We start from the raw sequence: 72,089 nt of genomic DNA, 5'->3' as shown, positions 1-72,089 counted from the left end.
GTCGGGCTTTTTTTCCGCACTGTTATTTTGATTTAAACTTCTTATGTAGGTTTTTTGCTAAATAGCTTTGGTTTTGTCTTAAAAATGAAAATATTGATTGGTTTTGTTAGTGTGTCGGCTTTCCTAGTACCACATTAGGCACCATCACGACAGGATTAGTTTTGGGTCATGACAAGTTGGTATCAGAGCCTAGGTTACATAGGTCTCACGAGTCATGAACAGGTTTAGTAGAGTCTCGCGGATTGGTACAGAGACGTCTGTACTTATATTCGAGAGACAATAGAACCTTTAGGAAATCCCACATTCTTGAATTCTTATCGTGCGACATTGATTCATCTTGAAATGTAACTCTTGAAATTCCTTCCACGCATTTGTATGCGCGCATGAGCACTTGATATCAGCTGTGCATCGACGACTTGTGATTCCCTGAATGAGATGCGAGATGTGATTTCTGTGTATTGATTTTGGACCAGTCTGGAGGACTTGGGGCCGGGCTTTACCTGTAGCTTGAGCACTAAGGTGTTGATTGTGTGAGCATGTGCTTTTTGATTTATATGTTCGGTAGTGTCCCTGTTAGTGGAAGTGATGGCTACGCGATGAGTATGATGTGACTGCGAGATGTGTTCATATGATTTGGATGTGATGAGGAGGGTCTGCTTGAGGGTAGAAAGAACTATTTGGTGCTTGATTTCCATCTTGATTTGATGTATAGCCCTAAGTTATGGGTGTGTTGAAGGAACTTTTCATGTTGTTTAGTTGGGGAATGAAGCAGATTTTATGTCGTGATATGAGTTCAGACTTAGGAAGATTAAGTGATTGCATGATGTTTATGACGGTGGAAGGGTATAAAGAGATGTTAGTTTGAGACGAAGCAGGTGGGTTATCTCCTGCGGGGTGTCCTGAGGGCATGTGATCCCTATGTTATTTTGTAGCGAGTCCTCCTTTACTAATGAATTATATGTGCTGCAGATTGAGTTTGTATCGCGTGTGAGAGTTGTCTTGATTATTATGAGGGTGAATGTGAGATTTGCAGATGATTTGAAGTACTAGATGGTTTGTGTTGCACGAGTTTATGAAGGATTTAGTTGAATCTCATTATGGTATTATGTCAGTAATAGAGTATGGACATTGTGAGGTTTTGTGTGTTTTGATCTATGGCTTTGAGCCAAGTGGGAGAGTCTGCTATTGATAAGTTGATTGCATGGCTAAGTGTCATATTAGTTTCAGTTTGAGGTATACTGGTGAATCAGTTATGACTTGTAGAGGCTGAGATCAAGGATGATTCGAGTAAAGGGAATTTCTGGATACGAGTTGTATTAGGTTTTATGAGTATATAAGAATCATGGAATGATTTGAGTTGTTATTAGTTAAGGATGTAATGTGCGTGGAGCAAAAATTTATCTGGTTGCATTAAGGTGGGGTTACATCCTTTGGTGTTGGAGTGCTAATGGGGCTCAGGTCGATTGGCCCATTTGATCAGTCTAATTGAGATTTGAGCAGAGTGGATAACTCTCGAGAACGGTTCTAATGAATTCAATACTTATATGTGGCAATTGAGAATTTTTGCGGGTTCGTATGTGACTAAAAGCTGAGAGTTACATTGGATGGTGTCGAGGCTCGCAGTATTTCTACATCATTGTGGATTCTACATTTCAGTATCAAGAAAGTAAGATGAACAACTTGAAATTACATTTCAATATCAAGAAAGTAAGATGAACAACTTGAAATTCATAGAAGGTCTCTTCGGAGTGGGTATCTCGATTGTGGTACTTTTGGGGTGCTTAAGAGAGTATTCAATGGCTTATGAGCCTTAGGACAGTGTGGTTTATATTAGGGACTCGTGTAGTGAGTCTGGGTTGAGGATTGAGGTATTGAGGAGAGGTATCAATGTGAATGCAATTCAGAAGAAACTCGGATAGATAGGACAGCTTGGTAGTAGGTTGGATCGGTATGGTAATGGGTATGATTAGTTCTTTGGGTGTTTATGAGGTAATAAGTTTCTACAGGTGTTTTGTGGTAATGCTCTTGAGTTTTGGTGACCTGTGTAGCTTGGTTGGGTTAGAAGGATTCAGTCCTGACGGTTGGGTTTTGAGCAAATGGGATTCGGAGAGTTCTTGATGGTTTCTACCACGGCTAGAGAGGTATATCTCCTACTGGCGTGAGGAGCATGTGATGTATAGTGATCTTCTCCTAGATGGGGTCAAATGAAAAGTTCTTGGCTAGTTGAGTACGTAGTTGCTTGTGACTCGGAGTGGATTATGATGTTCTCATATTTATCATAGGATGTGGTGTGTGCGGTATGTTGTGTAGGGTTTAGATTTGCATGTGTAAGGTCACAGTTCTGTTCTGAAAGGAAGGTCATAAATTCTTAGGCAGCATGGACAGTTTCTGATGATTAGGTAAATGATATTACTAACTGGTATGGCTTGATGAGAGTATACATTTCAGAAAGGGCGATGTGTGGGAGTTATGGATACTTCATTGGTATTGCGGCACTCTCTTGTTTGATGGACTGCTGGAGTTCAAATTTTGCTTTGTGGCACAGAAAAATTTTAGAAGTATTCCTCGTGGGGTGATTGTGTAATTGGAGAAGTGTGGGCATTCAGGCGGTGGAGTTGAGATCAGAGATGGTGATTCGTCTGTTCTATGGATTTAGACACTAGGAGTTCTCGTGAGTAGATTGTTTTTTGGTTGAGGACCGTAAAAAGTAGCCATGGCTAGTCAGACGTTAGTATGTGTTTTTATTCAGTCATTGTAGACTTTCGGAGGTTTATTTATCTATCGTGGGGGACCGGAGCTGATTTGGGATTCATTGGTAGGCCCAACATGGAGGTGTGTTTTGTACCGGGTTGTATTTGTTGACTCCGAACTACTATTGTTAAGGGATTGGATTTGTTTTGGAAAATATTTTCCTTATGAACTCATTTTCCTCCAATTGAGGAAAATGTTTTCCTGCCCGGCCCCACCCCCACAATTTTTTTTTTTTACTTTTTTTTGTAATTTAAATTTCTATTTTTTTCGTTTTACTGTCACCTCCCCCCCCCCTCAAAAAAAATAATTTTTAAATATATTTTTCAGTTTTAATTTTTTTATTTATCGGCTTAAAGTTTCAAAATTATGAGTTCGGAGGTTATTTGTTTGGAAGTTTACGGGTTTAGAAATTATAAAGTTTACGGGTTCGAAATTTCGCAGTTTTGAAAGTTTAGCGATTTGAAAGTTTATGAAATTTATGGGTTCGGAAGGTTGTTGGTTTGAAGGTTTATGGCTTCATGTTTATTATATCTAAATTATATATGAATACTCTTGAGAAGTCATTTTCCTTAATTTGCATACTAAACACCGGATAATGAATAAGATTATTACTTATTTTTCAAGAAAATATTTTCTTGGAAAATATTTTTCACGGAAAACATTTTCCGTTATACCAAACACACCCTATAATTTTCATGTATACATATGAATGCATTGAATCTTCCTTCCAAATGTTCAAGTTTTTATTTCGATATACCAAGTTCCAATCAATTTTTAGTTCTCTGGCAAAGGTCTTTCACAAAATTATCATTTATGCTAAGAGATTACTATTAATATTGAAAAACTTTATTAGTTCATATTTTCATTGTTTGGCGGTTTCTATTAACAACAACAAAACAAAAAAACTATTAATTTTCTTGTATGGTAACGGCGTTAGGAATGTAGTAAATCTTCTTTTTAAATTTTTAAGCTTTTACTAACTTTACCTATTATTTTATAACTTGAATGAAACTACACATGTCTTTCATATTTGTGATTAAGGTTTTAGATAACTAGAACTAAAGCAGTGTGTTAAAACAATTGGATAACATTTTGTTAACTTGAAAGAACCTTTATCAATATAAATAAGTATTACTAACTGATGTTTGTTAAGAAGCTACTAGTGATGGTGAGCTCGTGCTGAGCACGTGCCCAATATTCAAAAGCTTTTAAAGTCGATCCTTCATTAGTCTTTCGTGTCAGTTTTAATTTGAACTAGTGAACTTCTTGCGCTTCGCGCAATTATAAAATATCTTGTTATATTTATAGAATAATCTTTTTAAATATTCAAATGGTTAAAAAAAATTAAGCCAAATAGGTGTGGGAAACTAGTTTTGAATTTGTAGTTCTTTCAAATGATGCCTGATTTTTATTACAATTACATATCTTAATTTTAAGTTTAGATCATGATTCCTACCCTCACAAGCACAAAACCTGACAATTCTCTCTCAACTATATATATCAAGAGAAAGGACTGTGTTTGATATAAATTAAAATTGGGAGTCTTAACTCTTTCAATCGCTAAGATAAAACATAATCCACATGAATATTAATTTTATTCCATAAGTCATCTTACCATTATTGTTAATATAAAGTTGTTAAGAGATACTACCCATTCAACATAATAATCAACTGCAAGTTTGTATGAAGCATATCAATATGAAGGAGGCCCTTCCATTATCTTGGATCTTTACTCCCTTTTTGGCCTTTTTCTTTTCCCTTCCTTTTTTTCCCTTATTCATTTGTTTTCCTCCTTATACACCTGTCACACCTCCTTTTTCCGCACCCGAAGGGGGTGCAAGGGAGTTTTTTCAATTAAAGGACAATCGAAACGGGATTGGTTTATTTATTTCAGAGTCGCCACTTGGGAGATTTAGGGTGTCCCAAGTCACCAATTTTAATCCCGAATCGAGTAAAAGAATGACTCCATATTACAGTCTGCGTACCAGAAATCCGGATAAGGAATTCTGTTAATCCGGGAGAAGGTGTTAGGCATTCCCGAGTTCCGTGGTTCTAGCACGGTCGCTCAATTGTTATATTCGGCTTGATTATCTGATTTTATACAAATGTGAATTTATGTGTCAATTTTATCTTTTAACCGCTTTTATCATTCACTGTTATTTTTATAGGACTTGCAACGTCGTGAAAACATATCTCGAACCACGTTAGATCAATGCACTCGTGGTTATTGACATATCTCGACTCGGTTGAGATTTGGATTTGGGTCACATAAATGTGCACCCGAATTAAGGAGGATAAATTATTAAGACGCGCCTAAAGCAACTAACGTATTGTTATTTTGGGGAAGGCCGTAAAATTTGCTAAACGGCCTGTCCCGGATTCTAAGTATTTTAATATATATGCATTTAGAGGGCCCCGCAGCTTATGCATTTTTGTTTGTCGAGGCTCGTCTCATTCATTATTTTTTTTAAAAAAAAAAGGAATTTGCAATGTCATGGAAATGCATCTCAAACCACGCCACAATCAATGTACCCGTGATTAGAGACACATTTCGATTCCATTGAGATTTGAATTTGGGTCACATAAATGTGCACCCGAGTTTAGGGAGATAACATTATTAAAGGCGCGCCTAAAGCAACTAGCGCATTATTATTTTGGGGTAGGGCCGTGAAATTTGCTAAACGGCCCATCCCGGAATCTAAGTATTTAATACATATATTTTGTGAGGGCCCCACAATTTGTCCCTTTTATTTGGCGAGGCTCGTCTCATTTTTTTTTATTATTTTTTTTAAAAAAGGTAAACTTAAAGTTACTACATTTTTTACTTTATCTATTTAAAGAGTTAATTCAAAGTTATTAAAATATATTGCAAGCCATGCTATACGTAACGCGCTAGTGGTTCACGACAAGTTCTATTTAACTTTGTTCCAAATTGGAGCCGGGTCACATGAGATGCACCCCCGGTTCCTTTAATCTAATTACATACAAACAACAATATTGCCACAAATCACTAATTTGACGCTATTTATAAACTATTACTCTTTTCTTCTTATTAATCTAGTTTAATGAAATATAAGCTAATAATCTAACAATAAATGGCAAACATCTGACAATTAGTGATAAACAAAAATGACGAGATAAGCTTTAAAATATGGCAAATATATTACTACTACTCAAAATTTAACGAGACAAGACATGGAAGCAAAGAACACACCGAGACAACAAAAATAACATGAATACTCACGTTCAACAGCAACGTCGAGTTTCAACATCTCGAACTCGCCAAAAATTGGACAGCAACAACCTCGACGTACCGGACCTCGACGAACCAAAGTCGACCTCGACGGAACTCATCCCGGACAGAACTTCTGGGCTGTTTTTGAACGTTTTCGGTTAAGCCTCAGCTGGTGTGTATGTGTGTTTTCCGGTCAGTCATGGCACGGAGGGGAGGGTCGTTCACAGCTGGACTTTGCAGGTAGTTGTTTGGACATGGGGGTGGCGACTGGGTGCTCGCCTTGGTGTGGTATTACAGGTTCGTCGCCGGGGGTGCGAGGGGTCGTCTGGGCAGTGGTCGAGGGTTTTTGACGATGCAGCAGCGATAGCTGCTGCTTGACGGGGGTTGGGTCTATTTGGTAGTGGTTTTGGGATGTGAGGCTGGTGGCGGGCTTTGTTGATGGTGGTGGTTTGGACAGTCGGGAAGGTGACGGGATGGAGGGAGCTGGTTGCGACGGGGTGCGACTGGTTTGATGGAGTTAGGAGGAGGAGGAGTGTCGTGGTGGTCGGCGTTGGTTTTGGACAGTGTCGATGGAGGTTTCTGGGTGGCAGCAATGGTTGTTTTGGTGGTGGTGCTTGGACGCAGGTGGTTTCCCGGGGGCTATGGCGTTTGGACATGGGTTGGTGGAGGTTTTTCACATGTCGTGAGGCCGTTGGCGGACTGGTTTGGGCAGTGATTCCGGTGTCGGGGAGAGGTTGATGGGGTGGTGTCGGACTGGAGAAGGTTCAACCGTTGGGGGTGGTGTTTGGGTGTGGTTTCGCTGAGGTGCGAGGGTGGTTTTACGTGAGGGAGTGGGTTGTTGATGGTTGTTTGGGCAGTAGGGTTTTCTTCTTCTTCTTTGAGGAAGAAGAAGATCAACAGTGGAAAACCAAAAATCCCTCTTCAAAAATTTTCCAAAGTCCTCCCCTCTTTCCAAGTCTGTCCCCGTGCCTTTGTAACCTTTTGCCAAGATAAATGAGCCCCACGCGTGGTGGAGTTCAAGACTTGTGTCCCCCACGCGTGGTGGTGTTCCCGTGTGTCGTGGACTCGAATTATTATGGGCTAGGTCCGAAAATTAGGCTTAAAACTGGGTAGTTTGAACCCGAATATTATTCTTTTGCCCGGATCCGAGAATAAGAAAACGTTGCTTAACTAGTCCTATGTAAGCAAAATAACTACTAAAAATAAGACTAATATTTAAACAAAACTGTATCTTTTTAAGTATATTTTTCAAGATTTAAAATAGCTACAAAATATTAATAAAACTTTTTTTTTTGTAATTTTCGTTTTTATATAAAGATAAAATATAAAGTAATATTTTTGTATTTTTCAAAAATTAAAATGACTACAAAACATTAATAGAACTATATTTTTTGGTAATTTTCGAAATTACGTAAAGTACAAAATAAGGTACTATTTTTTGTATTTTTCAAGTTTATGAGAAATACATAAACTATATATATTTTTGTAATTTTTCTTTTTGCAACGAAATAAAGCAAAAATAGTCAAAATAGGTATATTAGACCTAAATTACATATTTATGCTAAAAATGTAAAAATTCTCGGAGAGGGTCAAAAATCAGGTGTCTACAGCTGCCCCTCTTTGACTGGAAACACGAAGAGTTTTCCGACAAAGAACGACTAGACACGTTTTTGACCCGACCATTATTTGGAGGGACTACACTAAGGAAGGGAAGGGAATGTGACCGAGCCCTGGTATATGAGCTGCCTACATATCCTCGGTTATACTTGAATCAGGCCACGTGCAGTTCGGAAATGAGAGAGATGGTAGAGTGTACCGAGGTGAAGAGCCGATCGAGGTGCCGTTCCGTTGAGGTTACGGTCCGCGGTTCTGTCATTACAATAAAAATGAAAACTGAAAAAGACTAGCCAAGCCTATCAGCTACTAGTTACAAGGATTCCTATCTGTAAGTCTTGTGAAACTTGGTCTTGAGTCTTGAATGGTGCTTCATACAGACTTCGGATTTGAACCTTGATACTGCTAGTTGTAGGTGCTAGTTCTTGAGCAGACCACATCTGTTCTCCACTTCCGTACTTTGGGTTCTTTTCCCCTCTTTTCTCCTCTTGTTTTTGTTTTTGTGACCAGCTTTTGTTGATCATCCCAGACTGTTGACTCGCATTCTTGAGGCGAGCTTCTACTATTTCTAACTTGGATCGAATGCTGGGGATTTCGGTTGTAACCTTCTGCAGTCCAGTGGGTCACTGCTTGGTCTTAAAAATGTTCCTCTGTTCTACAAGCGGATTCCTGACTTCTTCGATCTTCGACATACAACAACCTCCGTTCTACAGGCGGGTCCCTAACAACCAAAACAAATAAAACAAACAAAATTTCCTCACCCAGTTTGTACTGGGAAGATTTGTGAGTCGTTAGCAAAATTGTAACTCACTTACCATATTGATGCAATGATGAGAGTAAACTAAAGACTAGGCTAGGATGTGCATCTCCTACGAGTAGAATCTCAATTTAGGAAGTGAGTCTCCTAAAATAATATATAACCTAAAAAAGCCAAGCTAGGAAACGCGCCTCCTATTGGTAAAACATGGAACGTATTCCGTTGTTATACAGGTGGGCGCCTGGCTTCAACACTTGAAATGAAAAGACTGAAATGTATGCCTTTGTTATATGGGCGGGCTCCCAACTTCAACACTTGAAATAAAAAGACTGAAATGTATTCCACTCGTTATGTAGGTGGGCGCCTGACAAGAAATTTAAAGACTGAAAGTATTCCTCTCGTTATACAAGTGGGCGCCTGGTTTTAGGAAAACTAAACATTGATAATTTTAAGAAAACTAAAAATGACTCCCTTTTTCCCTTTTTTTTTTCAAACGTTGTTTTTTTTTCAAATTCAGACGTTGTTTTTTTGTTTTTTTTGGTATCTTAGGAGAAAGATTCATCAGACTAAGATTTTGATCCTAGGAGAAGGTTCATCAGACTAGGTCTCTATCTTAGGAGAAAAATTCGTCAGACTAATATTTTGATCCTAGGAGAAGGTTCATCAGACTAGGTCTTTTCTTTTTGGTATCTTAGGAGAAAGATTCGTCAGACTAAGATTTTGATCCTAGGAGAAGGTTCATCAGACTAGGTCTCTATCTTAGGAGAAAAATTCGTCAGACTAAGATTTTGATCCTAGGAGAAGGTTCATCGGACTAGGTCTTGTTTTTTTGGTATCTTAGGAGAAAGATTCATCAGACTAAGATTTTGATCCTAGGAGAAGGTTCATCAGACTAGGTCTCTATCTTAGGAGAAAAATTCGTCAGACTAAGATTTTGATCCTAGGAGAAGGTTCATCAGACTAGGTCTTTTCTTTTTGGTATCTTAGGAGAAAGATTCATCAGACTAAGATTTTGATCCTAGGAGAAGGTTCGTCAGACTAGGTCTCTATCTTAGGAGAAAAATTCATCAGACTAAGATTTTGATCCTAGGAGAAGGTTCATCGGACTAGGTCTTGTTTTTTTGGTATCTTAGGAGAAAGATTCATCAGACTAAGATTTTGATCCTAGGAGAAGGTTCGTCAGACTAGGTCTCTATCTTAGGAGAAAAATTCATCAGACTAAGATTTTGATCCTAGGAGAAGGTTCGTCAGACTAGGTCTTGTTTTTTGGTATCTTAGGAGAAAGATTCATCAGACTAAGATTTTGATCCTAGGAGAAGGTTCGTCAGACTAGGTCTCTATCTTAGGAGAAAAATTCATCGGACTAAGATTTTGATCCTAGGAGAAGGTTCGTCAGACTAGGTCTTACTCATTTTTTTTTAAAACAACAACTTAGGAGGAAATGCATCTCCTATGGGTAAAATAAACTTAGGAGGAAATGCATCTCCTATGGGTAAACTAAACTTAGGAGGAAATGCATCTCCTATGGGTAAAAACTAAACTTATGAGGAAATGCATCTCCTATGGGTGAAACTAAAACAAACTTAGGAGGAAATGCATCTCCTACGGGTGAAACTAAAACAAACTTAGGAGGAAATGCGTCTCCTATGGGTAAAACTTAAACTTAGGAGGAAATGCATCTCCTATGGGTGAAACTAAAACAAACTTAGGAGGAAATGCATCTCCTATGGGTAGAACTCTAATGATTTCAAACTAGGAAGTGCGTCTCCTATTAATGAAACCTTCGTTTTTTTTTTAATTATTTACTTACCTGTGTTGTCTTCCCTCGAAACTGTTGGGGATTATTTAGATGGGGATGACTTTTCCCCTTTTTTTTTCATTATTATCTTTTTTATTCTTCTTTTTTTTTATTCTTTTTTTTATTCTTTTTTTTTTGTTTTGTTTTTGCATAGCTTCTTCCTTCGAAGACTACCTCCCTTGAGAGTCGTTTTGCCTTTCCCCGAAAGGAACCGCTGAGGATACCGACTTTCCAACCTTGTGTTGGACTCCTCGCAACTGCTAGGGATAACATTGTTGGGGAATTATTTACTTACCTGCTAGGGATAACACTGTTGGGTAAAATGTTATCAGCTGGGGGTACCTGACTTCCAGAAAATTTTCTAAATGGAAGGAAAATTTTCTGCCCCAGTTTGATAATATCCCTTGTGGCATGCAGTTCTGGCATCAATGCCATTTCCTTTACCTGCTTCAAATCAAACAAAATTTGTTAGTTTAAAACATGGTGGTTGGTTGTGATACTCCTACTGGGATGGCTTTTCCTTTTCTCCTTCCTTGCTCTGTATTCAACGACTTGTTGGGGATGATATTATGTGCTGGGGATAATCCCTTCCTGCTGGGGATATCCCTCTTCTTTTGTGGCATAGCTTGGAAACTGGCATTTCCCCGACCTTTTAGTCTAGTATGGATTTCGCCAAATCATGCTCACTGCTCTCCTTGCTTTGTTCACGGGCCTTGTCTTTGAGGTTTATAACCTTGGTTTTGGCAAGGATATCCCTCTTGACGCTCGTCAATCCTTTTGTCAATTCCCTTTTGTTGGGGATATCTTTTTTGACATTGGCCTCGCGCTTGTTCCTCGCTGACTATACCACTTGGATGTACTAGTCAGATCTTATCTTGCATAATTGGAAAGCTGATGGCATATTTTGAAGTCATTTCATACTTGTTCTGACCAGACAGACTCTATTGGGAAATTTTTCTATGAAAGGAAAAAGATAAAAGGGAACAGAATAAAAAGACAAAGAAAAATGACTCTTTAACAAAAGAAACTATAAATAAAAACCTATCAAATGCAGACACCGACTCTAATGGTCATGACATGCGCCTGTGGCCTATCCTCTACCGCCAATCATCTTTCAAGATCTTCAATTGGCAATTCCCCCTCTGATTCTCAATCCTATTCGACTTGTAGTGCCCGAAGGGTTTTCACTATCAAGTCTCTCTCATTTTGGTTTTTCTCTCAGCTTTCATCGCCTTATGGTGCTCGCGAAGATTTTCACCGATAAGACTCTCTCATTTGTATCACTTTCCAGCTGGGGATTCGGAGTGTTGCCAGTATGACTCTTTCTGTTGGAGATTAGAGTCCTTTCTGTTGTGGAACATAATGTTATGTTCGCCGGTAAGACTCTCATTTGTCTGACTTGGCATCTTTTGAAGACTAGTTAGAAGGTCTTTCTTTGGACCGTAATGTGGGTTTTGGATAGGCTAGAAAGAAAGGGTATAAAAGGCTCAAAAAATACATTAATTTTGGGTTATTAGTTACAACTTTCGGAATTAGATTTATTTACAACAAACGCAACTTTTGCCCCCAGTTTCTTGCTTGGGGATATTTTAATTGATTTTTTTTTCATTTTCTAAAACTATGACCGAGCCGTGAAGCGCCTACGTATCCTCTTTGAGGAATCAGGTCAAACGTAGTTCCCAATTCCTCTGTTTTCATTTGACTTTCCTTTTTTCTTTTTTTTTCTTTTTTATGCTATCATTTTCTTTTCTTTTCTTTTCTTTTTTTTTCGTTTTTTTGTTTTCTTTCTCTCTCTGTTTCTCTTCGTTGCTACTGATTCCGAACGAGGGGTATGAAAGAAAATAAATAAGGCTCAAAAGGGGTAACGAAGGATAAAGTGTTTAGGTAGCAGAACAAAATGCCTTCGTCATTCCAGTCTTTAAAACATGCCAAGTGCAAACAACACAATTAAACAATAGATTTATAGTCTCTTCCGATGGTGCTGGACTTGACAATTATGTTAAACATTTTATTTTTCCTTTGTCATTTCTAAGCACCTTGGGCGACACTCTCATTATCATGACCGACCCTCATGCCAATTTGGCGAATCTTGCTTTTAACGGTTTTCTTTGTGCTTAACTTGCCCCAGTTCCACATGACTCGAGCTCTGAATAATCTCAAACCGTCCTTATTTTCTTTAAATGGTCTGATCGCCTTTCCGGGGTTTTATGATTAACTTTAAAGATTAGGCCCAAACTGGGTGCGCATGTCATGTCTCTAGAATCGGCAGTGAACGAAATGATAAAAGTATTAAACAAAGAGATGACTGGAAATAATAAAAGACTGGATTTGCTTTAGACTACCGGTGGAATGGATTGAGAAAACAAAACAAACCAGAATAAAATCCTAACACAAACTGGACAAAATTTAAACAAACTGCTAGGACAAAATGGAAAGATAAGAAGGTTTGACACAGGACAAAATCCAAATTACAACCTTAATAATCCGGACAATAGAAATGACAACAAAATAAGCCACCAACAGCGTCTCTCTCGCTAACCAAAGAATGGAGCGGCCTCCCACTTCATCAAAAACTGGCATCTTAGCCACTGAGCTTTGCATCAATACTGCCAAGACCATTACCAGCTTCAACATCATCAACCTCTGTCAACAAGTTCTCGATAGGGCTCGAGTGCTCCATGTCACTGTTATTGATCACAATCCGCCCTTCTTGGATCATTCTTTCTATTTCTCTTTTCAAATCCCGACAGCTTTCCACATTGTGCCCCTAGGCATTGGAATGGTATTCGCACCTTTTAGAAGGGTCAAAGCTTCTTGCACGTGGGTCCACACGATTTGGAGGAATAGGTGCAATCATGTCATGATTCTTTAACTTCTCAAATAAGCTTTCATAGGACTCTCCTATTGGTGTAAAATTATCTTTCAACCTTTGTTCCCCTTTATACCTCTGGCTTGGATGTGGGTTATAGGGCACCTGAAAATTTTGTGGAGACTTCTGGAGATTTTGTGATGCTCGTGCTCGCCTCCTGGGGCGTTTTGGTGGCTGGACAACATACTGAGGTGGAGCGATAAAGTATTGAGGGTTCTGAGGTGGATAATACTGCTCAGGGGAGCCATGGAAAATCTGAGAAGGCTGCTCATACCTTCGAGATGTACTCCTGGGACCTCTTCTAGACCCTGATGTCATCATGATTTCTTCAATCTCCTCATTTGTGTCGCTAAGATTATCAGACTCAACCCGGACAGCCTGAGTTGCGGCTTTTAAAGTTGCTTGACTTATAATTTTGCCTGTCTTAAGACCATTCTCTACCATTTCTCCCATTTTGATTGCTTCCGAGAAGGATTTGCCAACTGCGGACACCATGTTTTGAAAGTAGTCTGGCTCTTGCGCTTGAAGGAAGACAGTTATTAGCTCGGGGTCATCCATGGGTGGCGTAACTCGAGCTGCTTGCTCTCTCCATTTAATGGCATATTCCCTGAAACTTTCACTTGGTTCCTTCTTCAGGTTTGAAAGGGAAATCCGGTCTGGAGCAATGTCGATGCTGTATTGGAACTGCTTGACAAAGGCCTGTGCCATGTCGTCCCAGACATACCAGCGAGACGTGTCTTGATCCATAAACCATTCGGAGGCTACTCCCATAAGGCTTTCCACAAAATAAGTCATCAACAATTTTTTATTTCTTCTCGCACCTCTCAGTTGATTGCAATACCTTTTCTGGTGGGCTATGGGATCTCCATGTCCATCGTACTTTTCAAATTTGGGTGTCTTGAAACCAGGCAGCAAGTGGACATCGGGGAACATACATAGATCCTTGAAGGCAACACTCTTTTGACCTGCCAACCCTTGCATGTTTTTCAACTACTGTTCTAAGCTTTTCACTCTTTGGGCCATTTCTTCTTGTACCATCTTTCGGGCAGGCTTCTTAATCTTTGCAGGAAGATCAAACGAGTACGAGTGGTACTCAGGAGAGTGGTACCGCTCTTGTTCTGTCGCAAATTGTGACTCATAACGAAGCTGTCCTTGACCACCAGCCCATGCTTGACACATTTCGGTCATTTGCTGTTTCAATATTCTATTTTCCTCAACCATAGTAGACTCGTTTTGAACCCTCCGACCCTGAGTCTCTGGAGCACTTGTAACAGCTTCGACGTCAGTTGTCATTTTTCCTTGGACCTTGTGTTGGCCGCTTACCACAAACCGACCACCTCAACTTTCTTTACAATTCAAAACAGAACATGTTAGAATGTACTCAGTCGGTCCTTATTATTATCAACATGTTTTTTCATCATTTTTTTCGATTTTTCATATTTTTTTCGTCATTTTTTCATTTCATTTTTTTTATATATATACTTTTTTGTTGTGGTCGAATCCTATGGAGATTGCCTACGTATCATGACCCCCCATGAATCAGACCTTGCGTAGTTCGGACAAATAAACGATAAATAATAATAAAACATTTTTTTGAATTTTCAATTTCATAATAAAACAAACTTGATTACAAAAGTTTAAAAACTAACAATACTAACAGATTTTGACAAAAGACAGCAAACGGTCTCAAAAATCAAATAACCCGCATACTCTAAAAATATTATAAACTCAAAACAAAAGGCCAACTCCCTTTCTCCGTTTGACAAATGCAACCAAACGGTTATTTTTGCAAATGTGGCCCCTGGCAAACTTCACATGAATTTTGAGGCCGGGGAGGATTATTTTGACACTTTACAAACTTGTCCATTCTTTTACGAAAATAACCTTTCGACAACTGAAAGATACTCTAAGGCTATTTCGGCAAGAACGGTTTAAGACGCGGCCGAAGCTGGCTCGGCTTATTATGACAAAATCCAAACGGTATTCACCTGACCGCTGACTCTTTGTTTTTTTTTCTTTTCAAAATTACAAAAAAAAACCTGGTGTTGCAAACACGGCCCTTCAGCGCCTTGGGGATGAAGATTTTTTAAGGCTGTGTGGGTCAATTGGACCAAATCTAAAACAATGACCCAAAGGTGGCTGTTTATGCAAAGTCAGCCTTCCGGCGTCCCTTTCGGGAACATTCGGCTATTTATGACAAAACAGCATCACCCTAACTTGTTTATGACTCTTTTATCATTTTTCAAAAATAGAAAATTCAACATTGCAAACACGACCTTTCAACGCCTCGGGGACGAAGATTTTTAAGGCTGTGGGGGTCAACTGGACCAAATCTTAAACATGACCCAAGGGTGGCTGTTAATGCAAAGTCAGTCTTCCGGCGTCCCTTTCGGGAACATTCGGCTATGTTTTGATAAAACAGCGTCATCTGATTTCTTAAAAATTTGACATATTATTATTTATTTGTTTTTGGCTTTTTAGCAAAAGGTGGGGTTGGACCCGATGACGGTTGCCTACGTATCTCACATCCGGTGAGAATCAAACCCGCGTAGTTCGGGCAAATAAACTATTTTTGAGAAGACCCTTAATCATTTTCTACATTTTTTTTTACAGAAAATAAACAAACTATTATTTTTCATTCATAACAAACAAACAAACAAACTAACATAAAACATTCCTTCTTTTCTTTTCTTTTTTTTCAAAATTCTGGCAGAGTTTCGACACTACTTGGACATCGGTTTTTTTCTAAAAATAAGTAGTTATATCTCTACACTGTTATTTTCTCCTCTTTTCACGATTTTCTAATTTTTGGAAAATGATGACAACATACAAAATTTTTTGAATTTTCATTACAAAATCTTTTGAATTTTCATGTTCTTTTATATATATATATATATATATATATATATATTTATTTATTTATTTTTTATATTTATTATATTTTTCTAAAATGTGGCGGGGGACATAGGGGATTCCAAGACTTCTTGGATTCCGCAAATGTTCCCCATTTGCTTTTAATATGAAGCGTGGGGGACATAGGGAATTCCAAGACTTCTTGGATTCCACAAATGTTCCTCATGTGCTTTTCCCCAAAACTGAAAGCGTGGGGGACATGTGGAATACCAAGTCTTCTTGAATTCCACAATGTTCCCCATGTGCTTTATTAATATAATAGCATGTTTATCTAAAAAATCGTGCAACTTTCTTATTTAGTGTGATCTGCATGATAAGGAGTGTCATTTGTCCGCAAATATCATTGGTCCGCCAAATGACCCATTCGCCCTTGAATAAATACAACATGTAGCACATAAGATGCCAGAAGATGGTCTATTATTTTCAGGTTGCTTGTCCTAGACGGACTCAACCCTTGTGTTGAGTCCCCTAAGTTAAATGCACATAATGCAAATAAACGTTCCTACTAGGGATCCGGCATGAGGTCACGTTATTCTATGTTCAAAAACCTGGGTCGGTGTTCTAGACAATGTACCCGAGCGGACAACTCGAGTTGAGGAAGGAGCTCCTTTCCGGGAACCAAAAGGCCAGCCGGCTTAGAAACTTTCCGAGCCTCTTTTATTTAGGGTATGACACTAACAGAATAGGGAGTCTCAACCAGTAAGCACATCCCCGGAGGTAAGAAGAGAAAGGTTTCGGCACAATTTATATACAGTTCAAATAATATCAAAGCGGTAAAAGCATCATTTAGCACATTGAGCCCAAACATATAATAAAATCAGATAATAAATAAAGCCAAATAATAACAATTATTCTAAGCTCGAATTCTTAACCCTGAACCAGTGGTTCTAGGTTCTGAATCCCCAGCAGAGTCGCCAGTGCTATCACACCTCCTTTTTCCGCACCCGAAGGGGGTGCAAGGGAGTTTTTCCAATTAAAGGACAATCGAAACGGGATTGGTTTATTTATTTCAGAGTCGCCACTTGGGAGATTTAGGGTGTCCCAAGTCACCAATTTTAATCCCGAATCGAGGAAAAGAATGACTCCATATTACAGTCTGCGTACCAGAAATCCGGATAAGGAATACTGTTAACCCGGGAGAAGGTGTTAGGCATTCCTGAGTTCCGCGGTTCTAGCACGGTCGCTCAATTGTTATATTCGGCTTGATTATCTGATTTTATACAAATGTGAACTTATGTGCCAATTTTATCTTTTAACCGCTTTTATCATTCACTGTTATTTTTATAGGACTTGCAACGTCGTGAAAACATATCTCGAACCACGTTACATCAATGCACCCGTGGTTATTGACATATCTCGACTCGGTTGAGATTTGGATTTGGGTCACATAAATGTGCACCTGAATTAAGGAGGATAAATTATTAAGACGCGCCTAAAGCAACTAACGTATTGTTATTTTGGGGAAGACCGTAAAATTTGCTAAACGGCCTGTCCCGAATTCTAAGTATTTTAATATATATGCATTTAGAGGGCCCCGCAGCTTATGCATTTTTGTTTGTCGAGGCTCGTCTCATTCATTATTTTTTTTAAAAAAAAAAGGAATTTGCAATGTCATGGAAATGCATCTCAAACCACGCCACAATCAATGTACCCGTGATTAGAGACACATTTCGATTCCATTGAGATTTGAATTTGGGTCACATAAATGTGCACCCGAGTTTAGGGAGATAACATTATTAAAGGCGCGCCTAAAGCAACTAGCGCATTATTATTTTGGGGTAGGGCCGTGAAATTTGCTAAACGGCCCGTCCCGGAATCTAAGTATTTAATACATATATTTTGTGAGGGCCCCACAATTTGTCCCTTTTATTTGGCGAGGCTCGTCTCATTTTTTATTATTATTTTTTTTTTTAAAAAGGGTAAACTTAAAGTTACTACATTTTTTACTTTATCTATTTAAAGAGTTAATTCAAAGTTATTAAAATATATTGCAAGCCATGCTATACGTAACGCACTAGTGGTTCACGACAAGTTCTATTTAACTTTGTTCCAAATTGGAGCCGGGTCACATGAGATGCACCCCCGGTTACTTTAATCTAATTACATACAAACAACAATATTGCCACAAATCACTAATTTGACGCTATTTATAAACTATCATTCTTTTTTTCTCTCTTAATCTAGTTTAATGAAATATAAGCTAATAATCTAACAATAAATGGCAAACATCTGACAATTAGTGATAAACAAAAATGACGAGATAAGCTTTAAAATATGGCAAATATATTACTACTACTCAAAATTTAACGAGACAAGACATGGAAGCAAAGAAGACACCGAGACAACAAAAATAACATGAATACTCACGTTTAACAGCAACGTCGAGTTTCAACATCTCGAACTCGCCAAAAATTGGACAGCAACAACCTCGACGTACCGGACCTCGACGAACCAAAGTCGACCTCGACGGAACTCATCCCCGACAGAACTTCTTGGCTGTTTTTGAACGTTTTCGGTTAAGCCTCAACTGGTGTGTATGTGTGTTTTCCGGTCAGTCATGGCACGGAGGGGAGGGTCGTTCACAGCTGGACTTTGCAGGCAGTTGTTTGGACGTGGGGGTGGCGACTGGGTGCTCGCCTTGGTGTGGTATTACAGGTTCGTCGCCGGGGGTGCGAGGGGTCGTCTGGGCAGTGGTCGAGGGTTTTTGTTGTCGCTGCTGCTTGACGGGGGTTGGGTCTGTTTGGTAGTGGTTTTGGGATGTGAGGCTGGTGGCGGGCTTTGTTGATGGTGGTGGTTTGGACAGTCGGGAAGGTAACGGGATGGAGGGAGCTGGTTGTGACGGGGTGCGACTGGTTTGATGGAGTTAGAAGGAGGAGGAGGAGTGTCGTGGTGGTCGGCGTTGGTTTTGGACAGTGTCGATGGAGGTTTCTGGGTGGCAGCAATGGTTGTTTTGGTGGTGGTGCTTGGACGCATGTGGTTTCCCGGGGGCTATGGCATTTGGACGTGGGTTGGTGGAGGTTTTTCGCAGGTCGTGAGGCCGCTGCCGGACTGGTTTGGGCGGTGTTTCCGGCATCGGGGAGAGGTTGATGGGGTGGTGTCGGATTGGAGAAGGTTCAAGCGTTGGGGGGTGGTGTTTGGGTGTGGTTTCGCTGGGGTGCGAGGGTGGTTTTACGTGAGGGAGTGGGTTATTGATGGTGGTTTGGGCAGTAGGGTTTTCTTCTTCTTCTTTGAGGAAGAAGAAGATCAACAGTGGAAACCCAAAAATCCCTCTTCAAAAATTTTCCAAAGTCCTCCCCTCTTTCCAAGTCTGTCCCCGTGCCTTTGTAACCTTTTGCCAAGATAAATGAGCCCCACGCGTGGTGGGGTTCAAGTCCGTGTTCCCCACGCGTGTCCCCCGTGTGTGGTGAGCTCGGATTATTATGGGCTAGGCCCGAAAATTAGGCCTAAAAACGGGTAGTTTGAACCCGAATATTATTCTTTTTCCCGGACCCGAGATTAAGAACACGACGTTGTTCAACTAATCCTATGTAAGCAAAATAGCTACCAAAACAAGACTAATATTTAAACAAAACTATATCTTTTTAAATATTTTTTCAAGATTAAAATAGCTACAAAATATTAATAAAACTATTTTTTTGTAATTTTCGTTTTTATATAAAGATAAAATATAAAGTAATATTTTTGTATTTTTCAAAAATTAAAATGACTACAAAACATTAATAGAACTATATTTTTTGGTAATTTTCGAAATTACGTAAAGTACAAAATAAGGTACTATTTTTTGTATTTTTCAAGTTTATGAGAAATACATAAACTATATATATTTTTATAATTTTTCTTTTTGCAACGAAATAAAGCAAAAATAGTCAAAATAGGTATATTAGACCTAAATTACATATTTATGCTAAAAATGTAAAAATTCTCGGGGAGGGTCAAAAATCAGGTGTCTACAACACCAATACCCAAATATAAGAAATATGTTAAGATTTCTTTAAATTTCTAAAATCCAAATAGATTAAATTTTATGTTCTAAATATTTACAATTAATTCTATAATTTTTCTAAATTTTTCACTACGTACTGGCGATATTGCGAAAAAGATGCACCGTCGAGAATACATACAGTACATTGATACATTGGTACAGAGATAAAGATTGTTGATTTCTTGATATTCTGTAAAAAAGAAAAGCTTCAAAGTTATTAGTTGATTACTTCTCGTCGGTTACTTGTTATATTCTGTAAAAGAGAGGCTTCAAATACATCACATTCGTTTGTTGATTACTTCCGCCGCTCTGAAGATTGCTGGATATATTCTTTAGAGGAAAGACTTCACATTCTTTCTGGGTATTACAACTTCGCTTCAACTTCTTAGCCGATTCCGATTCAGATTCCGGTCAATTCTCGCCGATTTCTTGGTTGGTCTAAATTCCATATAAAGCACAAAAATATTCGAAGTTTCTTCTTCCTATTTGAGCGAGAAATACATAGAGTATTGCTCTAGCTCGCCGGAATCCATCACCGCCAGCAAGATTTCCGTTAATTTCAAGGGCTGCAATCCAAGTTTTATTGTTCCTCTCTTATCTTGATATTTTAATAGTTTGATATTTTAGCGTAATTGTATCTCTTTGCTTGCCTATTTTGTTCTTAAATCTTTAGTTAGTATTTGCCCTAGCACTGTCAAATTAATTGCATTAGTGATAGTTTTGCCTATTTGTTTATATCATTATCTACCTGTTTACATCTTTATTTCAAATATCCCCTAATAGTTCTTTTCTAGTTTTGCACAATTTTTTTGTGACCTTTAGTTGTAGATTATAGCCCCCTTTAGCTCTTGTATTGTATTTTTTCACCTATTTTTCTATTCTTTAGTTGTAGATTATAGTTCCTTTGTTTTATTTCTTCGCCTGTGTTTCTATCCTTTAGTTGTAGATTATAGTTCTTTTAGTTCCTTTATTTTATTTCCTCACCTTTTTTTGACCTTTAGTTATACATTATAGTTCCCGTTTGTTCCTTTATTTTATTTCTTCATCTGTTTTGCGACCTTTAGTGGTTGATTATATCTCGGTAATTTATTTTATTTTTGTTGCTTGTTTTTGGGATAGTGCTTGCGTAGTGACTCCTAGATTATAGTGGTTTTGGTGAATGAAGATAGGGTAAGGTCTTGTCCTCGGGGGTGTCAGCGCGGGGGAGGGGGTGCAGGGGGTAAGGGAGCTACTAGGCTGAGAGTGGGGTCTTGAAATATAAGAACTTTGACTGGAAAATTTGTAGAGTTAGCGAAGATTCTCGAGAAAAGAAAGATTAATATAGCTTATGTACATGATACTAGGCAGGTAGGAGATAAGGTAGTGAACGAGATCCCACTGGTCTCCAAAATACCTGCGGTCCGAAGCATCCTCTGACACTTGTCCAAGAAACCTTGGGCATCCTCGCCCTCTGCACCACTGAAAATCGGAGGCTAAAGTCTACCAAACCTCTCCAATCGACGATGCTTGTCGTTAGGCATAATTGGTACCACATAATCCTGAGCAGGTGCAACCGGCTAGGCTGGTGGTGCCCCCGGGGTCTGAAGTCCCAACACAACCTGCTCAGGCGTGCGAGCGGCGGGAGTCTGGGTGCCTCTCCCGGCCTGAGAAGTAGTTGTGGTCGTAGTAACTGAGACCGCTTGAGCCAGGCCAGTGCACACTGATAGAATCTGGTCTAGGGCCTCCTGAAGGCCTAGAATAACAATCGGCACGATTGGGCCCTAAGTTGGTCCTGCCGGAGCGTCCGCAAATGAGACCTGATCGTGAACTGGGGCAGCTGGTGGATCTGCAGGTGCTGCCCTAGCTGCTGTGCCCGCTACACCTCTACCCTTACACGGCCTCGACTACGACCTCGGCCTCTAGTAGCCCCAACTAGTGGTACTAGTGGCCATCCGTCCTGACCGGTAGCATGTGTCCTCACCATCTGTGAGAGAATAGAATATCAGAAGTTTAGTTACCAAAATCAATAGATTTGCACGACAGAAATTCAAGAATGTGAAGTTTTTCCTAAAGGTTCTGCATCCTCTCGAATATAAGTACAGACGTCTCTGTACTGTTCTTCAAGACTCTACTAAACTTGCTCATTACTGGTGAGACCTATGTAACCTAGGCTTTGATACCAACTTGTCACGACCCCAAACTACCCCGGCTGTGATGGCATCTATCGCAGTACTAGGCTAGCCGATTTGACATTCATAACAAAACTAGTCTTTCTCTAAGTTCATTTACTAATCATATATTAAAACAAATCTACCATCTAAAACATTTCAAAACAAGCGGAAACAAATATGCAAAACATCAACCACTGCCCGACCCCGGTATCACTAGTCATGAGCCACTAAAATACAATTTGGTATTGTCTATTTAATACAAAATGATTTTGATAAAAACAAATACTAATAGATCGGAAGGAGAAAGGCAAGGATGTGGATGCCGTGCAACTACCTTGCTAACTCCGGAAATGCTCTGAAGGAAGGAACAACTCTCACTCGGATGCCCTGACACCTGGATCTGCACACAAGGTGCAGGGAGTAACGTGAGTATGTCAACTCAATAAGTAACAATTATAAATAAAGGCTGAATGCAGTGACAAGCATTTAAAATCATATACATCTCATAACATAAAAAAAACTCAGTGGAAATAACAAAGTCAAATTAGTAACTCAATTCCGAACATCTCGTAAAAACTCCAGTTTCAATGAAAGTTGTTTAAAATATTTGTTCAATATTTTCAATAGAGGCTCAGTATAAAAGAAGAGTGAAATAGTAATTTCATAAAACAAGTCTCTCGGGCAAAGTATCAATATATATAGCCTCTCGGGCAAGCCTCCCAGTCACTCGTGACTCAATTCTCATCAATCAGCACTCACACTCAGCACTCCCGCTCAATAGATATCTCATAATAACTTCTGCAGCATGCAGCCCGATCCATAAATATATAGTCGATTGCGCTCATTGGGGCTGTGTAGACTCCGGAAGGGTTCTTACAACCCAAGAGCTATATCGTTGCGGCGTGCAATCCGATCTATATATATATATATATATATATATATATATCTGCGGCGTGCAGCCCGATCCATAAATATATAATCCTCACCATCAGGCCCCCGGCTCTCTCAATCATCAACCTCACATCCACTCGGGCATTTTAGTGAAAAATCAGAGAACTCAATCCAAACAACTTTCATATATTTAAAAGTAGAGTAATAAAACGGAATCAAACAATAAACAGGCAAAAATCATGACTAAGGATATGCTTTCAAATCAAAACAGTGTGAGGATAATAGTAAAATACCCCCAAGGGTCCAAACAGTACGGCACAAGGCCCCAAACATAGCATTTAGCCCAAGTTAACAGAATTATTTCTAAACACCTAGATTTCATATAGAGTTTATCAAAGTATGCAACTCTATAGTTGCTATGGGACGGACTAAGCCACAATCTCTACTAGTGCACGTCCACACGCTTGTCACCTCATTTATCAAAATAGTACGAAATTACAGCGTTTCGTACCCTCGGGTATAGATTTACAATTGTTACTTACCTCAAACCGGATGAAGATCCACTACGCAATCCTCTTGCCCCTCGATTCGGCCTCACGCCCCGAATCTATCAAAAATCAGAATCATATCATCAATACATGCCAAAGGAACAAAACCTACACGAAAATTATCAAATTAGACCCAAAATTCCGAATTTGCTCAAACCCGGCCCTCGGGCCGACATCTCGGAATCCAACTAAAATCACAAAACTAGAAACTCCTTTCACTCCTGAGTCTGTACATACCAAAATCATCAAAATCGAACCTCAAATGGCCCCTCAAATCCCCAATTTAAACTCTCCAATTTCAAGCTAATCTCCCAATTTCTTCTCAAATTTTCCCACTAATATCATGATTAAACAATGAAAAAATCGCCATAAACACAAGATACAAGTCCCAAGTAGCTTACCTCTCTAAAAACACTTGATTCCCTCTTGAAATTCACAACCCCCAAGCTCCAACTCGTCCAAAAATGGTGAAGAAATGACAGAAATTCGCGAAGAGGGTCTTTTATACTTTCTGCCTAGCTATATCCGCATCTGCGGACAATATCTCGCACCTGCGGGCCGCTTCTGTGCCCAAACATCCGCACTTGCGGAAATAACTTAAGTCCGTAGACGCCGCACCTGCGCCCCAAGTTTTGCACCTGCGGGCTTGCAGATGCGGCCCAGCTCTCCCTTTCTGCGACCAATGCCTCTTATGCGGCTCGCACCTGCGGTCCCCAATTCGCAGGTGCGATTATAGCAGAAAACAGCAGCTTCAGCTGCAACTCCAATTTCTCTAACTCTCTAATAACCTTTCGAAATCATCCCGAGGCCCTCAGGACCTCAACCAAATCTACCAACAAGTCACTTATCACCATTCAAACTTATTCCAACCTCCAGAACACTCAAAACAACATCCAAATATCAAATCACCCTCGGATTCAAGCATAAGGATCTCCAAACTTTCAAATTCTGCAAACGATGCAAAAACCTATCAAACCACATCTGAATGACCTGAAATTTTGCACACACGTCACAAATGACAAAACAGACCTACTCCAATTTTCGGAATTCCATTCCGACCCCGATATCAAGATTTTCACTGCTGACCGGAAAACGTCAAAGTTCCAAATTTCGCCAATTCAAGCCTAAATCTACTACGGACCTCCAAATTACATTCCGAACACGCTTCTAAGTCGAAAATTACCTAATGAAGCTATCCGAACCATCAGAATTCCCATCCGAGTCCTTCTACTCATAAGTCAACATCCGGTTGACTTTTCCAACTTAAGCTTCTACATAAGAGACTAAGTGTCTCATTCCACTCGACGACCACTCTGAACCCGAACCAACCAACACGATACGACAAAATACAGCTGAATAATACATAAATAAGCAGAAATGGGGAAAATGGGGTTGTAACTCATGAAACGATCGGTCGGGTCGTTACAATAAAAATAAGAAAAAAAGGCAAAAAAGATAAATAGGATCCTATATACTATATATATATATATATATATATATATATATATATATATATATATATATATATATATATATATATATATATATATATATATAGACACAAAAAAATTTAATTCTAATACTAATGCTTGCCATAAAAGCTAATTTTATCTTTTAAATTCAAGAAGTGGCCGACTTATGTTACAAAAATAAGACATTATGTCTGTGTGTGAGAGAGACCAAATATAGGCTTTTTCGTACATATACGAAATTTTAAATTTATTTACCTAGTTTATCTAAGTTTCATATTTACAGAGAGTAACTACAATTTTTACAAAACGTATACAAATTGGGTTAAAATCTACAATTTATCTATAACTTAAACATACTTTTTTTGTACAGAAATTTTGTCAAAACATACAATATATATACAACTTGTGTACAATTATATTAGTTGTATATATTTTATATGTTATTTATACACCCGATATATGAAATATAAATAATTTATTTATGTCCTCTCTCGAGTTTCAATATGAAATTTCAACCAAAACCAGCTCAAATCTTCACCGAATTCGCTAGAGATATAAACTTCAAAGAATATCCCCAATCATTTGCAACAATACCCAATTTAAATCAATAATAATTTCGCAAAATTTAATTTTCAAATTTAAAATTTTGAAGCTTTTTAATGGCTGTCAATAAAGTTTTTAATGGATTAACAGAGTTTAGTTCCAAAATCTCTCTTCCGTAGGTGAAAAGGCTGAACAATTTCATGAATCAACAGTAAATATTTCGAAGGGTGAGATTTGTATTTCTTCAATCTCTCTTCCGTAGGTGAAAAAGTTTATTCCTCGAAAAGAAATCTAGAAAGGAACCTCATGAATCAACAGTAAATATTTCGAACACATAATATCAATAGTCCAATCATTTCCAAATTTCAAGGGTGAGATTTGTATTTCTTCGGGCATAGTTATTTCATTATCCCTTTTCCTGATAGACGAATATTATTTTATCATTAAATGTTTCAACGATTTAATTATCAATAGTTTATAAGCGATCTCTTCTAATATTCTTGTTTTGATTGATAATATAACTAATCCATTTAATCTTCTTGAAAGTTGATGATCTCAAGAAAGATTGTATTAATTTTAATATTAAAACTCTTCTTTCCGCTGAGGCAAATAGGAGCTATTAACATCATTTTATAAGCAATATAGGCCTAATAAAAGGAATCAAAGCCTTTTTATTTGATTGAATACATTATTAAATAGAGTATTATCTTTTACTTGTGTTATTTTTCTTTAACACTTTTAATTAGTAAATAAGTTTAAACCATCAAATATCATAGTGATAATCATATTTTAAAGAATATTCAATATTACAGCCATATTTTTCCAAAGTCATTGGTTAGTGATCTCCATTTAAAAAAATTAATATATACACCTACTTTAAAAATAACGGGGCCCCAAAATTTTGGGGCATAAAGCACTTGCTTTAGGTGTTTTAGCCTCGAGCCGCCCTTGTTCGTTTGGATACTACTTTATCATCACGGTAACAAAGAGAATATAAATTGATGTTCACCATTCACCAATAGAGGCGGAACCATGATTTGAAATTTATGAGTTCTAAACTTGTCATCGAATTTATAACTTGTTTAGCACTACTAGAAATCCGGGCAAAATAGTCAAAAAAACCGACCAAAATTGGTCGGTAATGGCCAATAACCGTCCAAAACGCAACCATTTACGTGTGGACGGTATTTTGAAGGTCAGAAGAGCATACCGATCAAAGTTGGTCGGAAATCGAACCGGGGTTGTACTGTGGCAGGTTACTATTCTACCACTAGACCATTGGTGCATTTTGTTTTAAGACTGTATTTTATTTGATTTATACTCTTTAATTGTATTTTCGCACGAATATAACTGACCAAAGTTGGTCGATTTTATTAAAAATTAAAATTACCGACCAAAGTTGGTCGGTTGACCTTCGTCGGTTTTGCCGAATTTCTAGTAGTGTAGTTACTAGGTTCACAATTAAATATTTATATATATTTAATTAATGAGATTTTTCTTATATAAATATTAAATTTAAGCAAACGCTATTGAATTCATTTGAACATGTACATAATACTCCAGATTCTCCTTAATCACCACAGTGTTATATATAGCCATTTGAAATGATTGAAGATAGTGTTATGTATAGCTATCTGAAATGATTGAAGATATTGGAATAGAGAAGTGTCACATGCATGCAAAGTATATATATATATGAAATGATTGAAGATATTGGAATAGAGAAGTGTCACATGCATGCAAAGTAATATATATATATATAGAGGTACAACTTTCGGATCCAAGAGAAATCTGAGAAGTCAAAGTAGAGCAAATTTCAACTTCAACCAATATGGCGCACATGCAAAAGCTAAAACTGAACTTTTGCAACCAAATTTATGCTCCAATTGGCTTTCTGTGCCCAAACTATGGTAATTTTTTTTTAATCATTTGGTAGTTAAATAACACTGGTCGATTGATCCCATTTTGGACAAGACAAGCTCACTATGCAAGGTAAAAATATTTCATACTAAAAGGTTTTACATTCTCGAAGCGAACTCAAATTCGAAATTTCTGATTAATAATCAAAAAATTTAATTCATTCTGATTTTCTTTTATCGGTTTCCTTCTTCGTTCTTTCTTGTATGTTACCTAATGACATTGCTGGTAGAATATGAAGCGCACTCTGCTCAATCATATTCCATATGTTGTGTCCTTTGAAGCTAGCCAGAAATGCTAGTACAATAACAACATATAGGCTCTGGATTAGAAGCATTAGAATATTGAATAATCTACTCTGTTTGGAGCTATAAATGATTGTACGGAAAAGAGAATATAAAGGGAGGGAAACTGTGCAGCAGCTGCATAGCCACTCCCCACTCTGGCATATAATAATATATACACGCTTGGTAAGCTTCCCTCTTTATGTACATATTATTTACATAGTCAGTGTAGCTTGACCCGTAAAATTAGGGGTGTTTAAAACCGAACCGAAACCAAAGTTTAATGGCTTATTGGTATCGGGTTAAGGTTTAATGGACGGGGAACAGATTGAAATTTTTTTATTAACGGCTTATCGGTTTGGGGGCAGATTATTCAATTTTCTTAACGGATAATCCGTTAACCCGTTAAGAATATATATAAAATTTATATATATATATACCCGTTAAGAATATATATATTTATATATATATATAATTTATTTTTATCCATATATATATTAAATATCAAAAATCCTTCCACTTCCAGTACTCTATCTCTAACGCCTAATTCCTAAATAATCGAAAACCCTAACGCCTAAATTTCAACCAGCAGGTATGTGTACCCTACTGTATGATCTCTCTCTGCAATTTGAATGGTTTAGTTGAATGGATATTCAGTAGCATATGATCTTAACTCAATAAGGAAACAATAGTCTTTTCCTCCATTGAAACATTACTAAGCTACTTGTATAATGTTGTTGTATGTAATGAATAAAGAAATGTTGTTTTCTCATGTTTGATGATTATGATCGCTCTTCAATGCATATAAATAATCACTGGTACAGTGATTCCCATTCATATTTTTGCTTTTCTATGTGATAAGTTGGCAGCCATTGCTTAATCTTTTCACTCTACAACACATGACACATTATATCATTCTTACGTAGGCGTTAACAGACATGTATGTCTGGACTCAACGTGTAATTTTCTATTCTGAATTTGTATGGTAGGCGATCCGCAAACAATTATTTAGGCCGATAAACCGCCCGATAACCGCCCAATAACCACCCGATAAGAGCTAAAACGATACTAATCCGCTCGATATCTTATCGGGTGGCTAGCGGATTAATACATTTAAAAGCCGATAACTGTTAAGCCAAACCGTTTAGAGTAATTAACCGTCCAATCCACCTGATAAGCAGCCCTATATAAAATAGATTTGGAATCGTTTTAATCAAGTTTTTTTATTTTCTTTATGTATACAGTATCCAAAACCTATCGGCTCTATTAATCTAGATTCGCACCGCGTAGAGCAATAGTAAATGAGAAAGCACTTCCAATCAGGAGTTTCTCATTTACAAGGCTCAACCGAGACTTTCGGTTAACAGTAGAAGAATCTTATCCATCCGATCATCCTCTTTATAGGAGTCTATTTTTACTGCATTACCAATAAATATTTATCACAGAGATTCACTTATAATTAGAGGTATGAACATGGAATTGATCCCTATTCCTCAAGGTAAATAACTTAATATTCAACCAAGTGCATCATTTAATCTTTTGGGAGCATGGGTTCTAACAAATTATATTAGACTAATTTTATAAAATACATACATAAAATACCTAGTTTGACAATAAAACAATGGGCTCAAGTGCTCCATAATTAGGGCTATAAATCCACCCCTGCTTATAATTACCTTTACTTGGTCTAATCGTGTAAATAATTTTTATCCATAAGCACATACAACCTGAACTCTATATATAGATGGCTCTTTCCAATTTAGTCAGCAACTGAGCCCCTCTTTCCCCTAAAATGTCTTTTTGCGAAAACCCCACAAAAACAAATGAAAGGCCTCAGCATAGACGAAAAACACCATCATTTTCTTCCTCTCTACTGGAAGCCATTTACCTTTCAATTGATGAACCAAAAGATGTAGCAGAAGAGCAAAGGCAAGAAGAGAACTTTGTTCCTTATAAAAGAAACAATGCCATAGAAGAAGCTGAAGAAGAAATCGCCAATCTCCGAAGAGCAATCATGATTGATAAATGGCTGAAAAATTACAACAAATATATTCAAAGCTCAATACACTTCAATTCAGAGTCAAAAAAGTTTTCTTCCTCTGAAACAGAGTCAACTCCAAAATGTGAAGGGAGGTTTATGAGAACAAAGTTAAGAGCTTTGAAGATTTATGCTGAGTTGAAAAAAGTGAAACAACCCATTTCACCAGGTGGGAAAATCGCAAACTTCTTGAATTCGATATTCAATTCAAGAAACATGAAGAAAAATCATCAAGATTTAACTATGTCAAGATCCTCTTGTTTGACCAAAACAACTTCTTCTAAAGGTAATAAATCAAATAGGTGTGTTAGGTTTTGCCCTGTTAGCATAATTATTAATGAAAATGATGAGTCAATATTTAAGACAAAGAGTAAGTTTCTGAAGAATTCCGTCACTGGGTATAGAAATCTTGAGGAGAAACATTTTAACGAGTATCAATTTAGAGGATTTTACAATGCAAAAGGTGATTATGATGCTGAAGAATATGAAGATGATAGTAGGAGTTGTGCAAGTTCTGATCTGTTTGAGCTTGAGAATATTGGTATGCTTGGTGTTCATGCAACTAGAGATGACTTGCCTCTATATGGGACAACTATTTTGAAAAGGAATTAAGTTATATATATGAGCGTACGATTTTTTATCATGGATTTTATCATGTGATAGTATGTTAATTATTAACATTTTAATGTATTGCTTAGTATTTACAAAATTTATGATAGAAATTTACTTGTAATTACCTAATAGTACAAATATTTTTTTGCGTGAACGACCACATTTTTAGAACAATTCAATAGGCATTATCCATTGGTTAGACTTCATACACGTTATAAATAATAATTGAAGCGTGTGATAAAAAACGGTAAAATCAACTACAACTAGACGATTATGGATAGTTGAAGAACGCTTAAATTCATCTACAACTAAAAGGCATGACGGTTTCGCCACCAATTCATCTTCAAGGCCATGGTCTTACTGCATAAACTTTTTGCATTAAAATTAAAGGAGCTACCTGAGAAAGACCTTAAAACCATTTCAGGCTGGTCTACCTTATCATGCAGGTTTAACTCTAATTGTATAGTCGAATTCAGTATTTAAACTTTATTAATGAGTTTAAAATTATGAACTTTTGAATAAACTTTCATAATGTAATATTTATACCATTTTTCAAGAATTTTCACACACACATGCGTATATGGTTTATATATGTTGAGTTCAATTGAATTCACTCTCGACACTCTAGATCCACTTCTGGGTTTATTATCATATGATGTTTAAGGAGATGTTAAGAAGTTAGATACCAACAAGATTAGCTTTCTTCACTTCAATCAACTAATTGGTTTTCGAAATCTACTGTATTTAAAATAATATATAATCCTAAGCTTTACCTAAGGGGAAGCTTTTTATGTATATCTTTCTATAAAGACAATGCGTTGAGTATCACCATATGCAATAATGATATGTATCTTTGGGTTGTAGGAAAAAAGACTTTTCTTTTTCACTTTTTGAGATGTTTCGTTTGGGTATTACTTTATCAGGGTACAAGAGAGAATATGAATCAGTGATTACCACAATGTTTATGTATAGCTATTTGAAATGATTGAAGTTATTGGAATAGGAAGTGTCGCATGCTCGCATGGTATATATAATATGGAGTCCAAATTTTGGCTTCCCCAATAGATGATTGAGAATATAAGTGAATTTTTTTTTTTTTGATTTTTCATCAGGTGTTTGATATTTGTTTTGGGGCTCGACTAATTTAGATTTGCACTAGAAAATTTCACTATGAGGATCGAGGGAGGGAGTAAAGCGCTTGAACCCGAGACCTCTGGTTAAGGATGGAGGAGTACTTACCACTGCATGAGCGGACTGCTCAACCACTGCCCCCTCATACTTTTGATCTTAAGGGTTCCAAGCAAAATATATAACCGTTTTCAATATACATACATACATATATATATATATATATATATATATATATATATATATATATATATATATATATATATATATACATATGTAGTGAATGTATAAAAATTGATTCATAAGTTGTGCTAACTTATGAATTTTTAAATATTCATAAGTTAGCACAACTTATGAATCAATTTTTATACATTCACTACATATGTATATATATATATATATATATATATATATATATATATATATATATATATATATATATATATATATATATATATATATATATATATATATATACATACATACATACATACATACATACATATTGAACTGCATGAGCGGACTGCTCAACCACTGCCCCCTTAGACTTTTGATTGTAAAGGTTCCAAGCAAAATATTTAACCGTTTTCAATATACATACATGCATATATATATATATATGTCACAACCTGGAATTTTTACCGTTGGGATCGTGATGGCGCCTAACATTTCACTTGCTAGGCAAGCCAACGTTAGAAACTATCAAGTCAAACCTTATTCAATTCAGTAATTAATAGTAAATAAGCTCAAGTGAAATATAACGAGTGCGGAATAATATAATAAGTTCATCATTTACTACTACCCGGATCTGTTGTGACCAATTCGCGAGCATTCTAGGATTTACTATATGTAAGAGTCTGAAAGAAATACAACTGTTTGAACGAAAGAAATAGTAAAACAGAAGAGATTGACGGGGACTTCAAGGTCTATGAATGCCGACAGATCTACCTTGAATCTCCGGTGGTCCGGTCCGAGCTGTTATGCCTCTCGATCAACTGGGACCAATACCAAAATTTGCACAGGAAATGCAAAGTGCAACATCAGTACAACCGACCCCATGTACTGGTAAGTGTCGAGCCTAACATTTGTAAAGTAGTGACGAGGCTAAGACAAGACACCCATAAATAAACTTGTGCAATTTAACAATATATGTACGAAGATAACGACAAATAAAGGTTAGACAAGTAATATCGAGAGGGGGACATACTGAGGGGATCACAAGATAAAGAATCACAACAGTAATAAGAACTTGATCAACCAATATACCTTAAACAGATAGAAATAAGTAAACACAGTAAAAGAAAATGCACGGCATCACCCTTCGTGCTTTTACTCTCAATCTCACCATATGAATCAATAGAAATGACACGGCATCACCCTTCGTGCATTAACTCTCTCATAACATGGCACGACATCACCTTTCGTGTATTAACACTCACAATATGGCACGGCAACACCTTTCGTGCATTAACACTCACAACACATGGCACGAGATCACCCTTCATGCATTAACACTCTTCCTCACCAAAATAATGAACAATAATAACAGGGAGATAGTAATAACAAGAACAAGTCTTACTTTAACATTTGGTTCCACAATACCAACCTCAACTTTGAATCAATACTCAATCAATGTCAAAGTCCGTAAGAATGATCAACGTAACGATTAACTAGTCTAAGCATGGATAATCTGATCAAGGAAAATAATAACTACAAGGATAAAACCTACTCGCATGTTATGACTCGACAACAACGCATAGGTACTCGTCACCCTAACATTCAAACACGTAGCAAATAGGCAAATAAGACCTAATCCCTTAAGCCAGATTAACCACGACACTTACATTGCTCCAACGGCCAAACTCAAAGCTCAACCACGGCTTTTCCCTTCAAACAAGCCTCCGGACCAATAGAATCTAGTAATTTACCAACCAAATGATTCAGATTAAGCCTTAGGAACTACCCACGATTGCAAAGAATTCAATTTAGGCCATTATATAAAAAGTCAACACCCGGGACCACTTGGTCCAAACCCAAAATTCGAACCAAAATCCGATTACCCATTCACCCCTGAGCCTGGATATATAATTGGTTTGAAATTCGACCTCAATTTGAGGTCTAAATCCCCAATTTTTGAAATCCCTAGTTTCTACCCAAAAATTCCAATTCCACCATGGAAACCTTAGATTTTAGATTGAAATTTTGTGAAATATAGTGAAAGATTGAAAGGAGATAGGTTAGAATCACTTACCAATGATTTGGGGAAGAAGGAGTCTTTGGAAAATCGTCTCCTATGTTTCTAGGTTTGAAAATTTGAAGAATGGGAGAGAAATCCCGTCTAAGTCATCTTTTGTTCAGCTGCAGGTTGCGACCTGGGGCTCGCAAATGCGACATTTTCTTCGCAAGTGCGAAAGGGGTCTTAGGCTTGCAATCATCGCATATGCGAACAGGAGAGGATCGCAAATGCGACCAAAAACTTTGCAAATGCGAAGGTCCACCCCTAGCCCACTGCTCTCAAATACGATGGTTTCTTCGCAAATGCGAAATCTACAGGTCTGATGTACATCAGCTATGATTTCTAAGTTCTATTCACTCCGTAGCCTATCCGAAACTCACCCGAGCCCTCTGGGCTCTAAACCAAAAGTGCACACTAGTCTAAAAATATCATATGAACTTGCTCGCGCGATCAAATCTCCAAAATAACACCGAGAACTACGAATTGAATACCAAATCGGATGAAATTTTTCAATAAAACTTTGAAACTTTTAATTTCTCAACCGGACGTCCGAATCACGTCAAACCAATTCCGTTTCTCACAAAATTTCACAGACAAGCCATAATTATTATATTGAACCTGTATCGGGCTCCGGAACTAAAATACGGACCCGATATCAACAAGGCCAAGCATTAATCAATTCTTAAAAACCATTAAATTTTCAGACTTTTAATTTTCAACAAAAATTCATCTCGAGCTAGGGACATCCGAATTCAATTTCGGGCATACGCCCAGGTCCCATATTTCAATACGGACCCATCGGGACCGTCAAAATACTGGTCCGGATCCGTTTATTCAAAACATTGACCAAAGTCAACAAAAACTAACTTTTAAGGCAAAAATTCTTATTTTTATCAGTTTTAGCATATAAGCCTTCCGGGTCAATATCCGGACTGCGCACACAGATCGAGGAAGGCTAAAATGTGGTTCTAAAGGTTTCGAAACACAGAATTTGATTCTAATACATAAGATGACCTATCAAATCATTACAATATATATATATATATATATATATATATATATATATATATATATATATATATATATATATTTGGGATGGATATTGAGATTAACGAGTCCGGTGACCCCTCTCATATATACATAGTTCCGCCTCAGCATTCTATCACAACTTTTGGTGGTGAATATAAGTGAACATACGAAAGGATACCAAGAGGAATCTGAGAAGTCAAAGTAGAGCAAATTTCAACTTCAACCAATATGGCGCACATGCAAACGTTAAAACTGAACTTTTGCAACCAAAGTTATAATTGGCTTTCTGCAACCAAACTATTATAAAACTGAACTTTTTCTTTTAATGGTTTCCTTCTTCGTTCTTTCTTGTACGTACATTACACAGTGATACTGCTGGTAGAATCTGAGGCGCACTCTGCTCAATCACATTCCATATGTTGTGTTCTTTGGAATTAGCTAGAAGTGCTAATAGTACAATAACAACATATAGCCTCGGACAAGAAGCATTAGAATATATTGTACGGAAATGACAATATATTACAAGGGAAGGACACTGTGCAGCAGTTGCATAGACACTCTGGCAGAATAATATACACGCGAACAGAAAATGCAAAAAAATATAAATTATATCACGTCATTTATAAAATAATCACAGGTAAATTTAATATTAATAAACATTAATTGACAACACTTTAGACTCTTATACAAATGGCTCCTTCCAAGTCAATGAGCAACTGAGCATTACACATAAGGTCACAAACCCCTCTCTCCTTTTTCCCCAATCTCCTACAAAAAGAACTCTTCTTTTCTCTCCCAAGATCCAAGCAGTGGCATTTGGCTTTCTCATTTCATATATTTTACTATACATGATATGCTCATCATTCTTGCTTGTTGTCAATAGATCCTTCTTTGCTTCTTGTCTTGTTTTTTTACATTCTTCTTGTGTTAGTTCATTTCTTCTTTTTTTTTTCTCCGGTTCAACCATTTAATATTTGAATTTTACGTACTATCCTAACTAATTCAGATTCGTTCCGGTAAAGTCAGTGAAGGAGGTAAAATACTACCTACCAAGAAGTTAGTTTCTTCAATTTGCATGTTCCTTCATCTTTCATTTTCTAGTTTTTAAAGATTTATACTCAGTTTCATACTCCACGCCTTAGTTCTTACTATCTTATTCCCATTAATAATTTAATTCCAAGAGAAAAATGTCTTTTTGCGAAAACCCCACAAAAACAAATGAAAGGCCTGAGCATAGACGAAAAACACCATCATTTTCTTCCTCTCTACTGGAAGCCATTTACCTTTCAATTGATGAACCAAAAGATGTAGCAGAAGAGCAAAGGCAAGAAGAGAACTTTGCTCCTTATAAAAGAAACAATGCCATAGAAGAAGCTGAAGAAGAAATCGCCAATCTCCGAAGAGCAATCTGTATTGGGAAAAATTGAGTATACATATTAACGTAGAATAAAGATGACGTGTCAAGACACGTAGACTAGTCAAAGAGTTACAGCTGGTAAGGAGATACGAGTTGCAACAGATACGAGCAAAGGCAAAGGAAGAGGCACGGGCAGATATTCAAAGGACTCGGCGGCCGTACCTATTTAAGTCATTTTAGGTCCAGGAATCAAGTGGAATGAATCTGACAATATATGAGAGTACAGATACAGTATTTAATGAGCATTAAAATACTGAATACGTTAGAGAATCTGTATTAAATACAATGATTGTCTAACGTAGCATTCAATGTCTCTAATTACTCATAATAGCCTTATTATGACAAGGGCAAAAGGCATATCTCCCAAATAGCTATAAAAGGGAGATAACTAATCAATTGTAGGGACACGAAATACTATCTGAATATATTGATTTACTTGTTTTTCTTCTGATTATATTATTGCTAGCCAAATTATTTTCTTTCATATATTCTTTTGATTATCAGTAACCCGAGTTCTTCGAAATTAAAGCTTTGACCGAAATCTCATTTTTTGGTTAAACAAATTGGTTCCGTTATCGGGAATCTGATAATCTATTCTCTTTTAGCTTAACTTTCCTTGTTGCATCAATCATGTTGAACAATAATGACAACATCCAAGGAAATCAAGGAAACCAACAACTTCAGGGAGATCCACAGGGTACTCACACCCCGGTCCCTTCTCCACGAGGCTCTCCTCGGCGGTCTCGTGAAGGCACTCATGACGGATCTTATACAAATGGAAACGCTCAATTTGAAAATGTTGAAGCTATCGATGAAGCTTTGCAAAAACTAATTGCTGCTTAGGTCAATAAATCTCTTGAGGTTTTGCTAACCAGTTACTTGCTGCACCAACCACACCCACTCCAAATAACAACCCTTTGGAGAATCGTCGGTCCGGGCTTGTTAATTCAGGTAGCGGTGGAACCCCCAGCGAATCACAGCAGGGAGAACCAGGTAACTAAGTCAATTCTAATTTACAAAATTTAGTACTAACTTTGCAGAAACAACTCAAAGAGCAAAGTGATCGCATAGAAGAAATACCCGGGGTGCCGCCCGTAATCAAAGGGGTAGATATGGATAAATATTCACAGCAATCCTGGAAGCCAAATGCTACTCCCCTCCTAATTCCAAAGAAATTCAAAATACCTGATATTCCAAAATATGATGGAACAACAGACCCACGAGACCACATGACTACATTCACAACAGGCGTAAAAGGCAACGATTCGACTAAGCAGGAGATTGAATCAGTATTAGTCAAAAAATTCGGTGAAACACTCACCAAGGGAGCATTAACATGGTATTCTCTTTTACCCAAAAAATCTATAAATTCTTTTGCTGAGCTTGCAGATTCTTTCATCAAAGCACACTCGGGAGCTCAAAAAGTCGAAAAAAGAATGGAAGATATTTTCAAGATCAAGCAAGGGGACTCAGAATTGCTTAGAGAGTTCATGGACAGATTCCAACTTGAAATAATGACATTACCACGTGTACCAGATAATTGGGTAGCTATAGCTTTCACAAGCAATTCGAATAAAAAAAGCTCAGAAGCTACGAGACGACTCAAACAAAGCCTTCGTGAATTCCCAGCTACAACATGGAATGACGTTTACAACAGGTATATCACGAAGCTGAGGATAGAAGAAGATAATGTTCCAGGACTTCAAAAAGAAGAAAAGGTAAGTTCGAGACATGTGGAGATCGAAAAAAGATCCGGTAAAAACAAGTACGAGCCATACATGGGACCTGCAGGAAAAGTCTCACGATCAAAGTAGGACAATCAAAGGTATGATCACAGATCAAGGAATAGAGAGTCAGGTTCTTCATCAAGATTTAGAAACGATCGAAATACCTATGAGTCACGAGATGATGATAGAAATTTGAAGGCGAGATTTGGCGGTTATAGTTTCAACGTAAGCACTTCCGAGCTCGTAGCTATTTTGAGAAGTATGAGAGATAAGTTATGATGGCCAAAAGAGATGAGATCGAATCCAAACAGGCGTAACCCTGATCATTGGTGCAAGTTTCATAATGACCATGGGCATAAAGCAGCAGATTGTAGGTTTTTACAAAGTAAAGTTGATCATTTATTAAAACAAGGTTATCTCACCGAGTTGTTCAGTGAGTAAGGTAAGCAAGCTTACATGAAGAACAGGCAGGAGCCCCCGAAGCCACATTCTCCCAAAAGAACCATCAACGTTAGAAGCGGAGGTGAAGACATCAATGACATATCATACACTGCAGCTAACAAAATTTCCAAAGTTACAATTACCTAAGGGAAACGGGTACGGCATGTCATAGAGGAAGAAAACATTATATTTGATAATGCAGATGCAGATGGCGTATTAACCTCTCATAACGATGCACTGGTAATATCTCTAATTGTACATGATACTAATGTAAAACGAGTTTTGATTGATTCAGGTAGTTCCGCGAACATTATTTTGCTAAGAGTATTACGTGAGATGCAAACAGAAGATAGAATAATACCAAAGGCGCATACTCTATCTGGATTTGAAAATTCTAGTGTTATGACTAAAGGAGAGGTAACACTCACCACATTCGCAGAAGGAGTCGTCAAAGATACATAGTTTCAAGTAGTAGATATGGAGATGGCTTACAATATGATCCTTGGGAGACCATGGATCCATGAAATGGATGTTGTTCCTTCAACCTTGCATCAAGTCATTAAATTTCCATCACCTTGGGGGGGTATGTCAAATTCGTGGAGATCAACATACATCCAGGAGCATCAATTCTGTAGCAGATTCAAGTACGAAAAATGAAGGAAAATAGCAATTATAGAAGACAGTTGAGAGAATCACAACACAAACCTCAACTGAACAGGGACGAACAGATGTGGATTCAAGGCCTGACACCATTCAAGAACCAGAAGAAAACAAAAACATCAAAACAACAATTGAGGAATTGGAGCTTGTTGTGTTATTCGCTCAATGGCCTGATAAAAAAGTCTATGTAGGGGCCAATCTTAGCCAAGGCATGAGAGGTAAGTTAATTGAATTTTTAAAAACTAATGTGGACTGTTTTGCTTGGTCCCACTCTGACATGATAGGGATACCACCGGAGGTGATGACTCACAAATTAAATGAAGACCCATCATACCCTCCTGTCAAGCAAAAGAAAAGAAAGCAAGAAACTTTCAAGAATCGGGTAATTCAAGAAGAGGTTCAAAAATTGCTAAAGATTAGATCAATCCGCAAGGTAAAGTATCCTAATTAGTTAGCCAATATTGTCGTAGTTCCAAAGAAGAACGGTAAGTGGCGAGTTTGTGTAGATTACACAGACCTTAATAAAGCTTGTCCTAAAGATTCATTTCCCCTACCACATATAGATCAGCTGATTGATGCAACTACAAGACATGAACTATTAAGCTTTTTAGATGCATATTCAGGTTATAATCAGATCAAAATGGATCCGGGAGATGAAGAAAAAACTTCATTTATAACAGACAGAGGGACTTACTATTATAAAGTAATGCCTTTTGGTCTCAAAAACGCTGGTGCAACATATCAGAGGTTGGTTACTAAAATGTTTCAAGAACATTTGGGTAAAACCATGGAGGTTTATATAGATGATATGCTCGTTAAAACTCAGCATTCGAGAGATCACATATCACACATGTCTGATACTATTCAAATTCTGCGCAAATTTAATGTGAAGTTAAATCCTGAGAAATATGCATTTGGTGTTGCATCAGGTAAGTTTTTAGGGTTTCTTTTTTCTAACCGTGGTATTGAAGTAAATCTCGCACAGATTAAGGCCATTGAAGAAATCCCTGATATGCTTTCAAGTAAAAAAGAAGTTCAGAGATTAACAGGAAGAATTGCAGCCTTGAGAAGATTCATTTCCAAATCATCATAAAAGTGCTTTAAATTCTTTTCAGCTCTTAAAAAGCAGGATCATTTTGAATGGAATGAGGAATGTCAGCAGGCGCTCAGAAATTTGAAAGCGTACTTATCAAATCCACCATTGCTGACAAAACCAAAGGCTGAGGAAAGACTTCTCATTTACCTTGTTATTTTTGAAGTAGCGATAAGTGCTGTTTTAGTCCGTGAGGACCAAGGTAAACAATCTCCGATCTATTATATTATCAAATCTTTGTTAGATGCGGAGACATGATATCCTCAATTGGAAAAGCTTGCACTTGCATTAATCATGACATCTAGGAAATTAAGACCTTACTTTCAATGTCACCCTATTGCTGTAGTAATTGCTTATCCCTTACGTAATATATTGCATAAGCATGAGTTATCAGGTAGATTGGCTAAGTGGGCTATAGAATTAAGTGAATACGAAATCACATACCAACCTAGAACTGCTATAAAATCTCAAGTATTAGCTGATTTCGTCGCTGATTTTAGCCAAGGGATGTAACTAGAAGTAGAAAAAGAATTACAGGTGTTCAATGGAGCTAACCCAGGAACTTGGACCTTATTCACGGATGGTTCATCTAACGTAAAAGGTGCAGGTTTAGGGATCGTATTGGTACCACCTATGGGTGAAACCATTCGACAAGCCATAAAATGTCAGTCTATAACTAACAATGAGGCAAAGTATGAAGCTGTAATTACAGGTTTAGAACTGGCACGAGAACTCGGCATAAATCAGATTACAATCAAAAGCGATTCACAACTCGTAGTTAATCAAATACTGGGGACTTATACGGCCAGGGAAGCAAGGATGCAGCAATACTTAGCGAAGGTACGGGATTTGATAAAGCAATTTCAAACCTGGAAAGTAACATTAATACCAAGGGATGAAAATGTTGAAGCTGACGCTCTAGCTAATCTCGCATCTGCGGCTGGCGTGGCAGGTGATGCAAACGCTTCAGTTATTCATTTGTTTCATTCAGTTCTCGACCCTGATAAGAATGAGGTAAATTTTAATAACTTAACTTGGGATTGGAGGAACGAGATTGTTGCTTTTTTGCAGTATGGTACCGTCCCTGGTGATAAGAAAAAAGCTCATGCGCTTCGAAAAAAGGCTTCTCGGTACTGCTTAAAGCAAGACAATCTTTATCAAAAAATGTTCAGTGGTCCCTTATCAAGATGCCTCGGACCTTCTCAAACGGAGTACGTAATAAGGGAAATACACGAGGGGCATTGTGGGAATCACGCAGGAGGAAGATCATTGGTAAGAACCCTAATTAGGGCAGGGTATTATTGGCCTAAAATGGAAGAAGAAGTAGAGAGTTTCGTGGCTAAATGCGATAAATGTCAAAGGTACGGTAATAATATGCATAGACCTGCGGAGTTACTACATCCGGTCATTGCACCGTGGCCATTTATGAAATGGGGAATGGATATCGTGGGTCCATTACCACAAGCAAAAGGACATGTAAAATTTTTGCTCGTACTCACTGATTATTTTACTAAATGGGTAGAGGCAGGAGCATTCAAACAGGTGCGAGAAAAGGAAGTGAAAGATTTCATTTGGCGGAATATTATATGCCGATTCGGTGTACCAAAGGAGATCGTGTGCGATAATAGCCCTCAGTTTATAGGAGCTCAAATCATGGAATTCTTTCAAAGTTGGCAGATTAAAAGGATTACGTCTACGCCTTATCATCCGGTGGGTAATGGGAAAGCAGAATCAACAAATAAAGTCATTATCAACAATTTGAAGAAGCGTTTAGAGGAATCAAAAAGTAATTGGCCAGAAGTGTTACCTGGTGTTTTATGGGCATATCGCACAACTGCAAAAACAAGCACAGGAGAAACACCATTTTTGTTGGTTTATGGAGCAGAAGCTTTAATTCCCATTAAGATAGGAGAGCCAACTACGAGGTTTACGCAGGCAACAGAAGAGTCTAATGACGAAGAAATACGTGTAAATCTTGATTTACTTGAAGGAAGACGGGAAACTGCATTAATAAGAATGGCAGCACAGAAGCAAGTCATAGAACGGTACTACAACCCAAGAGCACGCCTCAGATTCTTCAAAATTGGGAACTTCGTTCTCAAAAAGGTTTTCCAATCTACGAAGGCAGCTAATGCGGGTAAATTAAGTCCAACATGGGAGGGACCCTACAGAATTCATGATATTGCAGGTAAAGGAGCATATGAACTGGAAATAATGGATGGCAAAATATTACCTTCACATTGGAATGTTGTTCATTTGAAGAGATACTACTTCTAAGGAATACCCACTGTCAGGTATCTATGTTTTAAAATTCTATTTTCGAATTGTTAAAATTTTACTAACGATCTTAGATGATAGGCAAAAAGCTAGCCCGTACTAAATGATGAGCCACGACCTGCAAGGAACGTGGAATACATTAAACTTCTCGGCCCAAGGTTACAAATATTCTGATAGAAATTCAAAACGGGTTAAGCAGTCTTCATCTATAATCGCACCTCTGAGTCCCGTATGTTTTTCCTTTTTCAGGGAAAGGACCAAATGAGAGGAATAATCAAGTGCTCGAGGCTTCATACTTCAACACTCATACACTTGGGGGACTACATAATATACACAGGCATGTGTATAAAGAAGGCAAAGAAGTCAAGTGCAGAGTAAAAGTCACGAAGTCACGAACTAAGGCCAAAAGAAAACCTTACTATAGTTAGGGTAAAGGCTATGTACTGAAATGGGTTATAAATAAAAACCTCATGTTTATTATTTTTACTTTTTTAAATCTGTTACAAGAAAAACAGTTACGAGAAAGTTATAGATGTAATTCAAATACATATAAACTGTTATTCAAAAATAGACAAGGTTCAAATAAAAACTTGTCAAAGTTATTTCAAAGAAACATGTGTGTTCCTATTTCTTTTATCGTATGTTAAACACTATTATGAAGTTGAGACGCCTTTTTCATTAAGTGTCAAATATAAAAGGGCCCTCTTTTATAAAACTTATGTTTAAATTAATTAGTCATAAGTTTAACAGAAGCATTTTTGAAGAATAAAAATGCAAATTATTTTGTAAGTCCTGGAAATAAAGGCAAGAATAAAGTAAACAAAAGTTCAAGATAATAACAAGAAAACTTCTTAATATTTAAAAAAAAGAACTTAAGACTAAGTACGTACTTAGTTGTAAAACTACGAATTGTTTATACAAATTGCCCCATGAAAAGGTCTAGGGACTTGCGTTTCCAAAATAAACCCTCAAATGAAACCAAGGGTTTGATCAAAATTTTCCAAATAAAACAAAAACAAAGATATTCAAACAACTAAAGCTGGTCACTGAGAAGTTGAAGGTACTGAAGCAGGAGCATCAATAACAACGGGCTCAACTTGGGCAGAAGTATCAACAGTTGCAGTCAACTTGACTTGCAGCAACAGGCTCGACTGGACTTGAAATAGTTGGGATACCCGTATCGACTTCAACATTCACGGAAGCTTTGGCCATGGGAGAAGGAAAATCTTGAGTTTGCTGAGCTTTCTCAATAGTTTCATTGATTTTAGCCAACTCAGATTCCAAGTTGAAATTTTCTTCGCCGGCTTTAATTAGGGTATCACGGCGTGAATTCAAAAATGCCCAACTTACTTCAATAGAAGATTTATCTTCAAGGATCTCATAATTCCTTTCCCAGTCAGCAATTTCGTTCTTTAACTTCTCATTTTCAGCCAAGGCAGATGTGTAAGAAGTCTGGAGAGAGGCATGGGAGCTTTCTAAAGCACGCACTTTATTAGAAGAAGCTCGAAGGTCTTCTTATGCCTGAGTCAAATTTTGTACCAACTCCCCACCGTAAGCTTCTTTTTTACTCAAAAGAGCCTTCAACTCTCTGATTTCTTCACTAGCCTTGGACAGCTGCTCTGAGAAGGAAGTTTCGAGGCGAGTTTTTTCTTTATTTGCTTGGCTTGAGGAAGCCTTTTCAACCGCCAACTCCGAAGTCAAAGCCCGTACATGCTGCTCCAAAATACTCTTACTCTCTTCTAAATACTCCACATCAATTTGCAAGCTCTCAAACTGTTCCCTCCAATTGCATGCCTTTAACTGAGAATCACGCACTAATTGATCTGAGTGGGCAACTCTTTTCATCATCTCTGTGCCGATAAGGTTGGCCTAAAAAGGGGAAAAGGAAATAAGAATCCTCAAAGATAGAAAAATTACAAAGTAAAAGAAAAAAGAGAAGGGGAATACCTTCAAAGTGGTGTGCACAATATCGTTCATCAGGGTCAAGGAACTATGGCTCTCTAGCTTAGCTTTCTCAATTGGGCCAATTAAAGGCTCTAGCCATACATCCGCTTGACTTGATTATCTTAAGAGACTGCCCTCAGCAGGAACTTCAATGACTACTCGCCTCATAGCAGCACTCCTACTTGAGGAGCCAACCTTAGTGCGATGAATGTTTGGATGAGGAATTCTCGAAGGTGGAACAGAAGAGGTGGTAAAAATAGTCTGGGGAGAAATAGAAACAATCGATACTGGCAAAGAATGAGTTACAGACATGGGTGTCAAAAAAGAAGCCAAGGGTACTTCATCAAAAACACGGCCTAAGCCTTCACTACCAAACCCGCTAATAAAAAGCTGCTCAACAGAGTCATGAGCAGCAGCGGGAGCAACGTCATCATCAAGAATCAGTACTGATTTCAGCAGACTCGGTAAGAGGAAAAGAACGATGGGGGGATACCTCTGCTTCATCATCGAAAATGATGCGTCTTCGAGCTCGTGGCCTTGTCACCAAAGAGCCCCCGTTTTCCTCCTCTTCAGAGTCTTGTTCCTCAATGGCAACGACTTTTCTTTTTGCAGAAGAACCCAAGATTATTTCTTGAGCCCTTTCCAAAGAAATGCGGGAAGCCGCGACTGCCTCGACAGTGACTCCACGAATAGCAAATCCTGATAAAAAGATGGATTGAAATTAGTGCAATAAAAAAATATACACGAAAAGATGAAATAAAATAAAAGCTCTTACCATGAGTTTTTACTTTCCAACCAAAATGGTTAGAAAGTATCTTCCAAGACCTACCATCCATTGGTGCGGTCCTCAATAACTTGTCTACCCAATCACGGAAATTGGGAACGTCTTCCACAACTCCCATGGTTGCTAAACAAAGTAAAATTAGAAAAGTTGATAAATTTGAAGAAAAAAGGTACGAGAAAGTTAAAAAAACTTACGTGCAAAATTTCACTTCTCAGGGAAGGGAACATTATCATCACCCACTAAACCAACAGTGGGGGCAGCAACAAACCTGGCATACCAGCCACGGTCTTTGTCATCCTCAGGGCTCACCAAAACTCTCTTGCTCCTGGCTACTAGTGTGAAAACACCATTGCGGAAGAGTCTACGAGAGTAAAGGTGAATCAAATTAGGGAAAGTAAAGGGAACACCGGCTGTATTGGCCAAATGCCTTAAACAGGCAACAACCCTCCAAATGATTGGGCCAATTTGACTCAAACAAACATCGAAGAAACGACAGAACTCAAGTAACAGGGTCAATAGATGGTCTAAACCCTAAGGTGAAAGAGTATGTATAAACAAAAGAAAACCCGGTTATGTAAGAGGTGATTCTCTGATTTGGATTAGGGATAATAATAGGGAAATCACTACTCCAACGACAGTCTCTAGGAACTACAGAAATCAAACCTTCTGTAATTTGAGTGGGATAAATATCAGCACGATCTAAACTAGAGACTTGGTTCCTAAGAGATTCTCTGTCATGATAAAAAGATAGTTCCATAGGAACTATCTTCTCCATTGTAGGCTCACGAAGAGGTTCAGAAGGTTCTTTACCTCTTGAAGAAGATCTTTGTGAAAGTGAACCCCTAGTTCTAGAAGAAGGTCCAGAACTAGGTAAAGGAGTGGAAGAACCGCGAACAGATCCTAATTACAAAACATACCTCCCCTTCTGCTTCTAATGGGGGCATTAGGGAAGGTATCAACTATGGGAACCCTTCTAGGGTTAGAATTTGAAGAAAACATGATGAAGAAGGATGATATGATGAAGAAGCAAACAGGGATTTGAGAGAATGAATATTCAGTAAACTTTATGTGGAAAAGACAAAGAAAGAAATTATATTTATACTGATAAGCAACCGCTGAAGGAAAAAGTGTAATGATGGAAGTACCATAATAATGATAACTGACGCTTCGTGAATAGTGGAGTCGTGAAAAAGCCTTAAAAAGGGCTGGAAAACTGCAGAACTAATGAAAAGGTGACACATGTGAAGAGCATTAAATGAAAGTGACAATTGAAGCGTCAATTTTGTCATAGCATTAATGATGACAAAAAATTTCGTTCTAATGAAATCCACTTCCCAAATATTCAATTGATGAATAAGTGGAAAGCGGGGGGACTATTTGTATTAGGAAAAATTGAGTTTACATATTAAAGTAGAATAAAGATGACGTGTCAAGACACGTAGACTAGTCAAAGAGTTACAACTGGTAAAGAGACACGAGTTGCAATAGATACGAGCAATGGCAAAGGAAGAGGCACGGACAGATATTCAAAGGACTCGGCGCCCGTACCTATTTAAGTCATTTTAGGTCCACGAATCAAGTGGAATGAATATGACAATATATGAGAGTACAGATACAGTATTTAATGAGCATTAAAATACTGAATACGTTAGAGAATCTGTATTAAATACCATGATTGTGTAACGTAGCATTCAATATCTTTAATTACTCATAATAGCCTTACTATGACACGGGCAAAACGCATATCTTCCAAATAGCTATAAAAGGGAGATAACGGATCAATTGTAGGGCACGAAATATTATCTGAATATATTGATTTACTTGTTTTTCTTCTGATTATATTATTGCTAGCCAAATTATTTTCTTTCATATATTCTTTTGATTATCAGTAATCCGAGTTCTTCTAAATTAAAGCTTTGACCGAAATTCCATTTTTTGGTTAAATACAATCATGATTGATAAATGGCTGAAAAATTACAACAAATATATTCAAAGCTCAGTACACTTCAGTTCAGATTCAACCAAATTTTCTTCCTCAGACACAGAATCAGCTTCAAAATGTGAAGGGAAATTTATCATGAGAACAAAGTTAAGAGCTTTGAAGATTTATGCTGAGTTGAAAAAGGTGAAACAACCCATTTCACCAGGTAAGAAAATCGCAAATTTCTTGAATTCGATATTCAATTCAAGAAACATGAAGAAAAATCATCAAGATTTAACTATGTCAAGGTGCTCTTGTTTGAATAAACCACCTTCATCTAGAGGTAATAAATCAAATAGGTGTGTTAGCTTTTGCCCTGTTAGTATAATTATTAATGAGAATGATGAGTCATGAATCAAGTTAAGGAGCAAGATTATGAATAATTCCATCAATGGGTACAGAAATATTGAAGAGAAACATTTTAATGAGTATCAATTTAGAGGATTTCACAATGCAAAAGGTGATTATGATGCTGAAGAATGTGAAGAAGATTGTAGGAGTTGTGCAAGTTCTGATCTGTTTGAGCTTGACAACGTTGGTATGATTGGTGTTCATACAACTATAGATGACTTGCCTGTCTATGGGACTAGTAGTTTTAAAAGAATTTAAATTATATACAGATACGGTAGAGTATTTAAATATTTTTCTGTTTGGAATTCGATTTCTTAAAATGCATTACTAATATTATATTTTAATTAAATTCGATATGATATGATTTTTTTCTTTTTGGTTTCGATTTATCCGGTCCGATAATTTTCTTTTGTTCAGCTTGAATAATAACTAGTGCACAGAGTCATATACTGTAATATTCTTAATTAAGGTACTCACAAATACAAATTCAAAAATAAAAATATTATAAGTTTACCTGACTATTGACAAATATTTTATCCAAAACAAGCAAATATAAACCTATAGAGAGAAAAAAAGGTACATAAAAAAATAAATTTGATTATTGAAAATATGTTGTTACTTACTTAGATTTATTGCTGAAGTTAGAGAATAAGGCCAAGAGCATCAAATGCCTTGCTCAAACTATACATTATTTTGACCATTTTTTTAAGCACATCGCACTCATAGATCTCATTTATAGTCTCACGTACATCTTCTACGTGTGCAATAGAGAGCCTATATGATATACCATAAATAAAATATCTATTGTGTAAATTAGTTTATTTTTTTGGTACGGTAGTATTTTAATTTTTCATTAAATATCGAATACCATATCTAATACTAAAAAATTTTAAAAACTTAAACCAAATACCAAAATATCAAATAGCAAAAATCATAATTTTTGGTCTCGGTCCGGTGATTTGGTATTTAACAATTATGCACAACTAGGGTCCATTCATACTATTGTCATTAGAAATTTCTCATCTTTGCCTTTGTCATCAATGAAACTCCAGCATAAAATGGGTTGAACCAGCTTGTTCAATTTCTTTCAGAAAAAAGATCCAAATTTACCCCTTAATGCTTTTACTATGATTTAAACCTACCCTCGTACTAGAGTTTTGTTAGGGGTCAAAGGCAAAAATAAGCTTTTTTATAACATTAGATTAAAAGTATAGTAAAATTGCTCAATTTCGGATAATACATGGGCAAATTTGACATGTTTTTCTAACTGTTGTGTCAAGCTGGTCTACCTTATTTCTGCGGTTTTACGTTTAACTGCAAACGAATTCAATATTTAAATTTAATGGATTCAAAGTTCTAAACTTTTTTAAAACATAAGTTCAAATTTTAATATTTATATTATTTTTCAGGATATATATTGAAAATGATGAGTTCTATTGACTCCTGACACTCTAGGTCGACCTCTAGCTTTAAGTAGTCTTAGATTCTAATATTTTCTAATGAGGTTTAAGGAGCAGTTATGAAATGATCATATCAACTAGTATACATTAGCTTAACCACTTCACTTTAACTACTTTGATCTAGAAATATGCTCTACTTTCAAATAATATATAACCCTGAGCATGGACGGGTCCACCTCCCGACTTACGGGTTCACGTGAACCCAGTAGATTTTATCCAAATAGTGTAAATATATTTGAAAATTTTGACTTAATATCTATAAATATTTGAATGTGAACTCAATTACTATTAAAAATTTACTAGAGATCGTCGCAAGAACCCACAAAAAATAAATCCTCAATTAATCCGCCTGTGTCCCTGAGCTCTTTCGAAATCATTAATATATCTTTTTATATAGGCTTTCTCTATGTAATGATGGTGATCTATGTATCTTTCGGTTGAACAGAAAAGAGTTTCCTTTTTTATTTTTATTTTTTTCAGATGTTTCGCTTAGGTACTATTTTATTAGGGTTTAGGAAAGAATATAACTCGATGATCACCACTTTGTTTATGTCACTGTTTGAAATGATTGAAGATGTTATAATAGTAATTGTCACATGCTCGCAAAGTTTATATATGGAGTACAACTTTTGCCTTCTCCAACAAAAAAGGTCGAAAAATGACACTTTTTCTTATTCGGTGTTCGGTACACATATTGAAGCTCGTATGTATCCGGATTTGCGATGTGTATGACCCTATTCGGTGAAAGCGCTCCCTACAAGAATTTTTTTATACCCACAGTTCGAACCCGAAACTTTTAATTAAGAAAAGAGCAGTCTTATCTACTGTAACATCCTTTGGAGAGGTGAAAAGTGACACTTTCAAGGAAAGAGCGGTGCAGAACTTTGATAACAAAAGTAGACCATATTTTTAAAATAATGTTAGCCTATAATAAAGTGCGTGAAAATCATTAGACGTCAAAGAAACAAAAATGTTAGATTACTTTTTTCCATTGGATGCAAAATTATTTAGCACTTGTACTGAAAATAAATTGCATGTGTCTAATAAAATAGTTGAAGTGCATACAATAAAATAGACCATGTTTTACGATTTTGAGTTATAGGTGATTAATAGCGTGTGTAAGTTGAATCGTTAAAGGAACAAACCAAGTATGGTTTTTATTATTAATTTTTTTATTTGTTAACCAGTGTTCTATATTCAGTTTGAGGTTCAATTAATTTGGGAAGTCCACTTTGGAAGTAAGACATTCTCTACCGAAACGATTTCATTCTCAGAGCTCGTTTAATTAAGGATGTAAGGGTATTTACCAATCCACCGCAATTTTTAATGGTTACTAAGAAATATAATCATCAAGAAGAAATCTATACTATATTAAAAGAATGAAGAACCTTAGCAAAATATCGTTCGCATTTTTTACCCCTTAAAATAAATTTTATATTAGACAAAATCGTCATTTTATGTTTTCTCTCTAATATTTAGGAGTTTAAAATAAATTAAATGAATACATTAAATCCTTCCTTATTTTAAGTGTGTACACAAAGTCCTAATATTAAATATCTTGCATAAATTCTTCCTTAATTAATGATGTAACATAACAAATTTATTAACATAAAAGTAACTTTTGGAAAAGTTTAAGTAAAAAAAACTTTTGACACTTAAACTCCTTTTCTTTAACTACTAAGGGCTTCTTTTTGGGTTAGGAGTCTTTGGTTTTCGTTAAAGAAATATAACGATTAATTTTATGTCGCGCCCAAATTTCCCTCCGTAGGATATCGTGACTGTATCTAGTCTCTAAAACTAAGTAAGTCTATTAACATGCGGAATAATCAAATAACAATTAAAAAACAACCTCTCACAAATCCCAACCATTCAGTACATAAAGAAATTCCCAAAATTCGGTGAAAATACAAGTGACAAGCTCTTAGAAGGAGTTCTAAATAGCTCTAAACATCAGTCTAATGAAGATGAAGAAATAACATAGTAAAGATAGAGGGGGACTCTGAGGTCTGCGAATGTTGGCAGATATACCTTGAAGTCTCCACGTACAGCTAGCTCATTGATACCCGGTCTGATAGGAAGTACCTGAATCTGTACAAAAAGATGTGCAGAAGCGTAGTATGAGTACACCACAACGGTACTCAGTAAGTACCAAGCCTAACCTCGGTTAAGTAGTGACGAGGTCAAGTTAGGGCTCTACTGAAAAATAATAAAAGATAGGGCAAGAAGTTTAATAATATAATAACATTAATGACAAATGGAAACAAGTCATATAAGAAACATATCAAAATTTAGCAACACAGAATAAGAGCAAATAATAACTCACTGAAGGGAAAACTTCAATTTAATAAATAAAGAACCATAAAATAACTGGAAAGTAAATGCAGCCATAAAAAAATATCAACAAGGGCACTCCCGAGGTATCACCTCGTAGTCCCACATCATAAATAAATTCACAATATCTCATTTCCTTATATCACTGCGGGAACTTCACATTTAATTTTAAAGAAAACATTTTTTCCCGAAATAGCATCTCGCGTTTTAGCCACCCTTATCTCCCCTCATGGCTTCTAGTAGTTCCCTTACTAGCCACGCGTATCAAGCCACCCTTATCTCACCGCATGCGTTTCAACACCCAGACTTTATACCACCGCATGCGTATCAATATCACAATATATCATAATCTGCACCTCAAGTGCGCAAATATTTCAAGTTGCCAAAATAAATCAACAACAACAATATTTTCCACAATAAAGAGCTCACGTCTCAATCGTATAAAAAATCTCAACAAATAATATTTCACAAATTAACACCTTGATTCAATACCAAATTTTAAAATGTCAAATACTTCATATTAATAATATTTAAATTGAGAAACACAACCTTCAAATAATGAGCACAAATAGAAGAAACAAAGTTTCAATTAAACAGATAAGCAATTAGCAAGAAAAGGTCAGACAAATTTCAAGGATATGAAAATAATTTAATGACAATGAATATAACAGGAATAAATGATTTAATAAATATGCAACAGTGATCTATATAAATTAAAAGTATAATCTTTCATATTTAGTCTGTGTACACACTCGTCACCTCATGTACACAACCTTCATCACATTGCAATTATCACATTAGTACAAATCCTAAGGGAAAGTCCCCACGCAAGGTTAAACAAGTCACTCACCTCGACTTGCTCGAATTTAATCCACTAGTAGGCCTTTTCCTCGATTATTCAACTCTGAATGGCTCGAATCTAGCCAAAAATAATTCGATATAGTCAACAAAAATTACAGAATCAATTTCACAAAAAAATACTATAATTTTCAATAAAAATCCGAAATTAACTAAAAATTCGCTCGTGGGGCCCACGCCTCAGAATCCAACGAAAGTCGCGAAATATGAAAGCCCATCCAACCACGAGTCTAACCATACCAAAGTTACTAAATTCCGAAAACATTTCATCCCTCAAATTCTCAAATCTATCCAAGAGGGTTTTCAAACTTTTCCAACTTAAATCACATATTTAATGCTAAAATGAGTAATAGATTGGGGTAATCTAACTAAAATTGAGTTAAGAACACTTAAGTCACGACCCGAATTTTCCACCCTTGGGAGTCGTGATGGCGCCTACTAATGGGAGCTAGGCAAGCCAAACCTTAACTAACCGCTACACTTTCATTTTTGCTTCCTTTTAACAAACACAAGTCGATAATATGATAAAAGCGGAATTTTAAATAAATAAGCGGAAGTCAACAATTATATATCTTAAGGCTACGTCTATTACAACTTTTAAAACATCAAATACCCCAAAACCTAGTGTCACAGTGTCACAGACTGTCTGAGAGTTACAAAATACAAGGTCTGAAAAAATACAATATATTGTTTCTGAACAAAAGGAAATGAAACAGGAAATAGAGATAGAGGGAGATGCCAGGGCCTGCAGACGCCTGCAGGTCTACCTTGGGTCTCCGGGTGGACTGAAGGAAGCACTCCAACTAGTGTCCGAAAGCTGCTCCTGGATCTGCACACGGTGCAGAGTGTAGTATCAGCACAACCGACCCCATGTACTGGTAAGTGTCTAGCCTAACCTCGGCGAAGTAATGACGAGGCTAGGACCAGACTACCAAATAAACCTGTGCAGTTCAAATGTATATACAGTAGAAAAGAAATACAGAAAATAACCAGTCAATATGGGAGGGAACGTGGGAGGGTAAAACATGTTGTGGGGGAGATATTAGCTTCGAATAGAAAGGCATCAGGTAAGGAAAGAGACAACATAACTAGAATATCAACAAGGAAGCAGAAATCAACAATTTGTACGGCATCGCCCTTCAAGCTTTTACTCTCAGCCTCACCAAAGCAGTTATATAATAAAAATGGGCATGGCATCACCCTTCGTGCTTTTACTCTCGTCCTCACCAAAACAACAATCACAAGAAAAAGGGGCAAGGGAATAAACAAAATAGCAATAGAGATCGCGGCAAGGGAACAACAGTTAAACAATTAAATCCCGGCAAGGGAACAATAATTAAATAATTAAATCCCGGCAATGGAACAACAAATAAATCAATAATAGCCCGGCAAGGGTGACAACATAATGATCTCTCCTCTTTCTCAATTTCACTTCACAATTCACTTCACAACTCGAGTCAATGCTCCTCAATGTTCATAGGTCACAATTCTTTTCACAAACTTTATACAACAATTAGAAATCTTCACCAAGGCATGAATAATACAACGACATCATAAAAATCACAATATAAGACTCACGGTCATGCTTGACACCAATGTATAGATATTCGTCACCATGCCTATACGTCGTACTCGACAAGAAGCAAATAGCAAATAGGACACAACTCCTAATCCCTCAAGCTAAGGTTAGACCAAACACTTACCTCGATACAACGAATACAACTCAAGGTTCAATTATAGCTTTACCCCTTGATTCCACCGCCAACTCGCTTGTATCTAGCCACAATTTACTTGACGATATCAATAAATGCTAAATGAATCAATTCTAATGCATGAAAATGAGTTTTCTAAAGTTTTACCCAAAAAGTAAAAAATCGACCCCGGGTCCGCTTGGTCCAAACCCGAAATTCGAACCAAAACCCGATTATACATTCCCCCACGAACCCAAATATATGATTTATTTTGAAATCGGACTTCAAATCGAGGTCCAAATCCCCAATTTTTGAAAAACCTAGGTTCTACCCAAAACACCCAATTTCCCTCATGAAAATAATTTTTTTGAAGTTGAAATCATGTTAAAAGATGTTAATGATTGAAGAAAACGAGTTAAAATGACTTACAATTTGTTTGGAGAAGAAAGGTTGTTTGAAAAATCGCCTCTTATGTTTTAGGGTTTTGATAAGTGAAAAATAACTGAAAGGTCCGTTTAAATATACTCTTCTCAGACCCTCACCGCGGACCGCACAAAAAAGGTGCGACCGCGGACCGCAAGAAATCGAGCGCGGCCGCGAAGGTTGGCCTTGCTCACCGCGGACCGCAAAAATTCCATGGCGGTCGCGGAGTCCCCACCGCGGTCGCGAAGCTTCCACCGCGGACCGCGAGACCTGGCTTCAGAGACCTGAAACCTCTCTGAATCTGCAACTTTTTCCTAAGTTCAAAACTTGCCGAAACACATCCGAAACACACTCGAGCCCTCGGGGCTCCTAACCAAACACACATACTAACTCAACAACATCATACGAACTTATCTGTGCGATCAAATCGCCAAAATAACCTCAGTAACAATGAATCAAACCTCAAAATCAAGAATTTTTTTCTCAAACTTCACCAAGTATCAAATTTAGTAATTTAGGTCTGAATCACATCAACCGACGTCCGTTTTCAACCAAACTTTACAGAAATGACTTAAACCATATATAAGACTTGTATCGGGCACCGGAACCAAAATACGGGCCTGATACTATCGCTTTCTAATCAGATTTCATTTCAAATTTCCTTAAAACTTTTCAGAAAACAATTTCCTTTAAAAATTTATTTCTCGAGCTCGGGACCTTGAAATTCGATTCCGGGCATACGCCCAAGTCCAATATTCTCCTACGGATCCTACGGGACTGTCAAATTGCGGATCTGGGTCCGTTTACCCAAAATATTGACCGAAGTCAAATTTATTCATTTTACAGTCAAAATTTATCATTTTTCACAAAATTTCATATTTAAGCTTTCTAGCTACGCGCCTGGACTGCGCACGCAAATCGAGGTAACTCTAAATAAGGTTTTCAAGGCCTCAGAATACGGAAGTTTTGTTTTAAAACAAGTGATGACCTTTTGGGTCATCACATTCTCCACCTCTAAAACAATCGTTCGTCCTCGAACGGACAGAAGAAGTAAGTACCTGAGTCGAGGAAAAGATGGAGATAACGGCTCCGCATATCGGACTCGGACTTCCAGGTCGATGCCTCGGGAGGTTGACCTCTCCACTAAACACTAACAGAAGGAAAACTCTTTGACCTCAACTGACGAACCTGCCGGTCTAGAATAGCTATCGGCTCCTCCTCATAAGACAAGTCCTTGTCCAACTGGACAGTGCTGAAATCTAACACGTGGGATGGATCGCCATGATATTTCCGGAGCAGGGACACATGAAACATTGGATGCACAACAGATAAGCTCAGTGGCAATGCAAGTTTATAAGCCACCTCTCCCACTCGATTAAGAATCTCAAACGGGCCAATGAACCTAGGGCTAAGCTTGCCCATCTTCCCAAATCTTACCACGCCCTTCATAGGCGACACTCGGAGCAATACCCGCTCTCCAACCATAAAAACCACATCTCAAACCTTGCAGTCTGCATAACTCTTTTATCTGGACTGAGCTGTACGAAGCCTATCCTGAATAATCCTGACCTCGTCCAAAGCCTCCCGAACCAGATCCGTACCCAACAATCGAGCCTCTCCCGGCTCAAACCATCCAATCGGAGATCGACACCACCTACCATATAAAGCCTCATAAGGAGCCATTTGGATACTCGACTGGTAACTGTTATTGTAGGCAAACTTTTCTAAAGGCAAAAACTGATCCCACGAGCCTCCAAAGTCAATAACACAAGCTCGGAGCATATCCTCCAAAATCTGAATAGTCCGCTCGGACTGCCCGTCCGTCTGAGAATGAAATGTTATACTCAACTCAACCTGGGTGCCCAACTCTCGCTGAACTGCTCTCCAGAAATGCAAGGTAAACTGCGTACCTTGGTCCGAAATGATAGATATAGGCACACCATGAAGACAAACAATCTCCCGGATATAGATCTCAGCTAACCTCTCGGATGAATAGGAGACTACCACAGGAATGAAATGCGCTAACTTGGTCAGCCTATCAACAATGACCCACACTGTGTTGAACTTCCTCCGAGTCTGCGGGAGTCCAACAATGAAATCCATAGTGATCCGCTCCCACTTCCACTCGGGAAGCTCAATCCTCTGACATAAACCACCAGGCCTCTGATGCTCGTACTTAACCTGCTGATAATTCAAACACCGAGCTACATATGCAACGATATCCTTCTTCATTCTCCGCCACCAATAATGTTGCCGCGAATCCTGATACATCTTCGCGGTGCCCAGATGAATAGAGTATCGGGAGCTATGGGCCTCCTCTAAAATCAACTCTCGGAGCCCATCCACATTTGGCACACACACTCGACCCTGCAATCTCAAAACTCCATCATCATCTAAGGTAACCTACGTGGCACCTCCGCGCTGCACCGTGTCTCTAAGGACATATAAATGGGGATCATTATACTGCCGATCATGAATATGCTCCAATAAAGAAGAACGAGCGACTGTGCAGGCCAATACACGACTAGGCTCAGAAATATCCAACCTCACAAACTGATTGGCTAGGGCCTGAACATCCAAAGCAAGCGGTCTCTCACCGATCGGGATATAAGCAAGACTACCCATACTGACTGACTTTCTACTCAACGCATTGGCCACCACATTGGCCTTCCCCGAGAGATACAAGATAGTGATATCATAATCTTTCAACAACTCCAACCACCTCCTCTGTCTCAAATTCAACTCCTTTTACTTTAACAAATACTAAAGACTCTTGTGATCCGTGAACACCTCATATGCCATGCCATACAGATAATGTCTCCAAATCTTCAATGCGTGAACAATGGCTGCCAACTCCAAATCATGAACTGGATAGTTCTTCTCATGAATCTTCAACTGTCGTAAAGCATAGTCAATGACCTTGCCATCCTGCATCAATACTGCACCAAGTCCAATACGAGATACATCACAATAAACTGTATAAGGCCCTGAACCTGTGGGCAAAACCAACACCGGTGCCGTAGTTAGAGCTGTCTTGAGCTTCTGAAAGCTCGCCTCACACTCGTCTGACCATCTGAACTGGGCACCTTTCTGGGTCAACCTGGTCATCGGGGCTGCGATAGATGAGAACCCCTCCACGAACCGACGGTAGTAGCCTGACAATCCCAAGAAACTCCGAATCTCTGTAGCTGACGCTGGTCTAGGCCAGTTCTTGACTGCATCAATCTTCTTCGGATCAACCTGAATACCCTCTGCTGATACAACATGACCCAAAAATGCAACTGAACTCAACTAGAACTCACACTTCGAGAACTTAGCATATAACTAGCTATCCCTTAAGGTCTGAAGAACCATTCTAAGATGCTGCTCGTGCTCCTCCTGGCTGCGGGAATATATCAAAATATCATCAATGAAGACTATCACGAATGAGTCCAAATAAGGCCTGAACACTCGGTTCATCAAATCCATAAAAGCTGTTGGGGCATTGGTCAACCCAAATGACATGACCAGGAACTCATAATGCCCGTATCGAGTGCGGAAAGCTGTCTTAGGGACATCAGATGCCCTAATCCTCAACTGATGGTAGCTATATCTCAAATCAATCTTTGAAAATACCTTGGCACCTGAAGCTGATCAAACAAATCATCAATCCTCGGCAATGGATACTTATTCTTGATTGTAACCTTGTTCAACTGCCGGTAATCAATACACATTCTCATCGATCCGTCCTTCTTCTTAACAAACAACACCGGCGCACCCAAGGCAAAACACTGGGTCTAATAAAACCCTTCTCAAGCAAGTCTTGCAACTGTTCCTCCAACTCTTTCAACTCTGGCGGGGCCATACGATATGGCGGGATAGAAATGGGCTGAGTACCCGGAGCCAAATCAATGCAAAAGTCAATATCCCTGTCGGGTGGCATACTCGGCAGGCCTGAAGGGAAAACATCAGGAAACTCTCGAACAACGGGCACAAAATCAATAGAAGGGACCTCAGCACTAGAATTACGAACATATGCCAAATAGGCCAAACACCCCTTCTCGACCATACGCCGAGCCTTCACATACGAGATAACACTGCGGGTAGAATGACCACAAGTCCCTCTCCACTCTAAACGAGGCATACCCAGTAAAGCTAAGGTCACAGTCTTGGAATGACAGTCCAAGATAGCGTGGTAAGGTGATAACCAGTCCATCTCCAATATAACATCGAAATCGACCATGTCTAAAAGCAACAAATTTACATAAGTCTCAAGACCCCCAATCACCACAATACAAGAACGATGGACTCGATCAACTACAATAGAATCACCCACCGGTGTAGACATATAAATGGGAATACTCAATGAATCACTAGGCATAACCAGATACGGTGCAAAATAAGATGATACATACGAGTAGGTAGACCCTGGATCAAATAACACTGAAGCATCTCTATCACAAACCAGAATAGTACCTGTAATGACTGCATCTAAAGCCTCAGCCTTGGGCCTAGCTGGGATGGTGTAACATCGGTGCTGGGCCCCACCACCCTAAACTACATCTCTAGGGTGGCCTGCAGCTAGCTGGCCTCCACCTCTGGCGGCCTGAGCTCCACCTCTAGTACCTCTACCTCCACCTCTAGCACCCTTACCCCCACCTCTAGCTGGCTGGACGGGCTGTGGAACACCTGGTGCCTGTACCATAGCACGAGAACCCTGATGTTGAGAGCTACTCGGTGCTCGAGGGCAAAACCTGGCAATGTGACCCAGATCACCACACATGTAACAAGCCCTCGGCTGCTGAGACTACTGGCCCTGACGACCTGAATGACAACCCTGAAAACTCTGAAGCGGCGGTGCACTGATAGGACCAGGTGGTGCACTGTAGGACTGCTGATCGGAATACTGCATCTGGGGACCACGACCACCTGAAGTACCGTGAGAAACCTGGAGCACTAACTGAAAGGGCCTAGGAGGATGGCCTCTACCATACGAGTCTTGACCTCCGGATGAGGTACCACTGAATTGGCCTGAATGACAGAGCCTCTTGTCTGACCCATGACCGCCTCCATGTGACAGAACCATCTCAACTCTACGGGCCATATTGGTCGCCTCTTGAAAAGTAATCTCACTCCCAGCCTCTCTAGCCATCTGAAGACGAATCAGCTAAATAAGATCGTCAATAAACCTCCTCACCCTCTCTCTCTCGGTGGGGAGTATGATGAGAGCATGGCGAGCTAAGTCGATGAACCTGGTCTCATACTGGGAAACAGTCATGGAACCCTGCTGGAGGCGCTCAAACTGCCTCTGATAGGCCTCTCTCTAAGTAACAAGGAGAAACTTCTCCAAAAACAACACTATAAACTGCTCCCAAGTCAAGGCTGATGATCCTGCTGGTCTCGCTAAGCAATAATCCCTCCACCAAGTCTTGGCGGATCCAGACAAGCGAAATATAGCAAAATTGACCCCATTGGTCTCAACAATGCCCATGTTCTTGAGAATCTCATGGCAGCTGTCTAGATAATCCTGGGGATCCTCAGTAGATGCACCGCTGAAAGTGGAAATGAAGATCTTGGTGAACCTATCTAGTCTCCACAAAGCATCGGCGGACATAGCCACTCCATTACCGGTCTGAGCTACCACACCCGGCTGTACTGCTCCAACTGGCTGAACCGCTGGAGTCTGAATCTGAGGAGCTACCTGCTCCAGAGTGCGAGTAGCAGGAGTCTGGGCTCCTCCTCCATCCTGAGAGATGGCAGGTGCTACAGGAAGCACGCCTGCTCGGGTGACACCCTCCATGAGGCCCACTAATCCGACCAGAGCATCCTGAAGAATTGGGGTAGCAATAAACCCCTCTAGGACCTGAGCTGGGCCCACCGAAACCGCTGGAGCCGGAACCTCCTCATCAAAATCAACTTGAGGCTCCGTTATTGGGGCTGAGATCTGCCCCTACCTCGGCCTCTAGCACGGCCTCGCCCTCTGACCCTCATGGGAGCTACTGTTGGGGGCTCGGGCTACTGAGCGGAGGATGAGGAAGCGCGTGTTCTCACCAGCTGCGAAAGAACAGAGTAGAAGTTCAATTAGCATTGAGAATCAAAACTGCATGACGAGGAAGAACAAATGTGAAGTTTTTCCTAACTCTGTAGCCTCTGGGGGATAAATAAAAACGTCTTCATACCGATCCCTTAGACTCTACTAAGCTTGTCTGTGAACTGTGAGACCTATGTAACCTAGAGCTCTGATACCAACTTGTCACCACCCGGATTTTCCACTCTCGGGAGTCGTGATGGCGCCTACTAATGGGAGCTAGGCAAGTCAAACCTTAACTAACTGCTACACTTTCCTTTTTGCTTCCTTTTAACAAATACAAGTCGATAATATGATAAAAGCGGAATTTTAAATAAATAAGCGGAAGTCAACAATTATATATCTTAAGGCTACGTCTATTACAACTTTTAAAACCTCAAATACCCCAAAACCTGGTGTCATAGTATCACAAATTGTCTAAGAGTTACTACATACAAGGTCTGAAGAAATACAATACACTGTTTCTGAACAAAAGGAAATGAACAGGAAATAGAGATAGAGGGAGACGCCGGGGCCTGCGGACGCCTGCAGGTCTACCTTGGGTCTCTGGGTGGACTGAAGGAAGCACTCCAACTAATGTCCGAAAGCTGCTCCTGGATCTACACATAGTGCAGAGTGTAGTATCAGCACAACCGACCCCATGTGCTGGTAAGTGTCTAGCCTAACCTCGGCGAAGTAGTAACGAGGCTAGGACCAGACTACCAAATAAACCTGTGCAGTTATATAATATACAGCAGAAAGTAAAGCAAGAATAAATAAGTAAAAATGGGAGGGGAAAAGAAATACAGAAATAACCAGTCAACGTGGGAGGGGGAAACATGTTGTGGGGGAGATATTAGCTTCGAATAGAAAGGCATCAGGTAAGGAAAGTAACAACATAACTAGAATATCAACAAGGAAGCAGAAATCAACAATTTGCACAGCATCACCCTTCATGCTTTTACTCTCAGCCACACCAAAGCAGTTATATAATAAAAATGTGCACGGCATCACCTTTCGTGCTTTTACTCTCGTCCTCACCAAAACAACAATCACAAGCAAAAGGGGCAAGGGAATAAACAAAATAGTAATAGATATCCCGGCAAGGGAATAACAGTTAAACAATTAAATCCCGGCAAGGGAACAACAATTAAACAATTAAATCCCAGCAATGGAACAACAAATAAATCAACAATAGCCCGGCAAGGATGACAACATAATGATCTCTCCTCTTTCTCAATTTCACTTCACAATTCACTTCACAACTCGAGCCAATGCTCTAGAGGTTCGATTATCACTTATACTTTCACAATTCATTTCACAACTCGAGCCAATGCTCCTTAATGTTCATAGGTCACAATACTTTCCACAAACTTTATACAATAATTAGAAATCTTCACCAAGGCATGAATAATACAACGACATCATGAAAATCACAATATAAGACTCACGGTCATGCTTGAAACCAACGTATAGATACTCGTCACCATGTCTATACGTCGTACTCGACAAGAAGCAAATAGCAAATAGGACACAACTCCTAATCCCTCAAGCTAAGGTTAGACCAAACACTTGCCTCGATGTAACGAACACAACTCAAGGTTCAATTATAGCTTTACCCCTTGATTCCACCGCGAACTCGCTTGTATCTAGCCACAATTTACTTAACGATATGAATAAATGATATATGAATCAATTCTAATGCATGAAAATGAGTTTTCAAAAGTTTTACCCAAAAAGTCAAAAATCGACCCCGGGCCCGCTTGGTCCAAACCCAAAATTTGGACCAAAACCCGATTAACCATTCCCCTACGAACCCAAATATATGATTTATTTTGAAATAGGACCTCAAATCGAGGCCCAAATCCCCAATTTTTGAAAAACCTAGGTTCTACCCAAAACACCCAATTTTCCCCATGAAAATCATTGATTTGAAGTTGAAATCATGTTAAAAGATGTTAATGATTGAAGAAAACTAGTTAAAAACGACTTACAATTGATTTGGAGAAGAAAGGTTGTTTGAAAAATCGTCTCTTATGTTTTAGGGTTTTGAAAAGTGAAAAATAACTGAAAGGTCCGTTTAAATATACTCTTCTCAGACCCTCACCGCGGACCGCACAAAAAAGGCTGCGACCGCGGACCGCAAGAAATCGAGCGCGGCCGCGAAGGTTGGCCTTACTCACTGCGGACCGCACAAATTCCACCGCGGTCGCGGAGTCCCCACCGCGGCCGCGAAGCTTCCACCGCGGACCGCGAGACCTGGCTTCAGAGACCTGCAACCTCTCTGAATCTGCAACTTTTTCCTAAGTTCAAAACTTGCTGAAACACACTCGAGCCCTCGGGGCCCCTAACCAAACACACATACTAACTCAACAACATCATACGAACTTATCCGTGCGATCAAATCGCCAAAATAACCTCAGTAACAATGAATCAAACCTCAAAATCAAGAATTTTTTTCTCAAACTTCATCAAGTATCAAATTTAGCAATTTAGGTCTGAATCACGTCAAACGACGTCCGTTTTCAACCAAACTTTACAGAAATGACTTAAACCATATATAAGACCTGTATCGGGCACCGGAACCAAAATACGGGCTCGATACTATCGCTTTCTAATCAGATTTCATTTCAAATTTCCTTAAAAATTTCAGAAAATAATTTCCTTTTAAAAATTTATTTCTCGGGCTCGGGACCTCGAAATCCGATTCCGGGCATACGCCCAAGTCCCATATTTTCCTACGGACCCTCCGGGACTATCAAATCACGGATCCGGGTCTGTTTACCCAAAATGTTGACTGAAGTCAAATTTATTCATTTGACAGTCAAAATTTATCATTTTTCACAAAATTTCATATTTAAGCTTTTCGGCTACGCTCCCGGGCTGTGCACACAAATTGAGGTGATTCTAAATAAGGTTTTCAAGGCCTCAGAACACAAAAGTTACGTTTTAAAATAAGTGATGACCTTTTGGGTCATCACAACTTACCCTATTATTTTCTCTGAAAATCTCCCAAAAATTGCCTCTCCCCGAGCTCCAATTTATTAAAATTTGAAAATGGGATGAAGTCCCATTTTCAGAACTTAAAACATTCTGTCCAGGTATTTTCGCACCTGCGACCAGCTTAGTCGCACATGCTGTCTCGCAGGTGCGAGATTTTCTCACTTATGCGGCTCCCGCTTCTACGCATACCCAGCCGCACTTGCGCCATCGCATGTGCGGAAAATTCGCCGCACCTGCAGAACCTGCCCAGCCACTTCTCCTGGCCGCTTTTGCGATGGCCCTTGCGCACATACGGCTCCACACCTGCGGTCAATTCTTCGCAGGTGCGGTTACACCAGAAGGCAGAAGCTTCAGCATTTGGTTTAAGTCCAAATTTGATCTGTTTAACCATCCGAAACTCGTCCAAGGTCCTTGGGACCTCAACCAATTATATCAACAAGTCCTAAAAGATGATACAGACTTAATCGAAACTTCAAATCACATCAAACAACGCTAAAACCGGAGCTCCATCGAGGCCAACATGGGGTACAATATTTCCTGGTGCAATGTTCTCATTATCGCCGTGGTGGCTGAGATTATTGTCAATGTGTTGTGGTGCTGACTGAGAGTTTGACATTTTTTAATCCTGTAATCAAAGACACTTCAAAGAACAAGTGTAAAATAGTGTGTTACGAAAATTGTACCATGCAATCACTATTATCCTTAGCCCTACGGTGAGCACCAAACTGTTTACCCTAAAAACAGATAACAATTGAATTTATACTGTGATTTTAAGGACACGTGATTTGCTTAGCACAAATTGATAGAAAACATAAATTGACAATAAAATTAATTGTAAATATAAATAAAACAAACCAAATGAAATGTATAGCTTTGATCCTTGAGCTAGGTTGCCTTCGAAATAAAGTGGATATTTTGCTAGAAAGTATAAGCAAATTAACAGGAATATTGAGAGCTTAAGAGAGAGAGTGAATATATTGCTTTTGTAACGTGAATATGATGTCTTTTACAAATGATCAGACCCCCTTTATATAGTAGGGGAGTTCTATTCTTGATACAATTCTAAATACAGTAAGAAATCCCATGATTGGATAATTAATCGGCCTCTTCCTGATACGTGCCGAGATTTGCGCCGTGACCCTCACCCGATTGTGAATATTTCGTCATTTCGTTATTCGACCCAGTAAGCTTCCCTTGATCTCTATCTTATTTGGTCCCGATCTTGGTCGATCTCGATCTTGGTCGGTCTCGATCTTACTTGGTCTCAGGGTCTCGAACTTGACAACCTAACTCGGTATCGTAGTTTGATATATAAATTGGAGTTGACCCTCGGCTAATCATGCTCCAACCTCGATCAGTCGCATAAAAAGGGCAAGCCCGATTTGACCATATACAAAAATGTAGGCAATTATACTTATAACGAACTATTAATTTCTTTTTTCTTATTTCCTCTCATTTAGGAAAATGTTTTTTTTTCTTTTGTTATGTTAGGGGACAGTGATCTTAAAATGATACGAATCTGCTCAATCATTTGGATTGAATTGCCGATATTTATCTCAAATAGACAATAGGCAATCAAACATCTTACAAAAAATTGATATATTCGACCTATTGTCTCATCGAATTAATTCCAAAAGTTCAAAATAGTAAATTGTCTATGAAAATTCCTAATTGGCTTTCAGGAAATCACGAGGCAAAGGACCTTTGTTTGTCACTTATCAAAGGTGATTTGCAGGAATAACCTCCAAAATGGATAGTCTTGAAATTTTGGGCACCGTAGTTATGGGCATAAATTAGTTTTGCCTATGAGGCAAGAGTTCGGGATATTATAAAATAGTAAACCTGCTCAATTAGTCACAAGTTCTACCTTATTGATAAAAGTTGCATGCGTTCCTTAATTGTTAACAAGTCAATACAATTGATTTGAATTAGTTACGAAAATCGTCGCCAATCTATCGTTGAATTACTCGCAGCTAGTAGAATTTTTTAATAATCTGTCGCTAATCCATCGCTAAATGACATTAGCAACAAATTTTTTTATTTAACTATATAATTTATCCGTGGCAAAAATCTGAATTTTTTAATAGTGAACATGCACTATCTTCACTATCTTGGAATGTCTCTAACTCTTCATAGTCAAAATTAACTTATGTACACATTACAACTGGAATGTATGTCTGACAAGAAACATATGTCAATTTTTTTAAAAAATTATTACGCGGGGCCAAAGATTCATGACCACCTTTTTCGGCAATTTTTTGCATTTCCCACAGCTGAAAAAGGACAAAATATTGCATAGATGTGACATTTTGGGGGTGGTCTTAATCTTTTGACCCCTGCTTGTCCCATGGGTAAGAACTGAAAGTCAAAAGATAAAATTGTTGTTTATGGGACAAGCTAGGGGCAAAAGTTATTAAATTTGAAGTTCTGTTCATGGGACAAGAGGGGATAAAAATTCAAAATCATTCACTTTAAGGGTTATTTGTGGGGAAAATTACGTGGCACATCAAACATTTACATTGTATTTACTATTCGTAGCTATACTTTCAACAAATTTACCATTTATAGCTATATTTGAATTTTATAGCAAATCCATGTAATAAGAGATTAATTATTTTGAACTGAAACAAGAGAGAAACAAGCTCTTGTAGCTCAGTTGATTAGAGGGCTCGCTTAGTTAGCGGAGGTCTTGAATTCGACTCTCAACAAGGACATTTTATTTTTCTGTATTCTGAATTTTGCCTTAGTTGTATTTGTTGAGAGCCCAACAAATACAGTCGATACATGTTGTATCCTTTGTATACAGTCATGTATACAGTCGAAACAAGTTGTATCCTTTGTATACACCCTTATATACGGTTGATACAAGTTGTATATATCGTATTCTTTGTATACACTCTTGTATACAGTCGATACATGTTGTATTCTTTGTATACACGACTATATACAGTCGATACATGGTGGGTTGCTTTGATGGTAAGCACCCTCCACTTTCAACCAAGAGGTTGTGAGTTCGAGTCACTCCAACAGCAAGGTGAGAGTTCTTGGATGGAAGGATGCCGAGAGTCTATTGAAAATAGCCTCTCTATCCCAGGGTAGGGGTAAGGTCTATGTACACACTATCCTCCTCAGACCCCACTAGTGGGATTATACTGGGTTGTTGTAGTAGAAAATGTAGTATACAGTCAATACACATTGTATTCTTTGTATACACGACTATATACAAGTTGTATCCTTGGTATTTGTATACACCCTTATATTCCGCCGTGGTTACAATAACAACAACAACAACCCTATATAATCCCACTTAGTGGGGTCTGGGGAGGGTAGTGTGTACGCAGACTTTACCCCTACCCTGGGGGTAGAGAGGCTATTTCCAATAGACCCTCGGCATCCTTCCCTCCAAGAACTTCCCACCTTGCTCTTGGGGTGACTAAAACTAACAACCTCTTGGTTGGAAGTGGAGGTTGCTTACCATCATAGCAACCCCTCTTGTCAAATCCTTGGTATTTGTATACACCCCTGTATTTTGCCTTGGTTACAGCTGATACATATTGTATTCGTTGCACGAATGAATAAAATTATGCGCATGAATACAGTTAACACATGTTGTATTCGCTGCGCGTTTGAATATAAGTGATACAGGTTAGCAACAATTGAATAGTAGTTACGAATAGTATTTAGGAAAATTATAGTTAATAGGCTCTAAACTCTAGTGGTTTTGCTATAGTTGTGTACTTCCAACACTATGTCTGGGCTGATCTGGGATTTGATCCTATACCCACTTTTTGGATCACGTTTTAACTTGTGTCCGCTTTGCAAAAAAATTACAAGCGTATCCACTTTTTCGCATAACTTTATCATACGGGCCTGAAGTAAAGGCAATCACGCAAAATATCAACATTCTAGTAGACGGGCCTGAAGTAACAAAAATTGTTGAACCAAGTGTGCTGAAGTTTTTTGTTTGTAATTGCTGAACTTAAGCATAGTAGCTGAAGTTTTGTTCTCTATTTGCTGAAGTTTTTGTTTGTAATTGTTGAACTTAAGCATTCTAGACTTCTAGTAGCTGAGGTTTTTTTGTCCTAGATTCATTAGTTTTATCATTAAGCTTTTTAAAAAACTTCAGCAAAAGATGTTGAAGTTATTTAGTTCATTTATAAAAACTTCAGCACTAAATAAGCTGAAGTTTTTTTGTCCTGGATTCATTAGTTTTGTCATTAAGCTTTTTCAAAAACTTCAGCAAAAGATGCTGAAGTTATTTAGTTCATTTATAAAAACTTCAGCACTAAATAAGCTGAAGTTTTTTTGTCCTGGATTCATTAGTTTTGTCATAAAGCTTTTTCAAAAACTTCAGTAGAAGAAGCTGAAGTTATTTAGTTCATTTGTAAAAACTTCAGCACTAAATAAGCTGAAGTTTTTTTGTCCTTGTCACGACCAGTATTTCCCACCCTCGGGAGTCGTGATGGAGCCTACTCGTGAAAGTTAGGCAAACCGAGTACTATAGATTCACTAACTCTCTTATTTAGCCTTTTTAACAGTTTAAAACGACATACAATCAACAGTGGAATATTAACAATAATTAAAGACATGCGGAAGACGTAATCAGATAACTTAGCCTAATACAAGTACGACAATACCAAGTACATCTCTACCCGAGACTGGTGTCACCATATCACGGACCATCTACGAATAATACAAACAATTGTCTGGAAAGAAAGATACTATATGTCTCTGAAGTAAATGAAAACAGAATATAAAGATAAAAGAGAACGTCGGGCCTGCGGATGCCTGCAGGACTACCTCGGAATCTCTGACTGGACTGAAGGCAGCCACCTAAAGCTACGGTCCAAAAGTTGCCGCTCTGGGATCTGCACACAGTGCATAGTGTAGTATCAGCACAACCGACCCCATGTGCTGGTAAGTGTCTGGCCTAACCCGGCGAAGTAGTGACGAGGCTAGGACCAGACTACCAATTAAACTTGTGTAGTTATATCATATACAGCGGAAAATAACACAGAAATATACAATTAAAGATGGGAGGGGGACATATTGCGCGGGAATATCATTTACCAATAGTAATTCAGGAGAAAAGCGTATTGAACAATTTAAAATTCACCGCAAAAGAATAAGGAAATCGTAACTAATCAATAACCACTTTTACTATCTATTGTTGTTGCGCGCAACCCGATTCAAATCATAACAAAAAATACTATTGCGGCGTGCAACCTGATCCATATCATTTATCACTGTTGCGGCGTGCAACCCGATCCAATTATAATATTGTTGCGGCGTGCAACCCGATCCAAATATAATGTTGTTGCGGCATGCAACTCAATCCAAATATAATGTTGTTGCGGCACACAACCCGATCCGAATATAATGTTGTTGCGGTGTGCAACCCGATCCAAATCATGCAATTCAACAACAATCACAAAAGAGTCCCGGCAAGGGAACGATAAGGAAAACAACACTATCCCGACAAGAGAATCGATAGTATAAGTAAATACGTCCTGGCAAGGGAATCAGCTATAACCAAACTTGTTCCAACATCTAACTTTACAAAGAAATCTCAGCTAACACCAATACCCAACCATAAGCAATTTTCACGAGAATAATCGTAATTCTTGCTCAACACAAAGAATCAACAACTTAGGCATTCGTAGTACTTATTAGGAACACAACGATTTCAATTTAAGACTCACGGTCATGCTTGACACCAACATATAGATACTCGTCACCATGCCTATACGTCGTACTCAATAAGTAACACATAGCAAATAGGACACAACTCCTAATCCCTCAAGCTAAGGTTAGACCAAACACTTACCTTGAACTTCCACGACCAACTCAAGCCTCAAACACCGCTTTTCCTTTAGAATTCGCCTCCAAACAACTCGTATCTAGTCCAAATTGATTTAACAACATCAATAAATGCTAAAGAATTCATATCTAATGCTTAATTATAGGTTTTCTATAATTTTTTCCAAAAAGTCAAAAATCGACCCCGAGCCCGCTTGGTCAAAACTCGAGGTTCAGACCAAAACTCGATCACCCGTTCACCCACGAGCCCAAATATACAATTAGTTTCGAAATTCGACCCCAAAACGAGGTCTAAATCCCAATTAATCAAAAAAGCTCTAACTCTACCCAAATTCCTAATTTCTACCATAAAAACCCTAGATTTTAGGATGAAAATTGATGAAATGCAAGAAAAAGGTTTAGAATCATTTACCAATGTTTTGGGGGAAGAAATTGTTCTTTGAAAATTGCCTCAATGCTCCCAAATTTCGAAAATATGAAGTAAATGGGTTCTGCCCGTTTTTGCTTTTGTTTTAAAATCACTGGGCAGGCCTTCATCGCGTTTGCGATAGGCCTGTCGCGTTCGCAATAGGCCTATCGTGTTCGCGATGGGTCAGGCCCAGCTGACCATCGCGTTCGTGATCAGAAGCTCGCGTTCGCGAAGCTTTAGCTCCCAGAGTCATCACGTTCGTGATCAGGTGGCCGCGTTCGCGTAAAGTAAAGTGTGAAATCCCTCCCCCAGGCCACTAACCCTACGCGTTCGCGAGGGCCTGGACACATTCGCGTATGGTATTCCCCCCATAGCCTTGCATTCGCGTCCCAAGCGCCGCATTCGTGAAGAATAAATTTGCACCTGACGGAGATTGTCTTCCGCATTCGCAAGTGAAGCCACGCGAACGCCAAGCACAAAATCCCTGTGCACCAGAAACTGAAAACCTGCAACTTTTTCTAACATTAAAACCTTCTGAAACCTATCCGAAACTCACCCGAGCCCTCGGGGCTCCAAACCAAACATGCATACTAACTCAAAATCATCATATGAACTCACTTAAAAACCTCAAAATTTCCAATTTTCTCAAATACAGTCCGATTCACGTCATTTCAAGTCCGTTTCTTACCAAATTTCACAGACTCAACTTAAATCACATATAAGACCCGTACCGGGCTCCGATACTAGAATACGAGCTCGATACCATTAAATTTTAAACACATTTCATTTTCAAAAACTCATAAATAATCCAGAAAACAATTTTCTTTAAAAATTCATTTCTCGGGCTTGGGACCTCGGAATTCGATTCCGGGCATACGCCCAAGTCCCATATTTTCCTACGGACCCTCTAGGACCGTCAAATCATGCGTCTGGGTCCGTTTACCCAAAAGGTTTACCGAAGTCAACTTAAATTTATTTTAAAGTCAAAATTCATCATTTTTCACAGATTTTCACATAATGGCTTTCCGGCTATGTGCCCGGACTGCGCACGCAAATCGAGGTGATACTAAAAGAGGTTTTAAAAGTTTCGGAGCACATAATTTATTTCTAAAACAAGTGATAACCTTTTGGGTCATCACATTGTCCACCTCTAAAACAATTGTTTGTCCTCGAATGGACATAAGAAGGAAGTACCTTAGTTGGAGAAAAGATCGGGATATGGCTCCGCATATCGGACTTGGACTCCCAGGTCGATGCCTCAGCAGGCTGACCTTTCCACTGAACACAAACGGAAGGAAAACTCTTCGATCTCAAATGACGAACCTGTCGATCTAGAATAGCTACCGGCTCCTCCTCATAAGACAAGTCCTTGTCCAACTGGATAGTGCTGAAATCTAACATGTTGGATGGATCGCTGTGATACTTCCGAAGCATGGACACATGAAACACTGGATGCACGACTGATAAGCTCGGCGGCAACGCAAGTCTGTAAGCCACCTCTCCCACTCGATCAAGGATCTCAAACGGGTCAATGAACATAGGGCTAAGCTTTCCCTTTTCCAAAATCTCATCACGCCCTTCATAGGCGACACTCGAAGCAATACCCGCTCACCGACCATGAAAGCTAAATCACGAACCTTACGGTCGGCATAACTCTTTTGCCTGGACTGAGCTGTGCGAAGCCTATCCTGAAATACTGACCTTGTCCATGGCGTCCTATACTAGATCTGTACCCAACAACCGAGCCTCTCCCGGCTCAAACCATCCCACCGGCGACCGACACCGCCTACCATACAAAGCCTCATAAGGAGCCATCTGGATACTCGACTAGTAGCTGTTGTTGTAGGCAAACTCTACTAAAGGCAAAAACTGATCCCATGAGCCTTCAAAGTCGATGACACAAGCTCGGAGCATATCCTCCAAGATCTGAATGGTCCGCTCGGACTGCCTGTCCCTCTGAGGATGAAACGTTGTGCTCAACTCAACCCGTGTGCCCAACTCTCGCTGACCTGCTCTCCGAAAATGTGAGGTAAACTACGTACCTCGATCCAAAATGATAGACACGGGCACACCATGAAGACGAACAATCTCTCGGATATAGATCTTAGCTAACCTCTCGGACGAATAGGAGACTACCACAGGAATGAAATGGGCTGACTTGGTCAGCCTATCAATAATAACCCACACAACATAGAACTTCCTTTAAGTCCGTGGGAGTCCAACAACGAAGTCCATAGTGATACGCTCCCACTTCCACTCAGGAATCTCAATCTTTTAGAACAAACCACCGGGCCTCTAATGCTCGTACTTAACCTGCTGACAGTTCAAACACCGAGCCACATATGCAACAATGTCCTTCTTCATTCTCCTCCACCAATAATGCTACCGCAAATCCTAATACATCTTAGCGGCGCCCAGATGATGAATAGAGTACCGGGAACTATGGGCCTCCTCTAAAATCAACTCTCGGAGTCCATCCACATTATGCACACAAACTCGACCATGCAATCTCAAAACCCCATCATCTCCTAAGGTAACCTGCTTGGCACCTCCGTGTTGCACTGTGTCTTTGAGGACACACAAATGAGGATCATCATACTGCCGAT

At 38.5% G+C, this 72,089-nt stretch overlaps 1 protein-coding gene and 1 pseudogene across 1 annotated transcript; both read left to right on the top strand.

Annotated features, from left to right (window-relative positions):
- The first annotated feature begins 29,507 nt into the window (after positions 1–29,507).
- LOC107831971 (protein BIG GRAIN 1-like A) lies at positions 29,508–30,383 on the top strand. Its single transcript, XM_016659771.2, has one exon. It carries the CDS (start codon positions 29,517–29,519, stop codon positions 30,372–30,374), a length of 858 nt encoding a protein of 285 aa, XP_016515257.1. The 5' UTR covers positions 29,508–29,516; the 3' UTR covers positions 30,375–30,383.
- A 5,571-nt stretch (positions 30,384–35,954) lies between these two features.
- On the top strand, positions 35,955–47,700 carry LOC142163488 (protein BIG GRAIN 1-like A; annotated as a pseudogene).
- The last annotated feature ends 24,389 nt before the right edge of the window (positions 47,701–72,089 follow it).

Source organism: Nicotiana tabacum, chromosome 8 (genome assembly GCF_000715075.1).
Source record: "Nicotiana tabacum cultivar K326 chromosome 8, ASM71507v2, whole genome shotgun sequence".
Classification (NCBI taxonomy): Eukaryota; Viridiplantae; Streptophyta; class Magnoliopsida; order Solanales; family Solanaceae; genus Nicotiana; species Nicotiana tabacum.
This window is presented reverse-complemented; position numbering and strand designations above follow the sequence as displayed.

Bases quoted from the DNA above. Each gene is read 5' to 3' on its own strand.
- LOC107831971 (XM_016659771.2), top strand. From the start codon at position 29,517: ATGTCTTTTTGCGAAAACCCCACAAAAACAAATGAAAGGCCTCAGCAT.